Consider the following 72,089-nt stretch of genomic DNA (forward strand, 5'->3'; position numbering starts at 1 on the left):
TATATACCAACTATTGGGAACAATGTGCATTATTTGAGTGATGGGTACACTAAAAGTTCAGCACAATATATACATGAAATACAATTACCCTTGTAACTCTAAATTCATAAAAATTAAAAAAATAATAATTTTAAAAAGTGAATGTCATTCCCTGACCCTAAAGGTGACAATACCAAGAAAGCAGATAAGCCTCATGATATTTGGTGCCTAGCAAGGGTCATGTATTTCCCCTTTTGAATTTCCCAAGGCCCTGTCCCATTGCATATGTCTAGAGTGAATCTACCCTCCCCCCAATATTCAAGAGAAAAAAGCTAAACATAAATGTGAAGGGTCAAAGACAATTATTTTTACTTTGTTTTAGAATAAGCACTAAATCTTACATTGTCTCCTTTTAATTGGATAAAGACAGGAAAGAAAAAGAATAATACTAATCCACAGGAAATCTTCTATTATGTCAGAAACAAAACATAATCAAGGCAGAAGTACATATTTTTTAGCAGATTCACTCTAAAAAAAGAGAAGTAAACTTTAAACAGCATCTGCTATTATCTCAGTCAAATTTATTGAGCATAGATTCTATAAAATGTGTTAAGATAGGATAACAGTGTGAGGATAACAGTGTGAGGTAAAAAGCTAATTGAGAGGCAAATAGAAATTTACAACAAAGAAGCTAGATAATATAAAGGAAGAATGCAGTAAAACCAAAAATGCATCAACATAGTTACAAACAATACACATTAAATATTTTAAAAAGAATAATTTAAAAAGCAAATCAGTGATATAATGGACATTTGTGTGTGTGCATTTTAATTTGGGAGTGTCTAGCCAACAGGTGTGCTAGCAGTGACAGGAAACATGTGTTTGAATATTCAAATGAATTTGGAAAGCTTTGTATGAAGAACAGGTCACCAGATTTCTCAACTATAGGGCTGCTCAGCCTTGAAATGCTAGCGTGCCTGGTGGTTCTTCAAGGATGATAACAGTATATTCCACTTACCAAATCATTCGACCATGAAGACTTTTAACAAAAATATGCCACTTGAGTATACTGCTTTACCTAACATATCAGCAAATGCTAAAACACACATATTTTTGTGAAAATCGTCACCTTCAAGGTTAAGTAATTAATTCTTTTAGCATCAGACATAAAAAAGGCAGTACATTACAGAAAAAAAAAAAAAAGCACACACAGTGACATGAGACTTTTCGACAGCATCACTGTCAGGAAAGCAATTAAAGCAATTGTGAATTTTGAGAGGAAAATAATATGTCTCAAAAATGTTCTACCTAGTCAAGTTGTCATTCATATGAGAAAGTTACAGAGGACATTCTCAGATTTGAGCAGTATCTGAAAATATAACACCCAGCTACTGTCTCATATTTTTGCCTGTCTGTGTAAGATATGCACAACACATTTTAGATAATCAAGGAAAGCCTTTACATAATTGAATAAAATCACATATGTTATGGGACTCAATATATGCTATGGTGATAGGGAAATTCAAAAAGTGAGAATGCATCAGCCAGAAACAAAGCCATACACACCTTCTCTTTCATGAGAAAACAAGACAACGGTTTGTTCACATGGTCATGGCTAAGAGATGAATAAGGGGAACATTATATATTATGAATAGCCTATGTATAACTTTAAAAAACCCTAGGAAGTATAGAAAAGGGACTCTGTGATTTAATACATCCAATAAGGGTTTGCTGATGCAAACTAAGTAAATAACATTGTACTATGTGCTATGAAAAATGTAAAATAGGTTGAAGGCAATTTAAGTACCTTCCCCTGAGTACTTGAGAGGAGTCAGTCTGCAAACAATCATTTCAGCTGCTTTCCTATATTAATTCCATTTTTAACAAATTAAAATGCTGTAAAAATATATACATATCTTTTAAATTAATAAATTAACAACCTTGCAAGCTCTGGAGCACAAAATTGTAAGCAGATGGCTCAAGCATAGCCTTGTAGGCTGGTCTCATTTCCAGTTAGCACTTGGTTTTACAATCTCCTGACCATATGCAGTAGTCTCCCCCAACTCTGTTTTTATCTTCCTTTAGCAAGATATGACAGTCATAACAGCCTTGTTTATCCAAACTGCTTTATCAGAGTCATAATTGATTATAACAAGGTTAGGCAGAGTTTGATGTTGTCAACCAAATTGAAAGTTAAAGATGATCTGGTGCTAGATGATGTAAGGTGTATATAAATAATCGTTTCCCTGTTTGAAATGAATTTAATTAGATATTTTGACTACATTCCTTGCTCTGACTTGGATTATAATGTTATTAAATTATATAACTAAATAGCACAGAGATTTACTTTTTTATACAAAACTCTCAGGAGCAGACATATTTCATGTATATACATAATATATATTATAGTATACCTTCGTGTAATAAAAAATGAAACAATAAATATAAATGTTTTCTAAGTGAAAAAACTAAAAATGATAAATACTTTACATCATTTGCAGTCAATTTTCAGCACAAATTGAGTTCAGATAGGGTGAGCTTTTTCTATTGTCAATAAAAAAAAATGAAAGAAAAGCTTCTAGTTTTCTGACCTTTATGGATTTCAGAATTTTTATAAATGGTTGTGGGCCTGTAATACATTTTGGACAACTCTTTCATATTCATGAGTGTACACATATACCTTATTTTATGCAGCAGCTATGTTACTAAGGAATAGTATCTATATAAAAATCTTTCTTATACATTAAAATATCAACTCTTCCTCTCACTTGCAACCAGAACTATCCAACCAGTTAACAGGGTATAGAAATTTTCTCTCTGAAGGCGCTTAAACTCCTGTAACTTTGCTGACGTGGTGTTTTTCTAAAACACAAATCTATGCACAGAATTTTTCTACGTAAACTATGTCTCTAACTTCTCACAAATTCCAGCTGAGAGGTCCAGAACTTCCCTAGAACACGATATACTTTTGTAAATTGCCTTCATCACTTATGCTCTCCCGCTGCTGGACCATGAACTTCTGACCTCAGTTTTAGCTGTGGTTCCTTTCCATGAGCTTGGTTTTCTTCCACAATCCCACTTCTCTTTTCATCTGTTTCTACTCATTTGGAGTCATCTTCTCAATCATATTTGCAGTTGCCATTTCTGAGCTTCCATAGAAATGCATTTATCAAAATACTTCAACATTCAACTGCATATGCTTTTGCTCTTTCTCCTCTAGCTTTGGTTTTATGTATGGTATTATACATGTACAGCTAATGAAGAGTATTATATGCCAGAAACTATCCTATATTTTCCATTTAATCTATGAGGTTGGTTTCTATTATTGGCTTTCTCAGGCTGTGGTGCAAATAAGAATTTGAAACTCAAAGAGACCCCAAATCATACAGCAAATAAATGGCCAAATTTGAATCCAGATCTTCTCTCTCTAAAGCCTGTGACCTTAATTACTACATTATTCCTCTCCACAAATACTCTATAACTGATTGCTTGATCAATATTCTCAGTCAGGGGATATGAGAATTGGTTGTAATGGAAATAGCACTATTTTTATGTAATCCCTAGAAGGATATTTAAAACTGTATATGCCTCCTAAGAAACTTTAAAATATTCAATGTTTTATGGTGAGGCAATAAATTGTCACAAAACTGACATCAATAAATCACACTTTGCTAAATTCATCCCCTTGTGTGGTTCCTTTCGCATTGAACCTTGGCTGACGTCAAAACTTACTTAGATGAGTAGAATCTAAGTGTTTCCCTGTGAAAGTTGCAATGCTTGGCCTTAAGAGGCATTGTATTTTATGCTTTGGTTCTATGGCTGCTCTGAGATTTCATTTAAAGAAGTTCAGGCTAGCCTCCTGAAGGATGAGAGGCCACATGAAGAGGCAAGCCTTGGAAAAATAAAAGAATTAAAAAATAGAGAAAGTACCAGCCAAATCCCAGCCATGCCAATCACACTAGCTGAGATAGCAGATTTGTGAATGAGGCCGTCTTAGATGTTCCAGACAATCACTGAAAATGCATGAATGAGCTAAATGGTACAGAGATAAGACACGCAGTTAAAACTGAATGCAAAATTGTGAAGACACAACTGGTAGTTGTGTTTTTAAGCCATGGAGTTTTGATGTTTTTTTATGTGCTGTTACAGTAATTGGTACCAGTAAACGAAGTGTTGACCTATTAAAAACCTAAAATGTTCCCTGGCTTTGTGAACAGGAAGTAGATAAAAGCTGGAAGGATGGTGACAAAACTATTATCAGAGACTTGAAAAGGAGCAACCAGTGAAAAATAGTGGCAGAACAATTGGCAAATTGTTTTTTGTGTTAGCTTAGAAGCTAAAATATAAATTTAATTGATGTGTGAAACTAGCTAAAGAGATTTCCAGACAACCTACTGAAAGTGGCAACTTTTTTTCTCGCCTTTTTATTTTTCAGCTACAAAAATGACGCATAAAACAGAAATAAACTTATTTAAAAATGGTTTAATTTTCTACATCTAATACATTTTTGATATATTTTTTTAAAGGTGATGTTCTGGAATGTCCCGAATTGGAAATAAAGCTGTTTCTCATCTAGAAAATATTCCCAAAGTGAGAAATGGCCCTGAGACAAAAAATAAGTTAAAAGTAGCAGAAAACCTTTTTTTCAAGACTCTGAATGTGTAAAAAATGCCCATTAGAACTTCACAGCTTAAAAAAAGAAAAAAGAAAATAAATAAATGGGGTTTAATAAGGATAGAATGTCATGCTGCAGCAACATCACACATGAACAAAGTAGAGATGGTTTCCAAAACAATTATGGCTATGTATATCAAGAAATGAAAATCTCAATCGTATTCCTAGAGCCAAGTTTCAAGGAGTCAGAGCCAGGGCCATTTTCAATGTACTAAAAAATCTCACAAGGAAAAAAATAGATCTTTATCAAGAACCATGCCCTGCTGTCAAGGTTGTGGGGACTGGCAATGTATACCTGGCTGAATTTCAAAATTGCTACGAATCATTGATGGTTATGTGATCCCATTCTCCCTGTTTTTTAAATGTGTCTGATGGTTATGCTGTTCTTGTCTCATCATTGTGTAGTGGGTGAAGGGATGAGATAGGTAACTTGTTTTTCTAATTTGTAGGCCTCTGGATTAAGAGGAGCTATATTCAAGAAGCCTATCTACATATAGGTCAAATTCAGATCATGGCATCCTGATTTTGAGCACGATGCCATCATTAGATAAAACTTCTGTGGTCCTAAGAGTGAGTTAGTACTTTGTGTCTGTCTGTGTGTGTGTGTCTGTGTGTGTGTGTCTGGATCTCGCTTTGTCACCCAGGCTGAAGTGCAGCGGTGTGATCACAGCTCACTGTAGCCTCAAGTTCCCGGGCTCAAGCAATTCTCCCACCTCAGCCTCCTAAATAGCTGGGACTATAGGTGTGCAGCTCCACAGCCAGTTACTCTTTTTGTAGAGATGAGGTTTTCTTATCATGCCAAGGCTGATCTCAAATTCCTGAGCTCAAGCAATCCTCCTACCTTGGCCTCTCAAAATGCTGAGATTACAGGAATGAGCCACTGTGCTGGGCCGGAGTAAGTACATTTTTAATGATAAAGATACATGAAGAATTCTAGTGAGAGAAGGTTTAAAGAAGATTTCAAAATTTGGTCACAAATTCTTCTCAATTTGGTATGCACAACCTTTGAATTCTGACTTTGTTATTCCTCCAGTCCAAAGGTGGAATCTGTTTTCCTACGCCTTAGATATGAGCTGGCTTTGTCACTTCTTTTGATCAACATTACTTAACAAAAGTGATACTGTGAAAGCTCTGAGACTAGACCTTGAGTGGCTTTGCATATTCTGTTCTCAATGTCTTGGAATGCTGTCCCAATATGTTCATGTCTAATGCATTGAAATATGAAAGGCCACAGGGAGGATAAACTGAGGCTCATCAGCCACTAGCCAACAACAACTTTTGGATATGTGAGTGAGGCCATCATTCCAGAAGCTGCATGACTAAGCCCAAGGGAAACCAACAAAAAGCTGACAGAACTGTAAAAGGTTTGTTCTGTTTTTTTTTTTTTTTTTTAATGGGAAGAGTATTATACAATAGAGAATATTACGTGAAAAAGGCAGTATCGTTGGCTAAGAATCACTGAGATTTACAAGAGATGTTGCTGGTGAGACAGTGACAGAAATGTGAGCCAACTGTGGAGGCAGTGAAATAAAGTTGATGACTGCTATGCTCAGCTGGGGCCATTAGATTTGGATATCTCTATCAAAGCAGCGTATACTCTACCCTAACTAATACTATTTCAGAATTCTTCTAAAACTTAAATGTGATGATTTCTGACAAATGCTTGGCAAATAGGTACTCAACAAATGTAATCTTATTATTACACATTTTGAAGTTTTTCAAGACTCAGCAAATTTTTTAAATTTTTATGTAGGATTTCATGTAAAACTGTTGGCATTATAAATATAACAAATGTCCAAAAATTGCTTACATTCGAGGAAACAAAACAAGCAACACTTTAAGGTCAGAAGTATTAGCTTAATCTTCCTGGTTACTTCTCAGGGAGAAAAATGAAAATAGCAGCTAGAATACAGAGAACAGATAGGAGGTTATTCCTATATTCAGAGAGCAGATGGAGACTTTCAGAGATAGACTATTGCAATGTCACATGATGCAAAGTTCTAAAATAAGTGGTTTTGAATAATATTCAACACAAAGATATAAAAAAAATTGGCAATATCCTTCCAAACAGGTGGACACTAAAAGTATACTTTTGTCATGGTGCCAGTTTATCTAAAAACATACCCATCTAATTTTTGCTAAGATGAAACACTGTTTTAGAAAACAATTTTAAATATATAACAAAGGCTAACATTTCATAATTAAAAATTTTGATTTTTGACTTTTATAATTTTATTTTTAGACAATTTAAATTTGGGGAGAACATTGTTTCCTGCTTCTCTTGTAGACGTATCTGTCACAATATTAGACATAATAGGGAAGAAATCAGATCCAGTACAAATCCCAAAAGCAGTATCTATTTCAAACATGCTTTACTAACACTAGTAAATGCTATGGAAATATTGCAAACTGTGTTCACAGCCATTTTAAATGAATACATTTTATTTTTAGTATAAATTAAAATGTTACATTTAAACAAAAGAAAACTATAAAGACATACTTATCAACATTAATGGTAGATACTTCTGAATTATGAGATCATTGAGTGTTACTTTTCTTCTTTATACAAATTTAACAACAATTAATACATGTATCTTCCATAATAATTTTTGTTGAATTGATTTAATTGAAAATAAGAAAATAATTTGTAGCAATGATAAAACTTAACTAAAAACAATATATTTCTAAGAATCTGAATAAGTGACCAAACCTAAGGAATAAATAGAAATGAAAATTTTATCAGGAAAACAATTCCTCTTCTTAAGAAGCAATATATTGTGCAAGAAGTAAAATAGGAATTTCAAAAAAATAACTAATATCTCACATTTGTGAGCACAAGAGCTGGAGTAACAGGTAATGTATAATAGAAATCCAGTGTCAACGAGAAGCTCTACAGAGCCAGAAAATAATTTGGTGGGTACAATTTTCACAATCTTAAAGTAAGAGCAGCAAAGTTTACTACATGCTGACAGCATATGCTATCCTCAAAGCAAAAAGACAGGAATTATCTTATTTTTCCCTGACTCAATTTCTCATTAACATGACTGGGTCATACAAAAATAGGAAATCAATACCAGTGGGTTTTGGATACTCATTAATATTTGCAAAGCTGACCCACAGTTAATTTAACAAATATTAGTTCAACCACGGTGGAAGACAGTGTAGTGATTCCTCAAGGTACATACCCAAAAGCTTATGAATAATTCTACTGTATAGACACATGCCCCCATATGTTTATTGCAGCACTATTTACAATAGCAAAGACTTGGAATCAACCCAAATGCCCATCATTGATAGACTGGATAAAGAAAATGTGGCACATATATACCAAGAAAGACTGTGCAGCCATAAAAAGAATAGGTCATGTCCTTTGCAGGGACATGGATGAAGCTAGAATCCATCATTCTCAACAAACTAACACAAGAACAGAAAACCAAACACCACATGCTCTCACTCATAAGTAATAGTTAAGCAATGAGAACACATGGACCCTGGGAGGGGCATAACACACAGGGGAGCCTGTTGGCACGTGGTGGGAAGGGGATCTAGAGCACTAGGACAAATACCTAACACATGCAGGGCTTAAAACCTAGAAGATAGATTGATAGGTGCAGCAAGCCACCGTGGCACATGTATACTTATGCAACAAACCTTCACACTCTGCACATGTATTCCAGAAGTTAAAGTAAAATAAAAAATAAACTGAAATAATTATTTCAAAAAAATGAATGACTTTAATAAAGATTTCTAAATCTCAGATTTTTCTCAACTCCCACAAAAACTGATGAGTAGATAGATAGCATGAATTATAGAAGTGGTTGCTGCCATCAAAATTCCAACTTTGGATTTCATGCATAGCATTTACTGAGAAATGGCTGCCCACCCAGGCTATATTTTCCTGGTCCCCTCCTGTCTAAATGTTGCCATGTGACTAGTTTTTTTTTTTTTTTTTTTTTTTTTGCCTGTGTTGTATGAACAGAAATGATGTGTTAATAGCAGCTATGCCAGTTATCAACTCATTACCTCTCAACTATAAATTCAGTCTTTTTGCCTTTTTTGTCATGATAAAGCTAGGTCCTGAAAATATTTTCCCTGCCATTGGTACAATGTCAATCCTTTGAGTAAAAACTACAAGAGAAAACGCTGGAGGAGAGGAGGTCTTTCTCTTCATGGCTCTAGAGTAACACACACTCAGCTGCTATAGGGCATACTTTTCTCCACTTACGAGCTCCCAGCTCTAAGTGTAGGCCACAGCTCTCTCCATCATTTGGACACAACACTTTTACCAGCTCTTGACACAGGCATTTATAGAATACCCAGGGGACCCAGGTAGTAGAGGCCTGTGCCACAGTCAAAGTTATTGCTTCTTATACTGTCTCCTCTAGCAAGGAGAAAAGTATCACAGATGTTAAGTTTGGAAGCCTATTTTAATAAAAGAGTAAAATATTTAGTAAAATATTTGCTTGCTATAACTTAAATAACAGGTCAGATTAAGAGTATTGTCTTCTCATTATGGCCTATTATACAACCTATGTGACCTATTAGTTAAGCCCTACGAGATAGGGGAGAAAAAAAAAAAAAAAAAAAAGTTAAGACCTTAGTTTAGGTGTAAGTCGTAATTTTCAGCTTGGTTCCTTGGACTTTGAGTAGATTGGATGCAACTAGATCAAACGCCTACATTACTCCTTAGGAAAATAGATTATTAAATAAAACATGCACCCACTGTAAAAATCCTGTGACTTAATGTAGGCATTCTGCCTTTTTTTTTTTTTTTAAGAATGAGTACTCTAGGAATGCATTCAAAAACTGGGGAAAGAACCACGGAAGGGATCTGTGAACCTACTACATTTGCTTTTATTTAAATTCGGGTTAAAATTCTATAAGCTTCAGTGTAATTTGTGGATCACAGTGTCCAGGTTCCAATACCCAGGAAGCAGTGACATAGGACCACTGTCCAGTAATCTCCAGAAGATCTACATATATCTTTTCCTTAGACATGGTGCCTCAAGTAGTTGGCCACAGGCTGCTTAGAGAAAGGACTGGAGGGTGATTTACAATGACACAGATACAACAAGAAGGGAATTGGCCTTTCCTACAATCAAGACTCCTAGTCTGCAAAGTGGCTTAGGTTTAAAAATAGGGTGAGAAGGTATGACTCTCTGTTGTGTGACCCAATCCACATTTCTGGACACCAGACTAGAATTTTCCTGTTATAGCAGGAAATACTTATCTAATTCCCAGAATTGCTGTAATAAAAATAGCTACTTCCAGTCACCCTGCTCTTCAAAACATTGTGACAACTACTTAATCCCTGCTAACCATTAAGACAAATGCATTGGCCATGTCTTTAATAGCTAAACACTGTCATTTGGGCTCTGCTACTCTGAGATCTTGTCATTCCTATTGAATTGATAAGGTGACTAGTGCCCTTTGACACAATAACCCCTGGCCAAGACAAGACAACACTACAGAGCATTCCAAGCACATTGATGTCCCTTCACTAAAGGATTTTTCAATGCCTTAGTGAATGAAGTGGTCTCTGGGCTCTCTTGGGGAATGAAGTAGAGGATGCATATGATCAATACCTTCCAACGTTTCTTTCTCTATTAGCTGTTCGTTTTCTTTTTCTATGTTTTGCAAAGGAAGTTCTGACATTGTAACTGCATTAACTATCAGTCATTTTTAAGTACAAGTTTCTGTCAACTAACCAACTAAAATGTTTGGGCCACTTCCAGAGTCCTTAGTAAGTGCATTCACATCAATAAAATAGACGTAATCCCTAGCTGCCGGCATTACTATACTGTTTACTGACCGTAACCTGTTGAGGTCTGTCTCCCTTGTCGAATACCCTTTGAATACATTGCATACATATTCCTTGGGTTTCTTCTCATTTGAGTTAATAATGGCTTGCAATACTTTAGATGTATACATTGCCTCCCACTAAATCAGAATTTGTACTTGACCCCTCCAATACACCTGACTCTTGTTGGTCCAGTGGCAATAAAGAATTGTTAGGGTGGAATATTGGGGAAAATCGATGGCTGTATATTAAGCAACTGACCTATATAAATTTATTATAGGATGATAAAGAAATGGAGGACTATTCTTCTCAGCCTTGAAAAGGGAAAGGTCTTTCTACATGCAAGGAAAACTGAGTGACTTTGGATTTCAAGATTCTTAGCTTCACATAATCCAACCAGATGATTCTATTTCAAGTTTTAGGAATGCTCTAACTTCTACATGGAAGGATGGCGAGGCTGTGAATTCAGGATACATCATAATTCTATAACCCACACAATTCAACTCTGGTTTTGATTTTCAGCGAAATTATGTCTGTGGCCACATGAAATAAGGTCATGTTTAGGGTTTTCTTGGGAGAACTCTGGTTCCTGTGACTTGGGCCCGCAGGCTAATGACCTGATCTTGTTATTTCCTTTTGGAAGATGCTCCAGAGTAATTATGAGAACTGACCCTGCACCAAGGTCGCATTCATCACAACTGCCATGAGTCAACAGTAGCAGCCCATTGATTACTCAAGTCGCCTTCTCCAGTTAGACTTTACTGCATTCAACCACAGATGAAAGCTTGATTAATCATAGTTCTGTGATATTCCGCAAATTAGCAGAATTCCATAAACTTTTAGTAAAGAGTCAATGTTCTGTGCAAATATAAGAACGCAACCCAACCTGTATCTCCAAACTCCATTGTAGAGGTTGTTTTTCCTACTACGTCTTCTGGCACAAATTGTCTGTGTTAGGCAAGGCCCAGGCAGGAAATGAAAATCACAGGAGTTGTTTTACTAGAGAAAATGTAAAGAATGACTAATCAAGTAAAAAATTGTTAGCTGGCTAATTTAAAGGATTAAAAAGAGATTAGGACAAGATATCTCAGAGACAGTCACTTCAGGGAGCAGCTACTGTCACTAAAGATGGAGAAACAAAGGAAAGAGTCTGAATTTTTTAAATCTCAGAAGTTTTGTGAAGGGGTTTTATTGAGCAATGAAACTCAGACCTGTGACCCTGAAGAGCTGCTCAGCTGGTGCTTATGCCTCTGAGGGATATGCAACTTAACTAATTCTGCATGCGTTAGACAAAGCCCAAACTAGATTCAGCTGTCATATAGGAAGGAACTGTTGCAGCTGTGGTGAAGAATCATTAGTGTGGCATGCAGACAGTTAAAGAGCAAGTCTCTTCTTTCTCCTTTTTCCTGACAACTTATCTTTAGGGTCATTATTGACAGAGAATAACAAGGGCTCAGCTGGTAAAACAAAAATTTGGTTTGGTTGTTCCAGAATCAGTTTCACAGACAGTAAATAGAAGGTCAGGATTGGACTGAGAAGCACTTTCTTAGTAGCTGGCATAAGGAGGGAGCAGTATATTATCCAAGAAATGCATATTTCCTAGGGGCCACCAGAGAGATGGCTGGGGAAGAAGCAAGGCAGCCTATCCAGGAAGGCAGAGCAAAGGCCATATGGAGAGCCATGGACAAGGGAGTTGTTCCCAGGAAGCACAGCCAGCATCCAAACAAGGAGCCCCCATCCCTCAGCATTGCCAAGACAAAGGCTCTTTATGTCACCTGTCCCGCGGGTATTTATTCTCACTATGGAGAGGTGATGCTTACGTTTCCTATGCTTCCCTTTTCTGAGTGGGAACTTTCATTGCACTTACTTTGCCTTCTTTCTACCACTACGGTGGGGGAAAGAATGAAGGGAGAGACTGCATGTTACCCAGATAGCCTACACCCTGAGCTGGATGTTGTGCTAGATGGGGCTTAGAGTTGACTTCCTTAGAGAGGGTTAAATATGTATTATATTTGAGAAGGATCTTCACTGATAATTCTGTCAGAGGGTCAGAAGATGACAAAATGGTAGCTGTCACTCAACATGTGCTCTCTCCCTCCTATTACATAGAGAAATACATATAAAGAAGTTGCTCCAGCAGACATCACACTTACCTGCCCCCCACCACACTCCCATTTCCAGATGTCATTATTGGACTAATTTTGTCAATAAAGTGTTAAGGAATTTAATAAGTACCACTCTAGGACATGGCATTTTTAGCAGCAACTGAATCTCTATTTCTTTTTTTTTATCCCTCCCCATGCTAGATAAATAAACGATACAGCCTTGAGGAACAGGATTCTATAAGATGGAAGAGTTCTAGGTCCCTTAATAACCTAAGACCAGGAATGCCTACACTGGATTGTTGTGTTAGCAAGAAACAAATTTCTTTTGGGTTGATCTGTTGAAATGTTGGGCTTCATTTGTTGTACCTGATAGCATTGCCCTATATAATTTAGAAATGCATGACCTTGTACTGTGGTTGTGTTTCCAAAGGAATTATTGACATGATGCAACAGTAAACAAAGGAACCAAGAAGAATCTTTTCAGAGAAGAAAAGGAGACTTGAATAGAAATGTTCCTACTCCAAGATAAATAATCTAAACCAATAAACCACAGGACCTGTGAAAATCTTTATAGAAAGAAAAGAAAAATAATGTCAAATTTTTTAGAGGTGAATATAGTTAGAAAAAAATCAGTTCTAGAAAATAACGTAATTGTAAGCAGAAACTATTTTACTCTGTAAAGAAAAATAATTAAAATATTAATGCAATAAATCAATAGATAAAAGTTAAAATTTAAAAATGTAGACTTAAAAAAAGTATATGGCATTGAAAGTAATGAAGTGCTCCAAGGAAGACAAACAATTTATAAATTTGGAACTTCTCAGAGAATGTAATTACAAAAAGGATAATTTTAAAAAACAAAATTAGATTTAAAAATTTCCATGCTAAGGGAATTTGTAGATAAACATGGCCTAATATGGACCCAAGATAGATAGAGGTAATAGACATGTGGTTATATTTTGAGTATTTAATTTTAAGCACGGTATTAAAAAAATCCTGCATTTAATAATCAACCAAAATATTAAAGTAATAAAAATCCTAGGCTGCTCTCAGACTTCTAGTCAACAACATCACATTCATATTCCAGAATAAGAGAGAATATAGTCTTTGACTTTGAAAAGAAATCTGTGTTGAATTTAGATATTAATATATAGGTAAGTTGTTGTACACATGTGAACTCAAGGCAAAGACACCTCAGCTATGACAAAAACTAATTTCTTTATTGGAACTAATTTGTCATGAAGAAAACAGAGCTAAGCTAAACTAACAAATATGCACTTCAAACTGTGATTAAAAAATAAATTCTGTTCAAAGAAAACTTAGACATTTGCATATGAAAGAATTTACTGAAAACATTTTTTCATTTGAAAATGAAACCAAGTTTATACAACTATTATATAGTACACAGTGTAAATGTTACAGTTCTTAAAATAATAGTCATATGACATAAAAATAGTTTAACAATTAATGCTTTGGCCAAAAAAATCTCATTTGACGCTCATAAAACCAGGAGGTGTGGGGGTAGAATAAGTGGGAAGAATTGTAAATGTGCTAATTTCCTCATCTTTTATGAAGGGTAGTCAACAACTGTCATTCCATTTATGAAACTGATAAATGCAGAAACATAAATTTAAAACTTTTCATTAAGGCCAGGCTCTGTGGCTCAAGCCTATAATCCCAGCACTTTGGGAGGCTGAGATGGGTGGATCACCTGAGGCCAGGAATTGGAAACCAGCCTGGCAAACATGGTGAAACCCCGTCTCTACTAAAAATATAAAAATGTGCTGGATGTGGCGGTGCGCGCCTGTAATCCCAGCTACTCAGGAGGCTGAGGCAGGAGAATCGCTTTAACCTGGGAGGCGGAGGTTGCAGGAGCCAAGATCACATCACTGCACTCCAGCCTGGACGATAGAGTGAAACTCCGTCTCAAACAAACAAAGACCTTTTTATTAAAAAGCTTATCTAATTTAGTTTCAAAACAAAAATTAATAACTTGGTTACGTAGTTGGAAGACTTTGGAGAAATACTGCATTACTTTTCTTTAAGAATCAGTTGGGATAAATGTAATGACAAAAATTATAATTTTGATTTATTCATTTCATTTAGATGATGTCAGTTGATAACTACATAATGCATTGTGACTAAACTGCCCCATTTTCACAGCTGCTTGTGGAACTCTCTTCAGCCTCTTTCCCTCTTCTTGAACAAACATGTAGAAGTAAAGATAATACTGTTGACAAGTATAAGGGCATTACCCGTTTTTTGTGGCTCTTTTCCATTTTTTGGTGAACTGTATGAATTTTACCAGTTTAGAAGTCTGATCTCATATCACAGATACTGGGGAGATGTTAAACAAATATATGAACATTAGATGCCTGATTTCCCTGTACTATGGAACTTGACTATTGGATTTTTAATTCAGTTCAATGAACTCAAGCATTACATCCTTTTCATTTCATTATAGGCTCAGGAAGTGCTTGTGCTTTAAACTTTCAGTTTTATTTGCTGGCTTTGATCAATGATTCACCCTCATCTTTCTCTACATGCATCCCAGTTGCAGTTCTATTTTCTTTCCGGGTAATCCCTAGATTTTTGTTTTTTCCATGAGTTTAAGCTCTGTGTGACTTTTTCAGTCCCGGAGACTACACTTTCATAAGGCCTGGCTTATGCAAGATCAGTTGTTTTTTAAAAAATCTCTATTCCCACCAAAAACAAATGAAAAAAATAAAGGAAAGAAAGACAAAAAGAGGCAGAAGGAAGGAAAGAAGGGAGGGAGGGAGGGAGGGAGGAAGGAAGGAAGGGAGGGAGGGAGGGAGGAAGAAACAAAAGGGAAGGAAGGAAAAAAGGCAAGGAAGGAGGGAGGGAAGGAGGGAGGGATGAAGGGAAGGAGGCAGGGAAAGGAATAAAAAAAGAAGAAAAAGGAAGAGGAAGAGAAGAAGAAGGAAGGAGGAAAAAAAGATTAGAAAGGAAGAAGGGAGGAAAGAAAGAAAAAGGAAGATAAAGGAATGGAAAGAAGGCACGGAGGAGTGACAAGAGAAAAAGAAAGAAGTAAGGAAAATACACTCATGATTTTTGCCATCTTTTTATATACTTTTGGGCTATTTGCATTTGGAAACATGTTTATTCATGTCCTTATCTGTTGCTATTTGTCCTTTTTATGTTGGGTTGTAAGAGTTCTTTATGGACTCTGGATACTAGAACTACCTTAGCCAGTTGGGCTGCTATATCAAATACCATACACTGGGCAGCTTAACAGGAAATATTTACTTACTGGGCAGCTTAAACAAAAAATATTTATTTCTCTCAGTTCTGATATTGGAAGGTCCAAGATCAAAGTGCTGGCAGATTTGGTATCCAGTGATGGTTCCCTTTGATGGCAGACAGTCACTTTCTTGCTCTAGCCTTACATGATACAGAGAGAAAGGGCTCTGATTTCTTCCTTTTCTTATAAGGATGCTGATCCCACCAACAGAGTTCCACCCTCCTGACTTCATCTAAACCTAATTACCTCCCAGTGGTCCTACTTCCAAATACTATGGGGATTAGAGATTCAGGCTTTAACATATGAAACTTTAGGGGTCAAAAACATTCAGCAAGATCTTTATCAAATATATGATTAACAAACATTTTATCTAATTTTTAGATTTTGCTAGAAAAAAATCTTGCAGGATTCACAGGCCCTCAGTTTACTTTGGGGAGCTGACCGAAGTTGACATGGATGCATTGCTCCAGAGTAAAACCTACGTTATGCACCCCACTACCCTGTGTGGAACAAAGCTACTACATCATGTTATCATCCTGAAACCAGAGCCACTGGTTAGAATGCACCCTGCTGTGGGGTCCAGTTTCTATTGTGTTTCTTCATCCCTGAGTGTTCACCATTATTTCATCATGTTTACACAGGTGGCAGCAGTGCCATGACACTGACTTCTTGGAGCCTAGGCTCAGACAAATGACTGTGACTCTGGTTCCTGAGCCCACACATTACCATGCCCACAGGAATAAGTGGTTCTTCACAGTGCTGAGGCCAACTCTGGGCTGGCTGAATCACCATGAGCAAGCACCCACATCCCAAAAAATCAGTCCAGTAAGTCTATCTCTGGCAAGCTTGCCCCTCAGCCAGATGGACTGTCATGCATGCACAACCCCAGCTGGAGAGCCAGCCTAGTGGTCTGTACCACTGAGCCCACTCTAGAGCCATTTGAACTGTTGCACACACACATCTCCAGCTTGAGAACCAAACTTGCACCTTACAGCCAGTAAGACCACGCCACTGACACAATTAACTCCTGTGTTCTAGCTCAATGAGGCACTCGTAGACATTGCTGGTGTGTATTATAGATGAAGAAACTTCATGGAGGCTACACTGCTACATTCACCAAGGATCAAAATCAATGCACCATACCCAACAGACACCCTAGGATTCATCTACAGGAAAAAAACAAAAAAACCTCTTTGCCTAGAAGCTGCTTTAGGCAGTTATCCAAAGTGGACTTGAGGGCCTGTTTGGTCTGCAGGATATTTTTGTAACAAACTCTAAAAAATGGGAGAAAATATTTGTTAATCATATATCTGATAAAGGTCTGCTGAAGATATGACAATCGTTGGGTGAGTTATGAGCATCCAGATCAAGGATTCTCAAAGATCCATGAATACACACAACCCATAAAGGTACTGATGTAGGCACATTATAATCCAACAGTAAAAAGTCAAAGATTAGAAGAGAATTCTTAAAGCAGCAAAAGTATCAAGTCACATGTAAGAAAAGACTATAAGACCATTAGACTATAAGAATATTTCTTAGGCTATAGGAATACTTTTCAGCAGCTAATTATCAGGATGATAATTCCTATAATGAAAACATGTAAAAGTAAAAATTCCACTAGTAGAGCTAAACATAATCAAACAGAATACTTCAGTACCATAATCATGCTACATAAACACTTCAAACCTCTACCATAAAGGTTACAAGTCAGAATAGTAAAAAATAATTAGAACTACAATTACTGTGAAGAAACACACTACAAATAAAGATGTAAATTTAGATAACAAATATACAAATTATGAGGGGAGGATAAAAGTCTAAAATATTTTAATTTAACCCAAGTTAAGTTATTATTGGATTACATAAGTCTATTATAACTACAGGTTTTCTTATGTTAGTTTGTCAGTAATTACAAAGAAAGAAATTGCAGCGTATACAATAATGAGAAAGAGAAAGGAATCAAAGCTTAGCAACACAGGAAAATACCAAACCACAAAGATAAACAATGGTAAACAAAGAGAGAAAGAAAAGACCAAAAGATCTATTAAAAAAAATAAACAGAAAACAATTAGCAAAATGGCAGAAGTTCTTACCTATCAATAATAACCTAAAATGTGAGTGGATTAAATTATCCAATCAAAAGATGTAAAGTGATTGAATGGGTAAGAAAACTAAACCCAAAACAAAAATGAAACTCAATTATATGCTGCCTACAAGAGAAACACTTCATGGGTAATCACCACACAGACTGAAAGTGAAGTGATGGAAAAGACATTCCATGCAAATAAAGACCAAAAGTGAGCAGCAGTTGCTAGAGTTATATGAGACAAACTAGACTTTGGGTCAAAAACTGTTAAAAAGAGAAAAAGAAAATCACTGCATAAAGATAAGTGGATCTATTCAGCAAGATAATATAACATTTGTAAACAAATATCCACACAACACTTGAACACCCAAATATATAAAGCAAATATTGCTTGATTTAAAGGGAATAATAAACCTAAATATAATGATAATAGGGAACTTCAACACCGCATTTTCAGCAAAGGACAGATCACCTAGACAGGAAATCAACAAAGAAACATCAACCTTAAACTACCCTCTACACCAAATGGACCTAATTAACATTTACAGAACACTCTATCCAACAGCTGTAAAATACACATTCTTCTCAACTGATGTATTATATTCCCAAGAATAAATTATATACTAAGCCAAAAAAGGCTTTACAGAGTCATGGAGATTGAGATTATATCATGTATTTTTGACCTCAATGGTATAAAATTAGAAATTAATAACAGAGAAAACTTCAGAAATTTTACAAATACATAGAAATTAAACAACATTTTACTAAAACATATGGCTCAATAAACAAATTAAAAGATAAATTCAAAAGTTTCTTGAGACAAACACAGATGAAAATATAACACACCAAACAACCTACAGAATACAGCAAAAAAAAAGTTGTGAGAGGAAAGGTATAGCAATAAACACCTATATCAAAAAACGAGAAGAATCTCAAATTTAAAAACTTAGCATTTAACTCAAGGAACAACAAAAACAAAAACAGGCTAAATCCAAAATTAATAAAAGAAAAGAAATTGTAAAGATCAGAGAAAAAATTAGAGACTACAAAGCAATATGAAATATTAACAAGAGTTAGGCTAAAAAATTGAAAAAAACCTTTAGTTAGATAGACTAAGAAAGAAAGAGATGACTCAAGTAAAGTCAAGAAAGAAAACAGTAATATTAAAATTCATACCACAGAAATATAACAAATCATAAATAATATTATGAACACTTAGTGTATGAAAAATTGGAAAACATAGAAGAAATGGATAAATACCTGGACACATGCCACCCACCAAGATGGACTTATGAAAAAATAGAAAATGAAACTCTAAAGAAATTACCAAGTCCAACATTACCCTGCTATCAAAATTAGGCAAGGATACAAGAATAAAACATAAATAGAAAAATTCTCAAAATAAAAATGAGTAAAATGAATTCAGCAACACATTAAAATGATCATTCACTTATTATCAAGTGAGATTTATCCCAGAAATGTAATCAGCTTAACATATGCAAATTAATGAATATGATACATCACATTAACAAAATGAAAGATAAAAACTTATGTCCAAGTCAATTGAAGCAGAGAAAGCATTTTTCAAAATTCAACTTTGCCATATATCAAAAACTCTCAACAAATTAGAAATAGGAAGTATGTACCTCAACACAATAAAGATCACATATGAGAAATCCTCTGGTAACGTTATATGAAATGGTAAAAATTTGTCAACCTTTCCTCTAAGGTCTAAAACAAGACAAGGATACCCACTTTCATCACCTCTATTCAACACAATACCACAAATCTTAGACAGCAAAATTAGGCAAGAGGAAGAAATAAAGGGTATTCAAACTGGAAAAGAATAAACCTAATTATTCTGTTTTCTAAATCTTATATTTAGAAAAACGTAAAGACTGGACAAAAATGCCTTAGCTAATAAACTTATTCAGTAAAGTTGCAGGCTACAAATCAACACACAAAATCAGTAGAATTTTTAGACGCTAACAAGTTAGAAAAAAAAGTAAAAAAAAATCTAATAGTTACAAAAGAAAAAATGTACCTAGAAATAAATTTAATCAAGGAAGTGAAAGATCTCTACACTGAAAACTATAGAACACTGATGAAAGAAACTGAAGAAAAAACACATAGTAGAAAAATATCCCTTGTTTATGAATTAGAAGTATTCATATTGTTAAAATGTCCATACTAGTCAGAGTGATTTATATGTTCAATACACTCTCTATCAACTACTAATGACATTCCTCACAAAAATATATTTTTTAAAATCTTAAAATGCTTATGAAACTAATAAAAACCCTGAGTAATCAAAATAATTTTGTGGGTTTTTTTTTTAAGATAAACATACAAAAACAAAGCTAAAAGCATTGCAGTACCTGATTTCAAAATATACTACAAAGCTATGGTAACCAAACAACATGGTATTGACATAGAAACAGACACACAGATCAACAGAACAGAATAGAGAGCCCAGAAATAAATTCACACATCTAATACCAACTGACTTTTATTTTTTTCAAATTGTAGATGTATTTTATTTTGTAAGCAACAATCAAAATATACTTGTACTACTGATTTTTTTTCAAATATTAAATGAAATATTTACAAAATGTGTCTACTTTGGTGTATTCTTGTATAACTTTAGAATCTGCAAAGGCCCTGACTAAAGAAGCAGAAGTAATTGCGTAGCTGAGACTGAAGCTGTTAAAGTGCTACAAATGATACCAAATGTCTTACATTTAACCAAATACATTTTCAGAGGTCCGTTAATTTTGAGCATTAAGAACGACAGAGGAATGTATCCTGAAAGCATCACTAATAAGTTTTTTGTTGCTTCACTGAAACACAACACTCTTCAACATAGCTGCTAACAATATTTGAAGTCATGGCTAAATCAACTTGTTCCTCCAAATGATATTAGTGTTCTGCTAGCCAACACTCTTTATTGCCAGCTGTTTAGGTGTTATCTTCTTCATCTACAGCCTTTATGTGATACTTGGCTAATTCCAGCACCTATTTTAATGCTGATTCATTGTGTTTACAATGTTCACAGTAGTCCTGAAGTATCAAACCTTCCATTCAACTTTTCTTATGCAAATTTAGCAACATCTTCTGTTCCAGTTTATTTTTTTTTATAATTAATAGTAATAGAATAATAATGTCTGTTCATCCATTAATTAATGCCTGGATAGATGGCTTGTTTAAGTGACCCATATTTGAATTTGTTAGTCTTGGTTCATGTAATAAGACCATCATACTGGCATTGATCAATCTGAAGGCATCACTAACAACCTTTCTTTTTACAGCTCCCTCTGACAAGGTGTCAAATCTCTACTGAGTGCTGATATCCACCCCAGAAACCCCAACAACCAAGCCAAAGTGACTGTGATGCCAACAAGTAACCATCTCAAGCTTTCCTGTCTGATTGAATATATGCACCAGTTTAGCTTGGAACACTAGATCAAATGCCTCCACGCTGAGACCCATAGTATAGCAAACATGTCAATCACTCTGATGGTATAATAATCAACAAATTCTTCAAGCATCAGAACCATAACTTCCATTGGAACTCCAGCATCGCCATGCTTTAACATTTTTAACAGTGCCAGGGAAAAGATGTAGACTTGCTCTGCTGTTTCTACTGCAGGATTATCTGTAGGTAGCCATGGTCCTGCCCAGGCATACCTGCTCCAAGGCTAAAAAACCTGTCTATGCTTCTGGACAGTAATTACAATTCTTAAGGCAATCATGTTCAATTTCTTGTTTAACAAATTTCTTCTTAATGAACGCTCTTGTTAATTCTGGCAGGTATAATTTTCCCCGTGATGTAAGTCTCCAGAAGGCCAACAGGGGTGCAATGTCCCGGTCTGGACCTTTGTCTTGCCTCTGCAGCAGCTCAGACTTAACCTGGCTGTTACTCCACAAACCAGAGATGAATCAGCCCAATTCCATTCAAAAGAGTTGCCCGGGTCTTTCTAATATTTTATATATATTTTGTCAATAAATATCATATGAGCAAATCAACATATCTACACAGAATACTCTATACATTCTAGCTTTTCATTGGACTCTGGACAGATTATTTAGATTAACCATAATGGTTTAATATTTTAAGTAAAATTTTTTAAAATATATTTTTATTCAGTATTATTATGGCTTTTCACTATAAGGTTTAGTACAAATACCTGACTTGACTTACAACTAGAAATTGTTTTAACAATAATACTATGACAGAATTTACATTTGCATATTAATATCACATAGGTAATTTTTAAATGGAAACTTCTAGATCTTACTTATTCTTATAAGTGCATAATAGTATATTATTTGAATGATTTGTGTATATTTAATTAGTGGAGTATTAATGGGGAAAGTTTGGACTTTCCCCATTTGGAAAGTTTTAGCAATGTAAGTAATTTAAATAAATAGAAAAAATACTTGCAGAATATATAGAACATTAATTAGAAAATTATGTATTAGCATTATGATAAAGATGTACCACAATAGCCAGCCAAAAAAAAAATCACTGTTAATATTAAATTTAACAGAAAAGTTTAAAGGAGAACTTAGCAAATATTCTCATTACTTAGTCAGAAATTTTGAACAACATTGTACAATTTCTCTAGAGAGAACTTTTCTATAACCATTAAATATCTCTATAATGGTTACACTCAAAATAATTTCCTTGAACATATGGAAACTTTGTTTTTGATGGCCATGAAGCCATCAAAAATCACAGGTCAAATACCTTTAGTCAGTAGAAAATCCTTTCCAAAATAGGCTGAAGACACAAAGGAACTGTAATATAAGACTAAAGTTAAATCAGATCTAAAATCCACATCCACCACATCACAAGGAAAAGGAAGAATAGATATTGTGGCTCAGAATTGCACAGCCATCCTAAGGTGCTTTAGCTAAAACCTGGCCATATTCCCAAAACTAAAGGAAATAAAATAAGCCACAATAAAAATTACAAAAAATCCACAAGATATAAATTTAGTTTAAGAAATTAGCTTGAATATTTCCCCAAGGACTAAAAATGATAAAATTTTACCAAATAGGCTGGGCTCAGTGGCTCACGTCTGTAACCCCAGCACTTTGGAAGGCCAAGGCAAGCAGATCACGAGATCAAGGCCATCCTGGCCAACATGGTGAAACCCTGTCTCTACTAAAATACAAAATTAGCTGAGCATGGTGGTGTGTGCCTGTAGTCCCAGCTACATGCAAGATTGTTGCATAGGTACACACATGGCAGTGTGATGTGCTGCCTTCCTCCCCATCACCTGTATCTGGCATTTCTCCCCATGCTATCTCTCCCCAACTCCATCTTGCAAATCGTCTGTGAGCTTACACTTTTGTGGCCCTGTGACTAGGACCCTGTCTTTAGCTGAACTAAAGAAAAGTCCTGCAACATTATGACTCAGCAATTCCAACTTAAGCCTCAAGATAACTAAATATATGACCACCAAAATACTCATACAATAATGTTTTTGGAAACTGCTTGTAAAATCAACACTAAAAGTCATATATATCATCTACCAAATGTCTATCCACATTGAATAAATAAACTGTGAAATAGTACACAGAGGAAAATAATGAACGAAAGCTACACACAACAGCATTGATAAGGCCCACAAACTAATGCTGAGCAAAAGAAGCAGGTTGAAATTGCCTACACATAGTGATTCCATTTAAGCAAATTTCAAAAGCAGCAAAACTAACTTGTATTGGTTAGGAATGCATCTACAGATATAAACAAGAAGTAAACAAAAAATTTAGCATCACATTTTATTTTAGGATTATAATTTCCTCGGTTGGATTTGAGGGAAGAGTTTATGATTAGATAAAGGTATATTGGGTGAGGAGATTCCTGGGTTCTGGCAATGTTCTGTTTCTTTATCTTGATGTAAATTGGTGTTTGCTTTATGGATATCTGTTTAAATGTACATATATATTTTATGTGCTTCTCCGTAAGTATATTTCACATTAAAAGTAAGGTAAAAATACACTCGGGGAATATGCTGATTCTATCAATTGCTTTCCTGACCTTGTCCATCTATTTTTCATCTCACCAGCTCCTTGTTTAATAGGAACCTAAAAATTCATAGGCTCAAATCTCAACTTCCATTTCTCTATATATACTGTCCTTCCCCCAGCCTGTCCTATCTCAGTCAAAGACAGTAGTAATTCAGATCTCTGGCTCAAGTATACAGAATCATCTGTGATTATTCTCCTTTATTCATAGGCTACTTTCAATGTGCTAGAACATCCTTTTGGCTCTGCCTTAAAAATCTATCCTGAATCTGACTACCACTTATCTCACTGTTAACTTCCCTAAGTCACTCTCACTTAGCCTTGTGATGGCATTCTTTCCAGAGAGTAGAAACAGTGCATTTGTATTTCTTCATTCACTTCTTTAAATATTCCTTAATCTTCTTGCTCTCCTTCATGCTTCCATCTCTTGAAGACACCACATCTCATTTAGCCCTTGAAAACTTCAGTGTTCTCTCTCTCTCTCACTTCTTCTACCATTGGCCTAGTGAAAAAGGAGGTGCCCTTCTTACTATTTACACTGATTCTAAATTATTCTACTCCTTTTCTTCCAAAAAAAAAAAAAAAAAAAAAAAAACTTGGTTTGAATTGACAGGAGACTCTACCACTCAGCATCCACAATTATTTAAACATCCAGGTTCATTAAAATTCCAAATCCTGTGTGGCTGGGACTTTCTCCAACTAATACTGTGCAGGTTCTTGGTGGTTTCACTGTTTTTCGTACCCCCGCCCCATCTCATTTTCCCCACTTCTTAATAGTTTAAATCTTATGGTCAGCTATTACTGTCTCTTACCTACAACATTAGCTCCTATCTAGTCTTCATCCAAAGAATTTCAATTCTGGTTAAATCTAGTTCAAATCTTAGTGCTCCACATGATCATCTGAATGGAATGATTCTAAATGATTTTATCTTAAGCTCACACTAACTACCATAAAGTGGTCTCTTAATTCTGACTCCATTGTCCTGATCTACTATAGTTTCCAGCCTTTCAGGTGACTATTTAATTTTTTCTTTGTCTTCAGTCCCCCAGAACCTTCTTTCACTATCTTCACTATTAGTCATTGATCTTATTCCTTATTTCAATGAGAAAATAGAAGCAATAAGAAATTAACCATGATACCGCTTCCACACATATAGCCACCAATATGAATCTGGATCTGTAAAATCTGAATTGCTTTCTCTTCCCATGAATGAATCGTCTTTCCTCCAAGTTAAGTACTTTTTTCACATATTACTTGACAGCTTCAATATCCATTTTTGTAAAATATCTTTTTAAGTATATTGACCAAATTTCATTAGACTTTTTTCTAGATGTATAGACATGCTTTATGCATTTTGTATATATACTTTGTCTTTTAGTCTTAGGCTTTCTGATTTATGCTTTGAATTTTATTTCATTGTCTTTTTGAATAGACAGGATTTCTTAAATCTCATGTAAAAGTAATATCTAGATTCTCATAAGTTATGATCCATGCTGTTTGTATCCTATTTTAGAAATTCTTATTGTTTTGCCTTTTTTTTTTTCTTTATAGGTAGTTCAGTTTGGGGAATGCGTAAGGTCAGTCTAAATTTTATATTTTCCCCATACAATATCTAGTTGTCTCAGTATCTTTTTTTCTTTTCCTTTCTTCTCTCTCTCTTCCTCTCTCCCTGTCTCTCCCTCTCTCTCTCTCTCTCTGATTGCTATTTTTACTACTATGCAAAGGTATCTACATCTTTATGTGTCTACTTAAGTTTGGGTCTGTTTCTAATCTCTTTATTCTGTTTCATTGGCCTAGTTGTCAAACTGGTACCAATGCTATTTTGCCTTAATTAGTGTAGCCTTATGAGAAACCATTATATTTGATAGAACAGATTTTTCCTCTTCAATCTTCTTCATTAATGTCTTGGCAATTCATAACTTTACACCCCCTATTGTTCTGGATCCACTCTCTACTGTTGATCATGCTGCTCTTTATCTTAAGAAATTGCTATGAAATACAACAAAAGCTCCCATCTGTCTAACTTCTGGTTAGGTTTAACCACTTGGAGGGGCACCGGAGTAGAATGTAGCAGAGCAGAGCATAGGTGGTAAGTGAGATTTGGGTACTTCTTTCCCATCATTAGTGATTTGGCTGCCTCCTCCTACTTATGGCCTCACTTCCAATAGACAACTTTCTTATATAATTGCCCTTTCAGGAATTCAGTAAGTTTCTTCCCTTTGCCCTTTCAGGAAAGTTTTTTGGAGACCTAACCACAGCAACAACATCTAACACAAAAATTACAGCCTCATCTCTATATCTGTTACTAGAAACACATAAATTAATGAACATTTAAGTGTTATGTTTTGTCCTTCAGGATAGTCAGTTCTTTCAAAATTCACTGTCTTCATCCATTCATTCATTGAAGGCTATATGCTTTTTCCTTATGATTCATGTTTTTTGTGCTCTTGTTTAAAATATTTTTATTGTTTTGCCTTTTACATTTAGACTTACAGTCTACCTACCTAAAATTGATTTGGGGGATGGTGTGAGGTAAGAATCAATTTTTATTTGTTTTTATGTTATACGTAATGATTCCTGCACCATTTATTGAAAAGATTGTCCTTTTCTTCCTGTTCTTAATTCCATATGTTTTATACCTTGTTTACACTTGCCTGTATTTATTACCATAGGTGAAACAGAAAATCATAGAGGAAATTTGGTTATTTATACACAGGTGATGTGAAGTTTCAAGACAAGCTGAAATATATGAGCAAAGAGGCAAAAAGTAATTACATTGAGGGACTGTAAGTAGGTCCACAACATAGGTTTCTGGTGCAAATTGTTTCAAAATGAGATTCAAGTAGAAAATCTTGTGGGAGATTTCATTTGCCGGTTCCTGATAAAACCGGTTTATGCTATAGACCAGTATAACGCACTAGGTTTCTTTTTTGATCTCATAAACCCACCTATATATATGTGAATATATATATATATATATATATATATGTGAATATATATATATATATGTGAATATATATATATATGTGAATATATATATATATATGTGAATATATATATATATATATATTCTCTTTACCCTTTTTATTTTAATACATTTTTTAAATTTGCATTGATATGTTTAGGTCTTACTTGAAATTTTATTGTAAAGTCCATTGTTGGGCAAATGATATAGGTTAATCAATAATGTAAAAAGAATTTTTTAAGTATTCAGATTTTATTCCAAAGTTTCTAGTTCTTGATATTTATTCTACAGTGAAAAAAATGCAGTTTGTAGGAAATAAATCAACATTTCAACCACTGAGAGTTTAGTTTCAAGGTAAAATAGCTTAGCAGTGTAATCACCTGTCTACCCAATGTCTACAAGGTAACAGGCTGGCTGATTTGTTTACATGGTTATTTCTGAAATGTTAAATTTGATTAAAATGAATTCTCCCTCTGGGTGACCTTGCTTGCCATAAAACAGGTACACTGACAAGGATCAGAAAGTGAAATTCTATAAATAAATTTAGAGTTACTGAAAAAAATACTGGACACTGTGAACATTTTATTTTTAATATGTTTTTTGCTGGTGGCATATCTACTTATTTGAAAAGATCCATGTTTCTCTAAACCAGGCAAACATTTCATATCTAATCCTTTAAGACTCCTGTTATATAAAGAAATGTACTTAGGCACTTAACAAATAAAGAATATAGATCTTTGCATAAACCATGAGAACATAAGATGTTGAAAATAAATACCTCCAAGCTCAGCAAAGAACTAGAACCCGAAAATATCAGAGTGGAACCATTCTATGTCTTTCTCTCTCTCTCTCTCTCTCTCTCTCTCTCTCTCTGTGTGTGTGTGTGTGTGTGTGTGTGTGTGTGTGAGAGAGAGAGAGAGAGAGAGAGCTCCCTTAAAAATGTATTCTATATTATAAAACAGATATTTTACAAAAAATTCTGATTGATTAAAAAATAATCTACCACTTAATTTCAGTGAAACAATGTTGAAAATGAATTGATTTTTCTGCAGGATAAAACTTGATAATACTTAAAATTATTGTAGCTGTTGAGGCTATAAAAAACATATTGTCAATGCCTGCCTACAAAAGAGTTATAAAGTTTACTTCTCAAAATTAGGTCTGTGTGTATTGTATTTTTTCAATACTCTTGTTTAGACCTTCCAAATTCTATGCTATCATTAACAAGGTGAGGGTCAGGAGGAAAGATCAGTCAATCTCTAGATGTGTTAGTTGCTTCAGTTTAATATTACCTTTTCAAAGCTTCCAGGACCCCAATCGAAGGTTTGCTTTTTCCTAGAGAAAACAAAGTGATCTTGTGAAAAAAAATCACAAACTTTGAATGAGGTAAATACAATTACTTCATATTGTAACTTTACATACGACCTTAGCAAATCATTATTTCTAAGTCGCAGTATGATCATGTGTGAAATGGAGATTATATTACTCAGTTTATAATATTTAACATATGTACAATACTAATATTTGAGCATTCTACCCAGTATATAATATCAATATTTTTGCTTAAGTGATGAGTCTTAACTGTAGTACATTATGTCCAGAATCCCAGGAAATAGGTTTGTGCTGGTACAATGATGCATTGATAAGAAGAGAATAAAAACTTGTTTAGTAGATTGTCAGAAACACACACCACATGTCAGGCCTGACTCTTAGGCAGCAACCTGTTCAAGTTCTATATGAAAGAAAGGGAAATAATTTGCCACTGAAATCATTCCAAACTTTCATTTATTCATTGTTTACACATTCAACAAATATATAAACATCTCCCAAGATTCAGGCTTTGGTAATAGTGAATAAGGCAGAATTCAGATAGTCCCCATCATGGAGGTAACACGTATAAATACTTTATCCATTTATTATCCATAAAATGATATGTAATGCACAATGATGGATATGCTTCTCTTCATTAATTCAACTTGCTAATATAATTTTGAGTTGATAATTATTTTAGATTATTAATCCTGAATTTTATTGTGTATATATATATGTATATATATATATACACATACATATATATATGTTTTGAGATTTTTTTAATCTCAACGATTTAAATCTGAGCTATTCGACTTTTAAAATACTTTTGTTTGTTTTTTTGACTATCACAAAGTCAATAATAACTACATATGTTACTAGAAGAGGACCAGAAAACTCATCCGCAATGCAAATCTCAGCATGCTATTGAGCACAGGAGCACAGATGCCCTGGAAAAAAACAAATATTAACAAGCATAGGTGTGCTTTTTTTTTTTTTAACTATAAAGAAATTAGAAGAAATGAGGTCATTTTATAAATCCATTGTAAGCTTGGAAACTTGAAGGAAATTGGGGGCTAAGATGAATTTTCTGCTAATCTGGTAAAAACAAGGGGGTCTCCCCAACTCACACATGCACTTTTCCCAGAAGATGATGTCAGAAAATACACCTCTATATGTTTAAAATACATTGCAGGCTTCATTTGTACAATGTGAGAAAACAGCTTGCCCATTTGTTTCTGCATAGTTGACACAAACATTGTTCTATGATAGTTGGCCATATTTTCAGATATTTTATCTGGGAAGATTCACAAATACTGTAATGATGATCTTAGCTACTAGTTAATAACTCATTAATGCCTTTTTCTCATTTTCCTTTCAAATTAGATATTCTTAGACTTACTTAAAGTTGAGGTAATTAACCTATTTTTAAGGCTGCCACTTCAATTTTGTTGTAATTATCCTGTAAATAGGATAATTACATGGTCCTAGCTTTCTTGGGACAGTTCAGTTTTGCTCCTGTCCATATATTTTAACTAATTTAATATTTGTTTCATCATGTTTCACTCTTAAAAGCGCCGTGTCTTAAACCACATGGGCTGTATTTGGATCATATGATTGTCTTATGACAATGAAGCATAATTCAAACTACAAATTCTTGGACCTAAGATATTAATTAAATCTTGTAACCGAATATGTTATATAACTGACATCCTTTTTTTTTTAATTTTTTTATTTTATTTTATTTTTTTTAAAGATGGTGTTTCACCATGATGGACAGGCTGGTCTTGAACTCCTGGTCTCAGGCGATCCACCCACCTCGGCCTCCCAAAGTGCTAGGATTACTGGCGTGAACCACCGCGCTCTGCCTTATAATTGACATCTTAAAATAAGGGTTCTGTAAGTCAGACTGTGCATAAACTTTAATTTGCAGGACAAAAGAGATGGACTGTCCCTTGAGGAAAGCCTGCAGGGTTATATGAATTGAACAGCGAGACATAATTTTATAAAGAAGATTAGAAATTAAGTCTCCTGACTTTGCAATAATAAGTTGCATGACCTTTACTTCTCTGAGCTTTGTTCTATCATTTGTAAAATGTAAAATCCCAATTATTGAATAGCAGATGTGCTGGCCACTTTAAAACATCATCTGTTTTAAGCCTCAAAACAGCCTATTATGCTAAATGATAGTATCCCCATTTTACAGATCAAGAAACAGGCATACAAAACTCTTCCTACAGTGACACATCTAATACATGGCAGGGCCAGTTTTTAAACCCAGTTCTCCTGGTTACTAAGTCCATATTCTTTCCACAATATATCAGTTCCCATTCAAAAATGAAAACGCATTATACCAAAGCTTATCTTTATCATGTACTTGATGCCAGTTACTGAGCTCTGCTTTGGAGGCTACACTGATGGCTGTGTCAGTGATGTTGTTTATCTCCTCACTAGTTGGGGAAGTAAGATGTAAGCAAATAGACAAGAAATAAGAGAGCTACATGGGAGCTTTACAAACACAAAGGGCGAGATGCAAAAAAAAAAAAAAAAAAAAAAAAAAAAAAAAAAAAAAAAAGCCTTTCATTCAGAAGTCCAATATGCAATTCACATGTAAACAAGATCTTTATGTGGTTTTTTATTGTTTTTGTTTTTTGTAAAATTTACTTTGATAAATCCTGTTAAATAGTTTCTGTGTAGAAATTGTTTTCAAATACACAGTATTTGATGGAAGGAGTCAGAACTGCACAGATTTTTTTTTTTTTTTTTTTGAGATGGAGTTTCCCTCTTGTTACCCAGGCTGGAGTGCAATGGCATGATCTCGGCTCACCGCAACCTCCGCCTCCTGGGTTCAAGCAGTTATCCTGCCTCAGCCTCCCGAGTAGCTGGGACTACAGGCAAGTTGCACAAACTTTTATAGTATCAAGTCTCTGAAATGGTAGTTTATGGTAGGTAATGATTATTATATTTCTTATTCAGTGTATATAGATTTTATAAATGAATCTATATTGTTTATAAAAGATAACTAAAATGAGACTTTCTTGGGATAAATTTAAATATATTTTTCTCTCCAAGAAAGAAACAATAAAAAATTTTTATTTCATATTCTTGGTTTTGTTTGTTTTCTGGATAGAGGGTCATGACTGTAAAATAGTGATTGTGAAATTCAATTTTGTAAATCTGTGGATTCAAATTAATTATAAAATTTGTAACAGAAGTATTATTTTAGGAGATAACAGGAGATAAAACCAAACTTAGTAGATTTAAATTTCCAATTCTGAGTATTCCAATAATTTTCACAAGGTCCTTCAGATAGCAGAATTTTATGGGATGAGTAGAAGCTTTGAATTCAGACAGAAATGGTTGTAGATTCCACTAAGGATTACAGATATTTAGTAACTGCCAAACTACTATAATCTATAATAATACAGTATTTTATATGCCAAATATAGATAAAATATCTATTTAATATTAAGAAATAGATGATCTATGACCATAGGACACATATACCTATTACATTTTGTGATTGCCAAGTTAAGGAAGCTAGGTAGAAACAAACAGCCATGACATTATAGTGTTTTGAAACAACAAAATGTTATTTTGTATTTATGTACCATATCCTCTGAAAATAAGTGGAGTTCTCTGTTCTATGCTGTCTTCATTCTACAACCCAGGATGCTGGGGCAGACCCTCTCCGGAACATTGCCTGTCTCCATGGAAAAAGGAGAGAAAGAGAAATGGTGATCCCTGTCATCAAATGGTGTTGAATATTTTTGTCCTTCTGCTCACATTATGTGGGCAAATCTCAAAAAGAATGTGGAAGGGCAATCTTATCATGTGCCTCAGAAAGGCAGAACTGGAGTCCTTGAAGAGCTGTCAATATTTTACATCTTTTCTGGCCATCTCCTGATTTCAGGAATCACAGTAAGATAAACTCAGAGTCTTACAGACACAAACTACAACTACCAGAAAGCAAGACTAAAATATTATCACTACTATTTCCTTATCAGCAGCAATCCAACATTGGTAGCACTACTTTAAGTCAGTGCATAATTCATGTTAACGAAGAGACATTTGTTTTTGTGATTCAACCTAACACGAACTAGCAATAAATGCTATTATTTACATGGGCCTGGTAGTGTACATTTTCTTCATGCATCTGAAGTTGTATCTTGTAAACAAAATTAAAAACTTTTGTGCTTTTTGAAGCACACCAAAAAACTCAAAATTCAATTCACAGACTGAGAGAAAATACATTGAAATCATTTATGTGATAACTTCAATCCAGAATACATAAAGGACAATTACACCCCCAAAATATAAAAATGTATCATCTAATTTAAAATGGGCATAGGATTACAATACATAAACAATCAGTAAGCACATGAAATGATTTTCAACAGGATCAGTCACTAAGAACGTGCAAATCTAAACCACAATGAGATACCACTTTAGACCTGGTAAATGACTATAATAATAAATAAAAAATAATGTGTTGGCAAGATATGGAAAAACTGTAAGCCTTGTAATTTTCTGGCAAATATCTATAATGATATATCCAATTTGGAAAACCATTTGACATTTTTCTAAACTGTTCAACAAAGTTACAGTAAGACTCAAAAATTTCACTCCTAGGTATCTACCCAAGAGAGTGAAAACATAGATTCAACAAAGATGTGTAAGTGAATTTCATAGCATTATTCAAATAAACAAAATGTGAAAACAACCCAAATGTCCATTAACATTTAATGTATAAACAAAATGTCAAGCATTCAGACCTAGATTATTAAGCCATAAACAAGCACTGATACATTTTATAACATGTATACACGTCAAAAACATGATAATAAGTGAAATCAGTAATAATAGGTCATGCATTGTGTGATTCAATTTTTATAAAATGTCCACAATAGGCTAATCTATAGAGATGGAAAGTTATATAATGATTGCCTAAAGGTGGGGTTTGGAGCGGGGAATGGAGAGTAACTGCAAATGGGTGTGATATCACTTTTGTAGTGATGAAAATGTTCTAAAATTAGATTGTAGTTATCATGGCATAAATTTATAAATACGCTATAATCCGTTGAATTTTATACTTAAATTTTAATAGGAAAATTGTATGTGTGTATATATATATATATGTGTGTGTGTGTGTATATATATATATTGTATATATATATATATATATATATATATATAAATTCTCAATAAAGCTGTTAAATCCAAAGAGATTTGTGGGGGCTGTTGAGGGGGATTTTTTTTTCTTTTTGTTGTTGTTGAGACAGGATCTCACTCTGTCACCCAGGCTACAATGCAGTGGCACAATCATGGCTCACTGCAACCTCCTCCTCCTGGGATCAAGTGATTCTCTTAGCCTCTTGAGTAGCTGGGACTACAGGTATGCGCCACCACATCCAGCTAATTTTTTTTTTTTTTTTTTTGTAAAAATGGGGTCTCAATATGTTGCCCAGGTTAGTCTTGAATTCCTGGGCTCAAGCACTCTGCCTGCCTAGGCATGAGCCACTACACCCAGCCACGGGTCTTTCTTCTATTCATTTATTAGAAAAACTATTTATTCAATATCTATGTTACTGAGTCCCCACTATTATGCAGATCTTCTTTAATTATATCTAGTTAAAAACTATAATTTAAAAGCCATAAATAACTTCTATCTGAATTTGATGACCCAAAATAATCTGATAGAAAGGAAACAGTTTAAATGAAATCTGAATTTATCTACAGGATATTATCAGCGTAATTTCTGAATGCTAACATATTAGTATTGAATTAGTTCATTCTTCATTAGCATGTTAATCAGAATTAATATAAAACTTTTAATTGAAACCCCTGAGGAATTCAAAAATCTGCCTTCAATATTTATGGGCAACTACTGTGAATTTTAGAATCCTAGAAATAAGAACAGAAATTAATTCCTCTTTAATCAGTCTGTAGTCTTATTCTGAACCATCTTTGAGAAAATTAATCTTAGCTTGTCCCCTCCCAATCAATGACATTATAAAATTATCTAAAAATTGGTCATCTCTGATTAAAAAGTAAAAAGAGAGCCCCTTTAAATGTAAACTATTTTGAGCATATAACACCTACTTTGAAAGCCATCTAAACAGAAAACCTACGTTTGGGGTCACATAAAATAGGAAAATTGGCTGTGCTTGAAAACAGAACTCTGAACATTTCATTATATTATCTTTATTTACCATTTTGTGAATCTCAAATTTAACCAAAATTTTTAAAGAGTTTGTTTTTAAATTTTAGTTTTTAAATTCTTACAGTAAATCTTTTTTGTAAATAAAAAAAAAATTGATGAATTTCAATCTACTCATAGATTCACATAGCCCCATAACAACCAGAAACCAAAACAGTTTCCACCATTCTAAAAAACTCCTTCTTGTAATCCCTTAATAGTTGTATTATGTCTTCCACTCATAACCTTGGAAAAGCTACTGATCTTTTTACCATCATTCTAGTATTGTCTTTCTGAGAAAATCATATAATGGGAAGGATGCAGCAAGGAACTTTTGAAACTGACTCTCAATTCATCATAATGTCCCTGAGATTCAACTAAGTTGCTATGTAGCTCAATACTGTAGTTCATTCTTATCCTATTCCTTAGCAGGATTCCATTGTACAGATGCAATTCAGTTTACCATTGAAAACCATGTGGGTTATTTCTAGTTTGGTGTTGAGTATGAATAGAGCTACTTTAAGCATTCATGTACAGATTTTTGTGTGAATGTAAGCTGCCTTTTCTCTTGGGTAAATACCCAAGAGTAGGTTTGTTAGGTTATATGGTAACTGTATTTCAAACATTATAAAAAACTTCCATCTGTTCTCTCGATTGGCTGTAACATTTTGCATTCTCACTAGTAAATGACAGTTTCAATTACTTTTCATTATCTGTTCATCCTTTCCAGTGTTGGCACTATCAGCATTTTTCTTTTTCTTCTCCTCGCCCTCCTTTACCTCCTTCATCACTCTTTTTTTGTTTGTTTGTTTGTTTGTTTGTTGTTTTTTGAGATGGAGTCTTTCTCTGCTGCCCAGGCTATAGTGCAGTGGCATAATCTCAGCTCATTGCAACCTTCGCCTCTCAGGTTCAAGCAATTCTTTTGGCTCAGGCTCCTCAGTAGCTGGGATTACAGGGGTCTGCCACCACGCCCAGCTAATTTTTGTATTTTTAGTAGAGACAGAGTTTCACTATGTTTGCCAGGCTGGTCTGGAACTCCTGACCTCAGTGATCTGACCACCTCGGCCTCTCAAAGTAATGGGATTATAGGCATGAACCACCACAACTTGTCCTCCTTCATCATTCTAATAGTTTGTATGTAAGCTAATTGCCATACCTTGAACTATATGCCAGGATGTATGTTATTAGATTTACCACAATCCTGGCTTCTTTTCATAGCCCCAGCTTCTGTATGTATCAAATGGAAATAGAGATACTCTTTCTAGTTCCTATAGAGTTATTTTGCGAAGATGAATTTGTTCCAAAATTTGTGGAAAAGGATAAAGTATACATATAAAATATTTGTTAACAATTTACAATAATCATTTTTGATAACTGCCAACTGTTATTTCAAGCTAGGTAGAATACTGATGAACCTTTAAGCACATCAAATGAGGTTATGTGCCCTTGCGGGGATGGAGAGAGAAAGTTTTAACAAGATTTATCATATTTTACCACGTTTTTATTTAATCCAGAATGAATAAATATTCCTTACATGTTACCAACTCTAAATGTGGAAGTGTCAGATATAGCTGCGAAAGGTCTGCAAGTTTGAGAAATTGCAAATGAAACTAACAAATCTATTTAAACAGTAAACAGACAAGGAAGAATTGCATATTAAGAGATGAGAGCTGTCTCATGTATGCATATTACCAGTATTGCTCCATAAGCTTTAAGATAAATATGTACATTTTTGTAAAAAATATCTTTGATTATTTTTTCTTTCCACAAGAACTTTTTTTACATGAAGAGCTAATAGGTATAATAATTTTAATAATCATAAACTCCATATTTTATTTTCTTTTGTGGTGGTGATAAAGAGGAAAACCTCAAGCATATGATGTTGCCATTTTTACCTACATAGCAAGTTCCAAATTGTAACAGATGAAATAAGAGCATTAAAAATTGTATACTCTACAAATATGTCTTTAAGAAAACTTTTTCTGCATATAAATATTTCATAAAGGGCAATGGACTATGTCTACTAAATATTTTACTTTGTTTTTCTTATATACAATCTTTCTTTTATGTTTCTCTAGCTTTTTCATTTACAGGAAAAAAAAAATGTTGTTACAGTAAGTCTGTCACTTTCCAAACTAGCTTACAAAACCTACTGCTACTTCAAAGGGATACCACAATTTTGTCTATCTTGTCATTTATCTCATTAAAAAGCTGTTTCAATATTTTGTCAGAAATGATGACCATCTTAATTATAAAATTTCTAAATTTTGATTTAAATGTTAAAGTTTATTTTTTCTTTATCTTATTCACCCCACTGTCCTTTATTATTTACGCATTTATTATTTGCTTATGGTCAAATCTTTTATGCTCAAAACTTGTTAAATGATAGCAAGGGCATAAAATGGCATTTCTTATAGAAGTTATTAATTATTACAGATATAGTTACTTCCAGTATTTTATGAGCAAGATTTGTATCTCATACTGTCTATGTCGTAACATCTAACAAGTACTTATGCTGCTTTATTCTTTAAAAATATGGAATTAGAGTTAAAAGACATGACTTGAGGACTGGCTGTGAAACTGATGATCTGCTAAACACTGGTCCAACACGAGAGTTCACTAACCTTAAGCATGAATAATAATTATAATTAAAAACATTAGTAGCATCTACTACACAGGGCTATTATGGGGATGAAAATTATGTAATGCACATGAAAATTTGTTATGAAATACAGATTTTGTGAAAAATATGGATAAGTACTAATATAACATTATTAGAGTCTACTACAATTTTCAATTTCCCATTAATTCCTACCAATCTTTACTTAAATTCAAAATCAATATTTGTGAAACACATACTAGGATTCTGGTATTTTGTCATCTCTTCTGTAAGTGATATACGAGACTCTTTTGTTGGATTTGTTCAAAGTCTAGGTTTTTAGGATTTGATGATGGTGGTAGGAAAAGACAAGCTGCTGAAGGAAAGGGAAACCAGTAAGAGACACATGAAACAAATAAGAATATGTCAGTAAGCACTTATGTTATTAAGAAAATTAAAAGAATCACACCATGAGGACATTTATTTCTGATCAGACATATACACTATGTCCTTATCCCTGAAACCCTTGGTGTATGGGGGCTGTGGGTCTGACTAGAGCTAACATGATGAAAGCATTCACTTCTTCATTCTTCCTTTTTTACAAATTTGTCTGATCAGGAAATAATTTGAATTGTTAATAATTTCAAACTCTATAGGGTCTCACAGACACCCTCTTTCTTTATATGAGCACTATAGAGAGTTAATATAAAACTGAATGAGCAATGACCTAATGAATGAAAAGATCGGGTTAGCATTGCAAGATTTAAAATCTCCTAACTCTATAGGTCAGGATATCAGAAAAAGTGATACAGTTGGGAGGTCAGTAAGCTAGGCAGCAAATCTTGCGCAGTGTTACTGAGCAATATGATTTATTGGCCTCTGCAATACCCTATGCTGCTGGCCTAAAAATAATGCATGCATTTGTAATGAATGGAGAGGAGAAAACAATAAACATGCAAATGTACTAACACTTTTTAGAAATGCATTTTACATTTTTCCGTAGAAGAATGGAGGAAATAAGAACAGGAAGACAAAACTGAAGTTTAACATTCTCTAGGATGAAAAAAAGGAAACTTGAAAGCCTATATAAGATAGCCTGGAAGTATTTCCTGAAATTAATAGAATCTCAGGATAACAAATATATCCTACATTATAATCAGCTATTGATTATTTTTCATTTTTATATTATAAATTTCAGAAAATATAAGTTCCCTCAGTTGTGTTTTTGAAATATCTGATAAAATATAATAAGAATTTTTCTTAATTGTATTTACCCTATAAAACTTATCTGAATTTAAACCTTCAATATATAAAGTGGCATGTTCAAGAAACAAAATACTTACAAAATGAAAAACGTATTGTATCTCCTTGGCAAAGTTAAGGAACACTTGTAGTGTTACTGGCAATCAAAAAATAATAATTTTCACATGTTATCATCAACTAATCTAAACAAGCCTTTAGAGCAATGTTTAAAAAAAAAACTGTAAGAGAAGTGACATCAGCAAAATGGCAGGCTAGGAGCACTAAGCTTTCCAAGACTTGGAGCATTAAGTGCTCCTTTGTCCACTGAATAAACTACCAGAAACTAACTGAACCAACCTTGTAAGAGGTCTGGAAAATAGCCAAAGGTTTACGTCATCCAAGTAAATTTTCAATCAAAAGAAAGCTGTTTCCAAAACAGTCATAAAATTTTATGGTATTTTTACTCATCCCTGCTCTACAACCTGCTCAGTGTGGCAGAAGTTTTGGTCTTGAGCAGTAGCAGCTGGCTACTATTTCCCCCTTGAATCAGAGGAAGCAGAGCAGGTCTTATTTGCAAATTATTGTGTAAATGTGTTCTAACCAGGCTGGAGGATAACTAAAGTACTGAAGCAAAATAATGATTTCTGTTTGTCTAACTCAACCAGGAAAAACAGCAGGCACTGTTCACAGAAGCTACAAGGTGATGCAGATGCCAGGGACAAATGATTCCAGGTGGAGACATTTACAATAGGACATCTAAGGCCTAGAGGAGAAACTGGAATAAAACTTTCTGGAAAGTTAGACATTCAACAGCAACAACATAAAATATTGAGAGCTTAAACTTTCACCTTGGGTTGAATCCTAGGCCCAGATAAAACATATCTAAATATTGTTGGAGTACCCCAGCACAGAATGCACTTTATGCCCCAACACAAAGAATGGGAGTGCCTGCTGTTATTTTTCTAGATTTATTTTTTTGTTTTGTTTTGTTTAAACTCCTAGTGTTCCTGCAAATCTCTGTCTGAACACTAGCTGAACATGAGCAACAATCTTCCAGTACTTTGTGAGCAAGATTTCCATCTCAGATTGTCTATTTCATATCATCTTTCAGGTACATATGAAGAGAGCCTTCATATATCATAGTCTTTGCGAAAGGAAGTTTGAAAAAGTCTCAAGAGAATTACAGTCTTTTATAAATAAATAAATAAATATATGCATACAGACATGCGAACATGCATCCGTCCATACATACATACATAAAACCTTTACAAAAGAAGAGAATCTGACATCCAGAGTTACTACATTGTAATAGTTAAATGCTCAAGTTTCAACCGAGTTTGTAAATCATACAAAGAAGAATAAAGACCAGCTAATACAATAGAACAAAACAAGTAAACAGAAACCACTCTTAACAATGCTCAGACATTAAAGCTAATATACAAATATTTAAAATTATTTGTCTTAAGTATTCTAAAAGAGTTATGGGGAAAATATGGGCAAAGAATTAAAGAAATTAGAAAAATTATGTATGAACAGAATGAGGATACAACAAAGAGGTAGAAGTTAGGAAAAGAAATCATAAGGAAAATCTGGAGCAGAAAAATATAACTATTGAAATAAAATATTAACTAGAAGGTTTAATGAAAAATTTAAACAGAAAAAAAATAGTGAACCTGAAGAAAAAAAAAAAAAAAAAATGAGGAAGAGTTAAAAAAAAAAAAAAAAAAGAGAGAGAGAGAAATGACTGAAGAAACATGAACAGAGCCTCTATGACTTGTGGGATGTCATTAAGCAGACTAGGTACATGCTTAAGAAATCTTGAAAAGAGAAGGGGGTGTCAAAAGACTGTTTTAGGAAATAATAGCTAAAACTTATAAAATATGAAGAGAGATATGAATCTGCAAATCTAAGAAGGTCATCGAACTTCAAGGAAGATAAAGAAAGAGTCAACGAGTCAACACTAGGATGTATTTAATCCATCCATTAAAAGCTAAAGGCAAAAGGAGAATCTTGAAAGGAACAAGAGAGAAGCAACTCACACATAGGAGGGATCATTAGATTACCAGCACATTTCTCAACAATCTTAGAAGCCAGAAGGCAGTGCAATCATATTTTTAAAGTGCTAAAGAAAATAAAAATTTGTATCTGCCAAAGATGTCCTTCAAAAATGAGGAAAACATTAAGACATCTCTAGAAAACAAAAGCTGAGAGAGTTAGCCACCACTAGATTCAACCTACAGGAAAGATTAAAGGAATTCCTCCAAGTTGAAATGAAGGAATGCCACAGAGTAATTTGAATTGATATGAAGACAGAAAGCCTTTGGTAAATGTAATTACATGGCAAACATTAAAACCAATATTATTGTAGTTTTTCTTTTTAATTCAACTTTAAACTTTCTATGTAATTTAACATATAAACATATAAAAACAATTATAAATCTATGCTACTGGCATAAATGTATAAAGATATAACTTTTGACATAAATGATATAAAAAGGGATATAAATATATAGAAGTAGAATTTTTATATATAATTGGAGTTAAGTTGTGATTGATTCAGAATACATTCTGATAATTTCTTATTTTGTTTAATCTCTATGTTAATCAGAAAAAATCTATAGAGTATACAAAAAAAAAAAGGCAAACAAAATGTGTCACTATAAAATCTCAACTAATACAAAAGGAAGTATAGTGGAGGAAATGAGGAGCAAAGAAAACCTAAAGAAAATACAGAAAAAAAATAACAAACAACAGAAGTAAATTTGTCTTTATCAGTAATTACATTAAATGGAAATGGATTAAACTCTTCAGTTATAAATCACAGATGTGCAGTATTAATAAAAACACAGAGTCCACCTGTATGCTACCTTCTATGAGTATCTCATTTTAGTATTAAATAGGCAAACAGATTGAAAATGAATATATAAGAAAACATAATTCATGCAAATAGTAATCAAAGTGAAGGAATGTGTTCTTTTTCTGGGTCCAAGAGGGGGCATAGTTTTAAAGGCAAGAATTTCCCAGCTCCATGCCCTGCTCCCATCTCTCTCTATCTGGGAGATTTAACGGTTTATGTTTGAATTTCAAAGTCATGGGAAGGAACTAAGAGTCAATCAAGCCAGTGGAAGTTTAAAGGAGCTCTTTTCATTGGCCAGAGGAACTTGGGAAGGTGGGAATTTCACCCAGTATAAATTCCCCTGCTCCTTTACCCACACCAGATTTCCCGCTGTCTGGAATCCCCTCCCACATAGTAGGAGCTCTCCTTCCCCTCCTGGATTTCCCCTCTGGAGCCCCCTTCCACCTTCTTCATGGAAGCTTTTTCTCTCTTCTCTTCCGTTTTTTCCCTCTTTTCTCTACCTAAATAAAATCACCCTTCTGCAACACTTCTTGCGTTCAGTATTTATGAGCTTACCGTGCACCTGCTGTGGTCCCCTCTGTCATTCCAGAGAGGGTGGAGACCAGGAACTTACAACATTCTCTCTGGGGAGCTGTGGCTCACCAGCACCCCAAAAACACAGACACAAAAGGAGAACAGGGATGACTATACTACAATAATTTCAGACAAAATAGGCTTTAACTAAAAATTGTTACAAAACAGTTTTAAGAAGCCCATTATATATAAAAGGTGAGTCAATTAACCAAGCAGATAGAACACCTATTAACATATATTTACCACATATAAGAGTCCCAAAATATATGAAACAAATGTGGCTGTAATTGAAAGGAGAAATAGACATAATAATAACTGGAATCTTTAAATCTACAATCTCAATAACTAATAGATCATCTAAAAAGAAGATTTTCAAAAAAAAATAGAAGACTTAGACAACACTTTAAAGTAGCTGGGCCTAACAGAGATATATAGAAAACTTGACCTAGCATCAGCAGAACACCTATTTTTCTCAAATAAATATAAAACATTTCTCAAGATACACTATGTTTTAAGCCACAGGACAAGTCTTAATACATTTATAAATATTAAAATTATGTGAAGTATTTTTTAATCCCAATGGTATGAAACTAAAAATAAATAACAGATAGAAAACTTAAAAATACACAAATAAATGGAAATTAACACAAACAACCAATGAGTCAAAAATAAATCACAAGTACAATTGGGAAATACTGTGGGAAAAATAAAAATAAAAACACGGCATAGCAAAACTTATGGAATGCAGTGAAAGCAGTGATAAGAGGAAAAGATATAGCTGTAATTGTGTATATTTTAAAAAATGTCAAATCAAGAATCTAACTGTACTTAAATGTGACATGGTAAAAGCCCCATAAAACTGCATACCTCAACCATACCTTGGCTTTCTGTTGAATCTGCTCTCTGTAACCCCAAATGTGACAGGCAAGCAGTCCAAACCCATGCCATCTTGGCCCCTGCAACTTATAATAAGCAATTAATGTCTGTAATTTCCACCCTACTCAGGCAATGTGTAAACTAATCTGGACTTTTGTAAACCACTTAAGTAACAATCGGAATGTCAAAAGTCCCCTAGCCCTCAGAATGTCTGGGGCCCCTCACCCTCATCTGCACCTAGGAGGTGATTTACAGAATCCACTAGCCCTTGGAATGTCTGAAGCCTCTTACCCCCACCCCTGCCCCTCACCCTTACCCCCGAGGTGGTTTTACGGGTATAAAACATCTTGACACCCTCCTTTCGGGACCACGGATTGGAGAGATGCAAGTCCTCTGTGGCCACCGGCAATAAAGATCCTGTAATTTGGCATACTTTTGTCTTGGTGTTGACTTTCTATGCTCGGGCCAGTACAACATAAAGAACTACGTAAAGAACAAATTAAAACTAAACTAGCATTGTTTATTGGAAAAGATCAAGAAAATTGACAAATCTTAGTTAGATTGTTTAGAGTAAAAGAAGGAGATTCAAATGAATAAATCAAACATAAAATTTGAGATATTACTGCAGACTTTACATAAATAAATAGTATGAACAACTGTATGCCAACAAATTAGATAACCTAGATGAAATGAAGAGCTTCCTAGAAACACACTATCTCCCAAGACTGCATTATGATTACTAGAAAACCTGAATAGACCTTTAATTAGTAAGTAGATTAAAACAGTAATTGAAAATCTCCCAAAAAAGAAAGCCCTCCACTAGATGCTTCAATGGTAAATATTACTAAACACATAAAAAACTAACAAAACTAACAATGTTTCTTATCACTCAAAAAATCGAAGAAGGGGAAAGTCTTTTTAACTTATTTACTGAGATCATTATTACCCCTATACCAAAATCAGAAAGAAATGCTACAAGTAGAGAAAACTATAGATTACTATCCTTTATGAATACTGATACGAAAATCTTCAACAAAAAAACTGATAAATTTTGACAACATGCTAAAAAGATTGTATACCATGAGCAAGTGGAATTTATTCTCAGATTGTAAGAATTTATTATCAGATTTAAGATATGGAAATTAATTGATATAATAAACTACATTATTAGAACAAAGGGAAAATGATTATCTCTATAGAGGCAAAAAAGTATTTGGAAAAATTTAACACCCTTTCATGACAAAAATACTAAATAAACTAAAAGCAAGTAAATTAGTCAATATGATAAAGTCAGTACATGAAAAACCCACAGCTAACATCATAGTAATTGCTAAGAGATGAAAGATCTCTCCCATTATGATTAGGAACAAGATAAGTGTGCCCACATTTGCCAGTTTTACTCAACATAGTACTGGAAGGTCTTAGAAATAGCAATGAGGCAAGAAAAAGAAATAAAACACATTTATATTGGAAAGGAAGACATCAAAATATTCCTGTTCACAGATGGCATAATCTTCTACATAAAACAAACAAAAAAAAAACACAAACAAACAAACAAAAAAAAACTAAAAATTATGTACACACACACACACACACACACACACATTTATTAGAACTATAAATTCCCCAAAGTTGTGAGATACAGAATCAATACACAAAAATCAGTTGTGTTTCTATACACTAACAATAAGCTTTCAAAAATAAAATAAAGAAAAAAAAGTACTTACTAAAAAAGAATAAGAAATAAGCAAAACAAAAGTGGCAAAAGAATTCCACACTGAAAACTACAAAACTTTGCTGAAAGAATTTTCAGAAGAAATAAATAAATAGAGACAAATTCCATGTTTATAGATGGGAAGACTTGATATTGATAATATAACAATGTCACCCAAAGCTTTCTACAGCTCAATACAATCTCTATCAAAATCACAATGGTGCTTTAGCAGAAATAGAAAAAGAATCCTAAAATGTATTTGGAATCTCATGCAAACTCTCATAGCAAAAACAATTTTGAAAAGGAAATATCAAGATAGATTCTCAACTTTAAAACCTATTTAAAAGCTACAGTAATAAAAACAATGTTGTACTGTCACAACCACCATAATTGCATTTTAGGTTTTGGGGTACATGTGAAGAACATGCAAGATTGTTTTGTTGCATAGGTACACACACGGCAGTGTAATTTGCTGCCTTCCTCCCTGTCACATATATCTGGCATTTCTCTCCATGCTACAACAGACATTTTGGCTAATTAAATAGAAAAGAGAGCCACAAAATAAAAGTTCGCATAAATGGTCAAATGATTTTGAAAAATGGTTCCAAGACCATTGAATGAAGAAAGGGCAGTCATTCTAACATATAGTGCCGGGAAAACTAGATATCCATGTACAAAAGAATGAAGGTTAACTCATTTTATACAATATAAAAAATCAATACAAAGAACATCAAAGACATAAAAGTAACAACTAAAACAATAAATCTCTTAGAAGAAACTTGGTAAAAGCTTAATGTCATTGGAATAAGTGATGATTTCTTGGGTACAACACCAAACACATAGATAACAAAAAGAAAAATGGATAAACTGGATTTCATTAAAATTAAGTTTTTGCCAAAAGACAATATCAAAAGAGTTAATAACCAATCCATGAAATAGGAAAATATTTTCACATTATAGATTTAATAAGGGATAGTATACAAAATATATAAAGGGTCTCTACAATTCAACAGCAAACAAAACAACTCAGAAATTACCAAAGGTTTGAATATATATTTCTCCAGGTAAAACACATATGGCTAATAAGCACATGAAAAGATGTTTAATAACTTGAATCATTTAAAAAATGCAAATCAAAACCAAACTGAGGTATCATTTTTTTTAAGGAAAATAATAGGTGTTAGTGAAAACTGTGGAAAAAATGACCCTTTTATTTCCTTTATTGTGGAAATTTAAACTGGTGCAACTGCTATGAAAAACAGCTTGATGATTCCTCAAAGAGATTAACATAAGATTATCATATGATCCAGTGATTTTGTTTCTCAGTGTATACCCAAAAATTGAAAACAAAGACTCAAACAGGTACTTTTACACCAATATTCACATCAGCATTATTCACAATAGCCCACCAGTGGAAACAACCTAAATATCTATTAATAATTAAACGGACAAGCGAAGTAGTATCTTAGACACAATAGAATATTATTTAGACTTAAAAAGGAACTAAATTCTAGTACATGCTACAACATGGTTCAACTTTGATAGATTTATTTGCAGACTTATTTGTTTGAATTTTTATGAGGCATGAACATCAGTTGTTGTATGCTGGCTTGATTCACATCCTGGGGACAATGAAATTCTATTTTCAAAGAAACGAAGTAACATTTCAAATAAGTGTTCATGTTGATCCTTAAATAGTTAATAAATGGAAGAGTCAGGAATGCTTAGGTCCTACATTAGTGCCTATCATTATCCCAGAGTTTATGTGTTATGTACCTATGTTCTTATTTAAGAACAAACAAATTGTTTAGCTAGTGAGTCATGCAATCAGTCTCCTTAGCCACAATTCTAGCACTGGCTTCCAGGAAGTTTGGAACAAAACGTCTTTAAAAGCTCTGTGATTTTTTTATGATTTGCATGCCAACATATTACTTTCACCATGTTCTGTTCAAATTGATGTTTTAAATTTAATATATATATTTAAATTTATTATAACACATTTTATAAGTATATCTAGAACATATTTTTAGTATTTATATATTTTATTGATTAAGTTTGTCTTTTAAAAATCAGGCTCAAATCTTGTGTAAAAGATAAATAGATGTATAGCTATACATAATTCTAAAATCCCCAAAACAAAACTGCTTAACGATTTAACTCTATGATGCTTTGAGTGGTATTAAAATCAGCAACTGTTTCTGAGGGGTCCGTAAGTAAAAATACTCATAATTACTAAACTAAGACATGTATAATATCACTGCAATATACATGTTTTTTTTTTTCTAAAGAAAAAGCAACAGCACTCTCACAAAGTTCTAATTTCTGCTACATTTTTGTACAAAAATACACTTGAACATGCACACATATACACCTCAACAGTCTCATTACTTTATAGTTCCACTGCATTTAATTTTAGGCTGTTTATGCAGTTGCACATATTATTGCATGCTCTCTTGCTTTCTGAGAATTATATTAAGTATTAACTTAGGTCTGTGGTGATAAGTTATACAATGTATTCAATTAGGATGCATTTCTTTAACTCATTTCTCTATGCATGTATTGTCCTTGCTGTAGCAATTTCAGTCGACTTGCCTTTTGGTAAGAACATTTGTTTATTGTGCTTATTAGCAATTACTGCAAAGTTGGGAACTTCTCACCTCACGTACTGCCTGGTTTCTGCCTCATGTTCTAAGAAGAGATCAGTAGATTGGGTCCCTTGAATCAACGGGCTAGAGAGCCATGCTTTATTTGGTTTAAAGCTCCATTTCTCAGCTCTACTTCAACTTAGAATTTTCAGTTAACAATAAAAAATTAGATAGGTTTTTTAAAGTACCTATTTCTTTAAATACATATTTCTCTAATATATATTATATTAGAGAAGTTTCACTGACACCTTCAGCTTTCTTTGGTGCTGCTTGAGTATTTTCTATTGTTTCTCTTGTTATTTTTACGTCTTTTCAGAGATGCTGAGTTGATGCCCCTTGAATCTCCTTAATTATCCCTGGAAAACTTTGAGAGGAAAAACTGAATACTGCCACTGTCTGTAGGTGAGGACAATAACAGTAAATGCCATTAAATAATTCCAGGAAATATTGAATTAGCCCTGCAATGTTGTCATCAAAAGATAAGGCTGGACGTAATGGCTCATGACTGTAATTCCAGGACTTTGGGAGGCTGAGGTGGGAGGATTGCTTGACCTCAGGAGCCCATGATCAGCCTTGACAACATAGTGAGACCTCATCTTTGCATATTAAAAAAATATAGCCGGGCATAGCGGCAGGCGCCTGTGGTTCCAACTACTCATGGGTTAAGGCAGGAGGATCTCTTTCGTCCAGCTGGTTGAGGCTTCAGTGAGCCATGATTGCACCACTGAACTCCAGTGTAGGAGACAGAGTGAGAACCTATCTCAAAAAAATAAAATAAAAAATAAGAAAATATATTAATGAGTGTGCATTGAATTTTGCAGAAGGTTGTTTTCTGTATTGTAAAAAATTGTTATCTTCCTGATTTTCAGGATTTCTTTTTCTAGTAGAAATATAATTTAATAAGCCTCTATTATGCCTAATGCTTATGAGATATGAGAGTTATTTTGTACCCAGGCTCCATTTTAATTTCTAATGGTATTCAGCTCATTTTAGCACCTGAGGACTTGTCTTATTTTGGAAATATGTATCCAGATTGGACAGTACATTGGACTGTCTAAATCATAAAAAAGTAATGAGATTGCTAAGGTGCATGTATCTCTGTGTGTGTGTGTATGCCCACACACACACACACACAAACTCAATAAAGTTTAAACTCCCATAGCACAATGTGCTAGGGTTCTATTGCTATAATTGCCAAAAGGCAGTGGTTTGAAACAGCATTCATTATCTTACATTTTCTGTGTACCTGGAATCTGGATGTAGCTGAGCTGCGACCCTCGACTTCAGGGTCCAACAGACTGTGAGCAAAGTGTCAGCAGGGGCTGTGGTTTCATCGCAAGATTTGATTTGGGAAGGACTTTATTCAGGATTACTCATATGGCTTGATGGTGTATCTTGTGAGCCATTCGGCTGAGGGCCTTATTTCTTTCACTGTTAACCAAAGGTTGCCTTCAGATCCTTGCCAGTGGGCCTCGCTGTATAGCAGTTAGTATCATTAGAGCTGGCAAGCTAGTTGACCAGGGAAAGTGTTCCAGACAGAAACCAGTCTTTTATAAAACAATCTTGAAAGTGACATTCCATCATTTTTGTCTTATTTTTTCTTCACTTTAAAACATTTATTTTATTTTTAATTGACAAAAATTGCATATATTTGTGATGCCCTTCCATCACAGCCCATGAATGCTCTTTGTTGAATTTACAAGGTGATATTTTGATACATGTTTACACTGTGAAATGATCAAATTAGAGAATTAGTATATTCATTATCTTAATTGTTATTTCCTTGTGGTGAGAACATTTCAGTCTTCTCTTTTAGCTATTGATTTATGTACAAAACACTTGCTGAACTGTGCTATAGTCTATAGTGATTACATTTTCTTTTTTCTTTTATCTTAAAATAAATATAAAAGCCAAAACTATCCCGTACCTGCCTTTTACTTCAATAAAATGCCTTTTCCTCCCTCTTTCCCTGACACATCTTTGAGTCTGCCATTTCCCCAACCAGGTCTCTATTCTTCCTTGAAGAGGCAGCATCTCATGAAGAATAAAGGACTGTGAGTCCAGAATGCCTGCTCTGTTTCACAGCAGCTGTGTGAGCTTGGTCTTAGTTTTTTCAACTCTACGATGATGATGACAACTACTATCCACCTCGCAGTGCTGTGAAAATCGGTGAGATAAGTCATACAAAATATCTATATCTATCCTTAGTGCCTAGCAAACAGTAGTAATCTCCCTTATTCATCTTTTAAGTTCCATATTCCAAAGGCTTTCCTGATTGCCTTAGCCTGTAATTCTCCCTCTTCTGAGCACATAGAATGTGTTCCAACTGCGTCTCAGATTTGGCCAGTACTTTATATATATTTAAGTATTTCTAAGCCTTTTTTGTGTAAAATTCTTAAATATAAATCCATAAAGGACTTATTTTATTTGTTTTTAGATATCTCTCTGTATTCTGTCCTTGAAGGATCACTTACGCCAACTTACATAGAATGGATTTACTTTTTAGTTCCTCTTCACAGATAAATGGATACATAAATAAATAGAAAATAGACTAATGGATAGATTATGGGTACATACTTAGGTAGTTTGCTATATACGTGTGTAATATTGGTTATGTGCAAGGCACTGTTAAAGCACTAAAATTCATATAATGTGTCTGTTATTTAATTGTCTTTCATTGTCTGAGGGGTTAGATAGAAATTAATTAATTCATCCTATGAGATAATGGCAGCTAATTTTTAAGATGAAAATGAAATTGGCCCTCTAAAAATGATACAATGACTAAACTCAAATAATGCATATAGAGAGCACTGAGAGGGGTATTTTCTATGTAATTTTCATAGCACTCAAAAGCAGGTATTATTTGTCACCTTTTACAGATGGATGGAATCATGGATTGAAGAGGGATAAAGGTCAGCTCTTTTCCCACAATTTTATACATTTATTCTCCCATCAGACTGATCAGGCCTGGGCCAGGTGAGTGATTGTCTGAGGGATTAGATAGAAATTAACGAATTCATCCTATGAAATAATGGCAGCCAATTTTTAAGAAGTCTTGCAGGGTTAGGAAGGAGAAAGAAGGAAAGCATGGGTGAAGGACTCTGAGCTGCTCATGGCTGACGTGCAGCACCTGTGGAGATCACAGGTGAGACAGGTTCCTGGATGTTCTATGTCATGTGATCCAACCTACCAGCATGGGCTTGGTATCAAAATAAAAATTACGCATTTGGTTCAGGTGATTCAAATACAATAACTTTTATTTATCTAATTTAGGATTACCTTTAGAACAAGGCATAGGCAAGGTTGAAGCAAGACAAATGCTTACAATGATTAACGTGTGTGTAGTAAGACAAATGAAACCCATAATACTCTAAGGATTCAAATGATGAAAATTTCAAAAGGTGAAAAACACAATGGTGAATTATTAGAGGAGCCCTTGGCAAAGCCCTTCCATCACAGCCCATGAATGCTATTTGTTGAATTTACATATAAGGCAAGACCAAGAAAGCATTCTGGTTTTGTTTATATGTGTATGTTTGGGGGAATGCAAGGCAGTGGGAGGAAGGTGAAACAAAGAAGCCAAATAAACATAACAATGTAAATCATATCACCTCAAGAGATTTGGACTCAGAAAAACCATCTAGACTTAAATGCTTTTTACTTGTTTGATATTTGACTTTTTTTTCAATGTGATACTAATATTTGTCACTTGGAAATGAATACAGTGAAAACTATTAATGACACAGAATACACAAAATGCCTTGTACAGTGTGGGGCACAGTCCACATGTTCAGCAGGATTTGCCCTCAACCCCCTTTGTCCTCATGTTCCTTTGGTTCCACATTAGTATCAGTCAAATAGCTGACTTTACTTATAACTGCTTAACTGACATAGAAACTGCACAAGCTCAGGGGAGTCATGGGCGGAGGCCTCTGGTTTGGTGGTGAAGTGGTGACAGCATGATAAGGATTGGGCTCACAGCAACCTCAGTTAGGGCACAAAGTACCCCAACTTGTCTGGAGTATAAATCTCCGTGCTCTGGCTCCTCTGCAGAGGGAAAGGAAGGTGGTTGGAAGTAGTGAGACTTTCTAGGGTCATTTGTTAAAATGACTTTTTAATGATGGCACAAGCTGTTTTCACATCTTAGGTATACTGAAAAAATGAAAACATAAATAAGTCACATTTTTGATATCTTGGCACAAAACTAATGAAAGAACTAGAACTACTTTAAAAGTGAAGGGAAAAAATGATGTAAAATTTACATTTAAATACACTCACTGATTTTTTATTTGCATACAATTAACTAAAGAACAAAGATTTCCAAAGGTCAGAAGACATCTTTTAAAAATGCAAAATTCCATTTTTCTAATAACTGTAATTTTTTTTTAATTAGTGATTAATATAAGATTGGTTTAATGTATTCTAAAATTAGACTTGGTGATTTCCAAAGAAATTTGGGAAAGAGAAAAAAAACCTTTGTATTTATCTGTGTTGTTTTAAGCTGCTACATGGGATTATTCAGTCATATTTAAAAAACCAACAATGCTTAACTAAGACAGATATTGCTTAAGTCTGGCTCTATTTCTACCACATTCAAGAAAGAGTCTGTCCTCACCTTGCCTCCATGAACAGCTTGACTGAGATCTGAGTCTTCAGTAATTCTTCTATGTGCTTCAGCCATGCTGCCTGAATTGGAGAGACCTACCTTACCAATCTCATCTTCTCCCTCCTCTTTCTATTCTCAAAGGTGCCGCACATTAACTCAAGATTGGCTTCCTATGCTCTTGCAGTGCTTCTTAGATTTTAATTCATTTAGGAGGAGAATGGTTTGGAATGAGCATAAGGGTGGTTTTATTTTTGTGGGCTTTTGCGTGGCGACCCCAATTCAGCAGCACAACTGTTATGAAGAGACGCTTGGGCTTACCCAGGTAATGTTTTTCCTCTTGTAGGAAACTGAGACTATTTAAACTTACTGAAGTCAGAGCAGCATCAGTTAACTTGTCATAGCTTCTTACAACCAAGGCACGGTGTTAGGGGGACTTCTCTTCCTGGGTCCGCAAGGGGCGTGATTTCAAGTGCAGGAATTCCCTGGCTTCCTGCCTCAGAAGGTGGCTAGGGCTCTTTGGGCACCTTCCTCCCCATGGACCAGGTAAAGATCTTTGTCTACCATCCCCGCAGGAGGGCAAGCCAGCTAGGGCTTTTGTCCCCAAGACTCGCACTGACGGGCTCTTGGAGGAGGGGGCTCTGTGACTCAAAATTGTAAAACAAGTAGCCACTGAGTAACAGAGTCAAAGATCAATCAATCCAAAGGTTTGAAAGCACTCCTCTCATTGGACGGGAACATGAATGGGGAGGAAATGGCAAAAAAAAAAAAAAAAAAAAAAAAAAAAAAAAAAAAAAAAAAAAAAAAAAAAAAAAAAAAAAAAAAAAAAAAAAAACTTCAGCCTCCCCTCCCCAAGTGGATTCCCTCTCTGGGTCCCCTCTCACCACAGCGTGGGAGCTGCCTTTTCTCTCTCTCTAATAAATCACTCTCTCACAAAGCTCTTTGGGTTCACAGTATTTGTTTGAACGGTAAACTCACTGAGCCTCCGGGGCCCCTTTCCCCATTCTTCGGGGTTACAGAGTCCAGAAGCCTATGAGACAGCAATGGTTCCCATTTCCATGGTGGTCTAGGGGTTGGGATTCTTGGTTTTCACCCAGGCGACATGAGCTTGACTCCCAGTGTGGGAACCAGGCAATCGGGTTGAAGTTTTACTCTCCTGGTAACACAACTGACACTTTGTAATGAAGAAACATGGATATTTGTGGTGAATGGGGACTTTAGAGCAAGTGATTTAGCTCTTTTATTCTTAATTTTTTCCCCTGCAAAATAGAAAAATTCGTGCTTACCTCAGAAAATCCTAACTGGAACGGAAATGTGGCCTTGTATGAAAAAGGCACAAAGGCACAGTACTTGATGGCCCACTAGATGCTTAGTATATATTGATTTAATTCTTTTTCTCTGATGGCCTAAGAAATACTGAACTTCACACCAAGAGGAGATTTGGCCTGGGGAGGATGGCACAGATATCAAGTTAGCCTAGACAGAAAAAAAACTAGGACAATCGTAAAATAACAAGGAGTACAGTGTTACATATATTCTTTAGAGAATCAGAGATATGTTAAATGGGTTAAAACAATAAAATTTGAGCTATCATTCCAGTTTATGTTTGTTGGTAGTTGGTTCTCTTGCTTTTTCAGCACTTTAGAGGAGAACTTTGCTAATAAAGCCACATACCTTTTTAACCAATCTCAAAACATGAAATCAATATTTTTCACTAATCTAAGGAAGCACATGTTTGAAACCACTGAATTAAGGAGTATGGCCAACTTTTAAAATATCCAGATACTTGAAAATATTCTGGATATCTTAGCTTAGGATCAGACAGATTTATCCATCTGGCAAATTTCTTCATCCCAACCCTGTCTCAGGGGCAAGCTTGAGTGATACTGTACATCACAAGCTGAGTCATATAATTTAGGGTCACCAATGAAGTTTCACCTAAAATAAAGAGGATGTCATGTTCATGGGTTTTATCTGACTGTCATCGGGGAAGTTTGAGAACATTTTTGATCATGACAGAAATCTTACGCTAACAGCTCAGTCTTTCACTGTGACTATTTGAAGAACAGTGCATAGTACAAAGTAGGGTCTCTCAATGAACACTATTCTTAGTCACTGCAGTCAAATGTCAAAGGTGATTGAGCTGCAAGAAGGAATTAATGAGGATCCAGTAAGCTGTCCATAATATCCCTAGAAACTTGTAGGCTCAGCGAAGGTAGTCTTTCCATCTTCAAAGCCAGCAATGGAGCATCTCCTTCAGGAAGACCTCAGTGCTGTCTAAGGTCTTATCGGGTCACATCATGTCAATCTAAAGTCTCCCTTTTATGACATCAACTATGAGGTATAACATAGCTTCCTCATGGACTGTCTAACCCAGGACTAATGCAGGGCACATATTTCATGGAGTGGAAATCTTGAATACTATCTTAGAATGCTGACTCCCACAGATGGGACACCTGAGATTGCCTGCAGTAGACATTGCCATCCTCACCTTCACAAGGTTGCTATTTAAAGGACCAGGAGTAGAAACTGGATTTGGGAATTATCTTGACACAACTTACACAAAAGTGATTGATTTATTTTTGAAGGCAAAGCACTTCTTTTATTTATTAGGCTTTTTTTGGGAAATTGGATTTAGAAAAACTTTAAGCATAACAGAATTTTTGAGATTCCCAGATTATGCAAAGGTAAACATAAAATTAATTCTCAAGGGCAACAGAGATGCTTGTGAACAAAGGAAAGGAGATAGCACATCAAGGACCTCCTGCTGAAGCTACAGAAAACAAAGGCTAAAAGCAAACAAAGTAATTCCATGAAACTGAATTACTTATAGATATACAGAACACATATACAGTAGTAACTAAGGATGGTTAAAATACACAGAGATACTATAAGGAGGAATGTGACCCCATTTTTTGATATCTAATTGCTGGTGGCTTTTAAGTTGCCCCTCTTTTCTTCCCCTTGTGCCCCACAATGGTCAAGGTGATGAAAAAGGCTAGGTGTTTCCATCTTTGGTGCCAGTGTGTGGGGGTTCAGTCAGGCTGGTGGGAGAAATTTTAGTTACAGAGAGTATACCCAAACTCTTTTGGAAGGCCTGGAGGTTTTTTACTATAGTACTTGGCTGAAGGCAGCCTTGTCCCCTTAGATAAATAAATTAGAGTAGAAACAAAGGAATGTGGGGAGTTTATCTGAATAACTTGTCTATTCATGTGGTCCTAACCTTTTATCCTTCCAGATGGCTCTCTCAAGGGAGGTCGGTAGAAGTATATTACCCACTAATGATGTTTGCTTTAGGCCTTGGAACCTGGCCTTTAATCTTTACCCTCTAGTGGTGTTGACTTACAGCTTTTGTCATTTAATGTGTGCAGAAAAAAGGCCAGCAAGGCCAGGGAGTCAGTGCTGGCAGCCATTAACTCCTTTGGGTGACTGGCCACAGACACCCCTAGTCCACTCATTCACTGAATATTGTGTCCGAGTGAATTTATTCATCTTTTGTGCAGCTGGGCTCTGTGGGGCAGACACTGGCATCAGTGGGTGATTAAAACCATGCAAGTTCCTGACTGTACCAGAGGACTGTCCCATACACTAAATTCAGTGAACACCCACCCAGGCCTTTCTTGCTGTCCCAAGATATTTCAGAACTGCTTAAGAGACCTGCCCTTCTCTCCTTAAGACCTCAATTTTGTAAGTTAAACCTTTGTCATAGCTTCTTGGTGTATGTGGTGTCATGAGGCTGAATGAACTTTAGGTAGGGCCTCTTCTTGTACTTACAAGATGACCATAACACATGCAGGTGTATCTGACATTTATTTGATCAACTCATAGTTCTCACAAGAAATATTCTTCAGTTGAATCCCTGAGTCCAAGAATGGCTTCTTTCTGCTTGAAAATTTCCCCTTTCATTCCTCCTTCTTTTCAGAATTGCACAACATGGAGATTTTCTATTGTATTTTAAAGTGCTGCTCAAGGAAATAAAACTGATAATACAGCTGAACATCACAGGATAGCATAATTTAAATCAGATCAATTATGCAAAAAGAAAGATGAAATCTAGTAGGCATATTCATGCACTATGGGCATATTCATGCAATACTAGTGGAGGTTTAAAATGGTACATATGGCCTCAGATATATATTAAAGCATGCTGTAAAAACCCTAAACCGTGCATGGCACTTTGTTTCAGAAACTTCAAATCTACAGATTTAAAAATAGGTAATAATTTTAAAAAATGCAAAGTCATTGAAAACTATGATATTGATTGATTGATTAAACAATATATTTACATAGTTATTTATTAAACATTGGGTTAATGTGGTTCATACTAGCAAAGACAGAATAGAGAATTTATATGTGGCTTTAGTCTCCCATTCAGATAGGAAATGTGATAGTTAATTGTATGTGTCAGCTTGATTGAATCACAGGATGCCCAGATATTTGGTACAACATTATATCTGGGCATGTCTGTGAGTGTTTCCAAGAGAGATTAGCATTGGAACTGGTGGATTCAGTAAAGCAGATTGCTTCTCCCATGTAATTCAGCATAATTCAATTCATTGAAGGCCTTAACAGAACAAAAAAGTAAAGGAAGAATGAATTTTCTCTCTGCCTAACTGCTTGAACTAGGGCATCAATCTTCTACCCTCAATGTTTCTGAAGGGTTCTCAGGCCTTCAAACATGGACTAGCATCTATATCATCAACTCTCTTTCAGGCTTTGGACCTACATGAACAATTTTCCTGGGTTTCTAGCTTGCACACTACAGATTGCACAGATTGTGGGACTTTCTAGCCTTCATAATTATGTAAGCCAATTCCTTATAAAAAAATCTCTCTGTGTGTGTGTGTGTGTGTGTGTGTGTGTGTGTGTGTGTGTGTATGTGTGTGTGACTTGTTTTTGTTGGTTCTTTTTCTCTGGAGAGCCCTGACTAGTACAATATCCTTATTTTTTCTTCAAATACACATACTTAAATAAAATTTTGAAATAAACATGTTCTCAGAAAAAAAAACAAAACTCTCTAATAGTTAAGTGTAAATATTGTAAAATGTATAAAGCAGGTCAAACATTATCTTAATTAATGTATTGGAAATCTAAAAAAGGTAAATTATCATGACCTTTTCCTACATCTGAGAAGTGTGTTTGACTAGAAGTACATTGACAGTATGGTATATTATATAGTAAAAACCAAATTTAGATTATATTATGTATATGCTTTGTTATTTCTGTTTTGTATTGTTTTGTTTTGTTTTGTTTTCTGAGACGGAATCTCACTCTGCCTGGGCTGGAGTGCAATAGTATGATCGCAGCTAACTGAAACCTTCGCTTTCTGGGTTAAAATTATTCTCCCGCCTCTGCCTCCCAAGTAGCTGGGATTACAGGCACCCACCATCATGCCAGGTTAATTTTTGTATTTTTGTAGAGATGGAGTTTTCACCATGTTGCCCAGCCTGGTTTTGAACTCCTGACCTCAAGTGAGCCACCTGCCTCAGCCTCCCTAAGTGCTGGGATTACAGGCTTGAACCATCACGCCCAGCCATGTGTTTGTTTTTATACAGACCACTTCTGTACAAAAGAAACTTCCACCATGCTGAAAATATTCTGTATCTGAACTTTTCAACACAATAGGTTATCGATCACATCCAATTTATGAGTATTAAAATGTAGCTGCAGTGACTAAGAAACTGACTTACTTTTATTTAATTTTACTAATTTTAATTTAGGTTCAAATTATCACCTATGGCTAGTGACAACCATTTCATATGATATAGATCCGTGGTACCTGCAGTGTATCTCTGTGTCTGTGTGTGCTCCTTATAGATTTGTCAACAAATATCACTATCTAGTATTCTCCTCTTCAATAAGTATTTATTTGAGCTGGTGACAAAAGCCGCAGGGTCTGCTATTTTTTGTTTCCCGGCACAACACCATAACTTAAGCAGAGCCACCTTCCTTTCTCTTGCTTGTGAGGCTACAATGCAAAACCTGTCCAGTTGTCAATATCATTAAAAACATGACTCACATGAACTACCCATATGTGCAGACACGAGTTGAGGTACAAGGCAACACCATCAGTACACAGTTGTTGGCACCACAGGACAGGACACAGTGGGAAGAATGTCCTTATTTGGGGTCTATGAGGAATTAGGCTCAGGAGATTGGTGCCTATATTTTTCATCAATGGTCGAGACTAGACAGAACAATGAATATATGATAAAATAGGACTATCTCAACATAGTCATTACAGATTTGAGCACCTATGAGATGAAACTTTCACTTTATTCATGAGCAGGTATTTATCAAATATCTCTTCTGCAGACAACCCAATTTTAGACAATTTAGAAAATATAGGGCTGAGCGAGGTGGCTCATGCCTGTAATCCTAGCACTTTGGGAGGTCGAGGTGGGTGGATCACCTGAGGTCAACAGTTCAAGACCCGCCTGGTCAACATGGTGAAATCCCAGCTCTACTAATAGTACAAAAAATTAGCTCGGATGTGGGTGGCCGGCACCTGTAATTCCAGCTAATCTGGAGACCGAGACAGGAGAAAGGCTTGAACCTGGGAGGGGAGGTTGCAGTGAGCCTAGCTGGCACCATTACATTCCAGTCTGGGCAACAAGAGTGAAACTCAGTCTCAAAAAAACAACAAAAAACAACAACAACAAAAAAAAACAAAAAGAGAATGTTGGAGGCAGCAGACAACATAAAAATTATATATATATGAATTATACACTTGCCACCTTTGTATACATAGGCACATCTGAATCTACATTTATTTCTGTCTTTTCTTCTCTCTATGTTCCTTTAAAGTAGAGATTTATTATTATTGATATCTAACAAAAAGCTTTTCCCACTTGGTCAACAGAAAAAAATTGGCTAATAAAAAAAGAAAGAAAAAGCAAATTTTACATTCATTAAATTATCCCTGGTAGGCAGAAGAATGTTCTCCCAAAGATGTCCACATCATAACCCCAGGAACCTGTGAATATGTTACCTTACCTGGCCAAAGGAATTTGTCATGTGTGATTAAATTAAGGAGGAGATTATAATGAAATATCCAGGTAGAGTCAATTTTATTTCTTCCATCCCTAAAAGAGAAGAAACTTTTCTAGCTGTGTAAGAGAAAACTGAGGGGGGGCAGGAAAAAGTCAAGCATTTTGTGGCTTTGAAGATGGAGGAAGGGAACCCTGCATCAAAGCATCCAGGTGGAAAAGGCAAGGAAACAAATGGATTGCCTTCTGGGGCCCTCAGAACAAAATGGACCCCTGCCAACATCTTTATTTTAGCCCAGTAAGACTTTTGTTCTTCATGATGGTGAGACAATCGATGTGTATTGCCTTAAGCCACTAAATTTGTGGTAATTTGTTGTAATGCCAATAGAAAACACTGCTTTTCAAAGGTGCAACAAATCCTGTTTTACCCTATCCTTTACACAATATAATCCTAGCAAATGCGTCTATTAGCATACATTCCTATCCACTAATCACCTCAAACAAATCTCAATTAATCCCTCTTTTTGAACACCTCATGTTTTGGGTCACACCTTTGTTATTTTAACTTTATTCTAAGTTCAGCAATATTTATTTGCAAGGCAATTACCTCGATTGAACTCATTTCTGCCACAGCATACTGTTGTCCCTAAGTTTCTTTGTTACCATATAGCATAGTGCCTAGCACATAGAAAGTTTCCTGGCGTTAAACTTTCATAAAATCAACTATCTCGTAATTTAAGACTGACAAAATTCAGAAGTTGTATATGAAATAATCTATGAATATTATTTTGTGATCTATAATTTCATAATTCTGTCCACACAAATCTCTCTTTAAACTTTCCATAGCAATTATTGTTTGTTTTGTTTAGTATTGGTATTATTTGTAACTGTTTATTGTCTTCTAGTTGGCTAAAATACTTTGATTCTCTAGCTGAAAAAACAAACATCCTGAAGATAATGGAGCACTTTACTTCTCTTAAATTATTCCACTTAAATATTCATACATGAATAAATAAATTTGTTTGAAGATTTCTAAATCAAAGCGAACAGAATTCAAAGGTAGTTTCCTCCGTATCAAATTCAGTTTAAAGGTATATAATAATTCGTGTTTTTCAGAAAATTCCTCATCCTGTTGAGCCAAAATATTTGAGAAATAGCTATGATTTAGTGAACCATTGAATGTCCAGTAATATCATGGCCCAATTATTTGTGGAAAGACGTTTGAAATATTAACTGATATTAAAAGAGGAAATCATTTAATAAATTATGAAGATTACAGAGTAAAAACACAACTTACAGGGGGAAATAAAACATTTAAAGCCAAAGAAAAATATGACCTTTGTATTTATAGAGTATTTTTATTGAGGGTACTCTAAGTGCCTTGCATGTCATAAGGAGGAGAATAAGAAAAAAAAGTTATATGGATGCCAGATTCCCATAATAGCTGCCAAAGAAATTAAAGAAACGTATTTGAGGGGCTGCCTCAAGGTCTTAAGGAGTGTGATCATTAGCCTCCTGATGAGTACTTGTAAATTATTCAATGTTCTGCATTATTGATATAACATAATCACTTTATTGGATTTTGATAACATGTCAAAACATCTTGAACATTATCTATCCAAGAAACTCCACTCGCTACTCTTTTTCAGTTTGTGCATCACTAGTTGACTTCATAAACATGACAATGTCCAAATGTTTGCATCACATTTAAGCACCTCCACAATGAGTCATCCATCTATCTTCCCTGGGTTAGTATCCCTTCAAGAAAGAGGTGTTTGGGAAGGAAGCATGTTCAGGAGTTGCATTCAGGAACAGGAGGCTATCAGGTGTTAGATAAAGCCAGGCACTGTTTAGGGTGCTCCTTAAATTGAGAGTACCTTTGAGGATGCTCTTGACACACAAGATGTTTGAGTTTCGTGGAGGAGTTAGGGTTGTTTTGCATCTTCTTTCTATAGCCAGTAAATATGCTCCTTCACCATACAAACCATGCATTTGCATGATATTTTTTAATCTTGGAGATTGCTTAAACAGTACCTCATGTATAAAAAACAATCATCAATGACCACCTGTTAAGTGACTTATTTTGTTTGACTATAGGCATTATTCTTCATATAAAACTTTAAAATGCTATTGTAGTGAGACAGATCTGTTTCTATGTTCACCTCTTTCAGCATTTATTTCACCCAGAAAAGGTGCTTGGAAAATAAGGCTCTGTGCTAGTGAAGTGAAATAAAAGTTTATCTAGGAGAAAATAATTTCTGCTTTCATTTAATGTGATTTAATAAAGAACAGAAGAAAATAAACTGCTTTGTTGAATAGCACCTCACACAGCAATATGCTGGGTAATCTTTGGCAATTGGTTTAACCTCGATGATTCTCAATTTTATTAAAAAAAAAAAAACTCAAGAAAAAGCTGAAAAGCAATTTAATGGCAGTAACCAAAGGAGGCATGCATGGTGACCATTGCCTGAAGAGGAAACATGTATCCACTTGCCTCAGGTTAATAACCCTTTGGCACTGTGTTCGTATATAACCCCAGGGAGAAGAAAGTACTGATTACTGTCTTGGAGTAGCTTAGAAGGGGCAAGACAGTTTAAAAAGAAACAGCTGGAGTGTGATCTAATCTTCATGTTCCAATTTACTTATGTATAAAACATGCATAAAAAATTAAACCATGCTGAACAATTTGTCCGCTCTCTGTTCCTGGCATGCCTCCGCTCTGTCAGAGCAGCAGTCCTGGCTTGAGAGAACCCAGGGATGCCTTTAAAAAATAAATACATTATTTATAGAATACAGCTCCCATAAATTTAATATTAATTTGACGACATCATTATAATTATGTCTGAACCAGAAGCATGTCCTCATGTTCAGGCCTTCTTTGTCGAGGCCACTTGACCTTCTTGATCGTGACAGCAGGAATGGTACAGCTTCGCACCAGCTTTTGGGAGTGACATCAGATTAAATTAAGCACTCATGCATTTATGGATAAGCATAGAAAAGCAGTAAGGCATCCACAGGGAATTAATAATGCATCAGGAAGTTGCTGTGTGGTTCTTGGTCATGTGTAAATAATGTGTATGTGAACTTGTGGTCCTGCATGGAACGTCCACTGTGTTCATATACCTCATAAAAGTTTATTATATATTTCAATCTTTTTGTCCAAATTGGTTATTAGCAAAGGAATGTTTACTCCACCAGTATAATTTGCTAATATTATGTGATTTTTTTTTATTTAATTAAGTACATATTATGAGTTCAAGACTGTGCTAAGAATCTGAAGCCAAAAGGCTACATGTTACTACAGGGCTAGGTGAGCTACTGTCAAATTTAAAAAGCAAAAACAAAAAACCCAGAGAATAACAAATCTTGGTTAGAATGTAGAGAACTCGGAATGCTTGTAAGAAGGCAAAATGGCATAGCTGCTATGGAAAACAATATAACAGTGCCTCAAAACTTCAAAAACAAAAAAAGAATTACTGTATTATCTAGCAATGCCACTTCTAAATATACATCCAAAGCATTGAAGAAGATTCTGGAAGAGCAATATGCACACCGATATTCATTGAAGCACTATTCGCAGTAGCCAAGATGTGGAAATAACCTTTGTGTCCATCTACAACTACATGGGTGAACAAAATATGTTACATATATACAATGGGATATTATTCAACCTTAAAAAGAAGGGAAATTCTGACACATGCTGCAATATGGATGAACCTTGAGGACACTGCATTAAATGCAATAACCCAAACACAAAAAGACAAATATCTGATTTCATTTATGTGAGTTATCTATAGTAGTTAAACTCATAGAAACAAAAGTCTGTTGAGAGGGGAAATTGGGGAGTTATGTAAATGTATAAAGTTTCAATTTTACAGGATGAAAATATTCTGGAGATTTCTTAAATAACAATGTGGATGCACCTAACACTATTGAACTGTACGTGTATACATTATTAAGATGGTAACTTTGGTTTTATGCACTTTTTATTCCAACAAAAGTTATTAAAGCCTATATACATAAATTGAGTTCATATAAACATGGTACAATTATGGAATTATGACTGAAAAAATAGTTAAATAATGAATATACATGCATAACTGGTATTTATAGAGCCAATACTTAACTGGTATATTCTGGGATAAGAGTAACAGCTGTTGTGATTGGTCAGCCATTCATTCTAGGCTATCTAATCTGATTGGTTGCTGCTGTCTCCTGTTTGAGTACACAAAAGGACTAACACACACATTAACTGTGCACACTCACTGCCTCCCACCCATAAAGAGCTGGGGAGAAGAGGTGGCACAGAAAGGAACAGAGAAGCTTGATCATCTTAAGTACAGCAAAAAGGTTTGTATTTATACATTCTCTAGAAGAAATCCGCATATGGCATAATTGATGAGTAAAAAATAGAGCCACCTGGTCTCCATTAGTGCAAAAGCACAAGTCATCTAGATGCGGAGTTGAAATTCCACTTTCCACCAAGAGGGAAAGAGGTAAGGCTTGGGAGTGAGGTGAAGATTTGAGACATTTAAAAATGAGATGAACAGTCCTGTAATCCCAACACTTTGGGAGGCCAAGGCAGGTGGATCACCTGAAACCAGGAGTTTGGAATCAGCTTGGCCAACATGGTGAAACCTCATCTCTGCTAAAAATACAAAAATTAGTCTGGTGTGGTGGCAGGCGTATGTAATCCCAGCTACTCTGGAAGCTGAGGCAGAGGTGGAGGCTGCAGTGAGTGGAGATTTAACCATTGCACTCCAGCATGGATAACAAAAGCAAAACTCCATCTCAAAATAAAACAAAATAAATAAAATAAAATAATATAAAATAGATGAAGAGGTACTAGAAAAGCTGAAACATGTGAGGGAAATGGACAAGAGAAGGGCAGGGATGGGGCAGGAGTTGGTGGGTAAACAAAAAAAGGGAAGGAGAGAAAAGAGAGGAGAGAAAAAAGTACGTGTTGTGGGGGAGAGATTGAGTCAGTATATCCAGCTTCATATTTAACAAACGGATAAGGAGTTTGTTGTAATATGAAATTATGTTTGACCACTGAAATTTTCTTGCAGATTTTATTCCCCTCAAATGTTTAAGGAATGAGACACATGGGTGTTTAGATGATGAATTTCTGACAAAGTTCCCTCCTCTTCCTATTTGCTGAATGTTTTCATCAAGAAAGTAAGTTGAATTTTGTCAAATGTTATTTCTACATCTACTGGGATAATCATATGGCTTATCTTTTTTACGTTAATATTGTGATACATGGATTTTCAAATTTTAAAACAATCTTACATTCTTAAAATAAATCACATGCAGTCATTATATCTTAACCCTAATAATATGGTTGGATTTTGTTTGCTAATTCTGTGTTATTGTTTCATTTTCTTCCTAGGACTTTTGCCTATATATTCAAGAGGAATATTAGTCTCCATTTTTGTTCATCTGATTTTGATAACAGGATGATTCTATTCTCATAGAATGAAGATGGAAACATTGTCTTCACTCTAACTTTTTTGAGCAGTTTTTATACAATCTATATTATTTCTTTCTTAATTGTTTGGCACACTTCACTAGTTTATTTTGTGGAAAAAAATTTAAATATGTATTTTGTGTCTTTAACAAATATAGGATTACTCAATTTATCTATTTCTTCTTGAATGAATTTTGGCAGTTTTGTCTTTAAAGGGATCTATTTTATTTTTTATATTTGTTTGCATAAAGTTGCTAATAAAATGCTTTATGATCCCTTTAATGTCCTTTCTTTAGAATCTGTAGCGATGTTACCTTATCATTACTGTTATTGATCATTCCTGCCATCTCCCTATTTTGTGATTAGCCAGCTTCAAGGCTCATCAATTTTATTAATCTCCTCATAGGCTTAGCTTTCTGTTTCATTTATTTCCTCCACACGTTTTCAACATTTTGTTTCAATAATTTCCACTGTTATCTTTATTGTTTATTTTCATCTGCTTTCTTTTGGATTAATTAGGCTTCTTATGCTAATTTTCAAGAAAAAACTGAGGGCAATGACTCAAGACTCTGTATTTTTCCCCTAATATAATCATTCAGTGATATATATAATTCATCTATGAATTGCTTCAATAGTGACCAGCAATTTTTGATATTTTGCATATTCATTTTTAATGAATTAAAAATACGTTTTTTCTTTTAATTTTGTTTATCTTATATGTATTTGACAAACTGTTATTTATTTTCCTATGTTTGGGGATTTTTCAAAAATCTTTGTTATGTATTCCTAATTTAATTTCATTGTGGTTAGAAAACATACTTTTTATGACCTAAATTTTTATAAGATTATTGATAGTTGGGCTTTTTGTTTTAAAATATCCTTTATCTTAATAAATCTTTTATGTGCACTTGAGGTATATGTGTATTTTGCTATTCTTGGATTAAGTGCTCTACGAAATTAAGTTAGGTCAAGCCACTCGATAGTATTGTTTAAGTATTCTATGTCACTGCTGATGGTTTGACTATCTATGAAATTCTAGGCAGACAGTTTACATTTCTTTTAACACTTTAAAAATCTTCCTTTACTGTTGTCTCCTTTTCATTGTTTATAATGAAATTTGCATAAATGTAATGTGTCTTTTTTCTTGTTGTTTTTAACATTTTCTCTTTTTGTTGGTTTTGAGCAATATGATTACAGTGTATTTTGCTGTATGTAGTTCCCTTCAGGTGTCTTATGCTTGGGGTTCATTGAGATTTTTGGATATGTAGCTGCTTATAGTTATCTACAGTTATGAAACTTTAATTATATTTAAAAATTCTTTTTCTTCTGCTGTGTTTCATTTTGTTTAGTTTCTATTATCATGTTTTCAAACTCATTAATCTTTTTTTCTATAACTTTTAATCTTTATTTTCATTTGGTGAGTTTTTCAACTTGAACATTACACTTTTTATCTCTGTAAGTATATTTTGGTCTTTTTAATATTTTTCATATCTCGATGTTTTGAACATATGAAATGCAGAACTAATGCAGTAACTACTTTGGCGTCTTTTTATGAGAATTCTACCGTCGGTCAGTCTGAATTTTGATTGATGGATTGTTGTTTTTTCCACTTTAGCAGAGATCATATTTTCTAGCTTCTTGAATGCCTGATAATTATGCATGTATGCAGGATATCATAAATTTTAGACAGCGGAATACTGGTTTCTTGATAATATTCTAGAGCTTTGCTCTAGTATGTAGTTCAGTTATGAGGACACTGTTTCATTCTTTAGGATTTGTTTTTAGGATATGTTAATTACAGATTATCTGATTGGCACTGAATACTTTCCCAATGTCCCATCATGTATGAGCCTTCCCGTTTATTTCTGTTGGAACAGGCACAATTCCCAGCCTTGTATGAGGACCAAGTACTGTTTACTCGAACACTTTTTAGGTGCTTCTTTTCTCAAACATGGGTAGTTTCTTTACATAAGTGCTTTTATCAGGACTGTGCTGAATACCTAAGGAGGACCCTCTGCAGATTTTTAGGACTCTTTCTGTGCAACTTCTTCTCTTCTGGTGATCTATCTTGCAAATGTTAGCTGTTTCAGTTTTCCCAGACTGTCAGCTATCTTTCTCTAACCCAGGTATACTACGTGGTTCTCCCTGGGTTCCCACCTCCCTATGCCATAGTCCTGGATAGAATCTTAACCACTTGACCCAAGGTTAATAAATATGCATCGAAGCGAAGGAAGGGAGGTTATTTTCAGATGCAACTCACACAAGTAGGTTTTATCAGGTAGCAAGCTTTGCCATTTTTCTTCAGTTTTCTAAACTCTAGTTTGTTAAAGCTTTACCTAATCATTTAATATACAAACACACATTTTTCACTCTTCTTATACTACAATCTAGCTTTTAGAGTCTGTATGTGAGCCAAGCTACCTGAGTTAACTGGAGAAGTGAGAAAAAAAAGAAAAATGATTAGATACATGTATGACTATGCACAGATTGTTGACTTAAAAATACACTAGCTAAAATAAAAGAAGAATTAAGCATTGTGAATGCTATTCTTTTTCAACACCCATGGTTAATTCTACAATAATATAAACTTTTATGAGACTAAAAATATTAGACTTCAACATATACAATTATAAATACATTGTAATCAATAAAATAGAGAAATGTACAAAATGTTCTGGAAGAAAAGAAGTGTGAGTAATGAATTCTTCATGGGGCAAGTGTACATTTAAAGCCTTCTGGAGAAAGTATCCTTTAATCAGGGCCTTGGAGAACAATTAGACATTTAGTGAGAAGAGAGAGAAGGCACAGACATTTCAGTCACAAATGAAATCAGCACAAAATGCAGAAAGTATGTCATGATATACATTACAAAGTGTATTAAGATAAAGTTCTTTGATTTTTCCCAATGGTAATTAAATATATGCAGCCACAATTCTCTTCAGCATCTAACCTTGAGTGATAGATGTTCTTCTGTCCATAATTCTCTTAAGATTTTTTTTTCACTTAGAAGAATAATATTCCTGTAAGCAAGTCCTTTGAATAAAAACTGAATATTACACATTCTAAAAGGCATGAAATTAGGCCTGAACAGGTGGTTCATTATCACTCAACTGGTACGGGCATAGCATATGGGCCTGACAGCAAAACAATCTGATAAAATTTCTGGAATTACCATGCTATTTAATAAATTATCTTAATATTTGCTTAGTACTTATATATGGTAGGCATTGTGCCAAGACTGGTAATGTAAGACTTAACAAGGAATACTTGTGGCCTGCTTTCATGGAGCTCCTGGAAAATATTCAGTAACTACTATGTAGGTTACCTATAGGGACATGACAAAATATACAAGATGATGGGGAACATATTAAAGGAGCTCTGAAGCATTCTATACCAGTGGTTAAGCATGCATATGTTAGAACCATACAGCTTAGATCTAAATTACAGCTTTGCCAATTACTTAACATCTCTGAGCCTCAGGTTCCTTGAAAATAAAGCCTGAATCAAAATGTATAATCTAGAAATTAGATGGAAAAGAGATTATCCCAGATAAACAACAATAAAAAAAATAGGGGAAGAGAATGAGGTAGGGAAGGAGGGAAATGAATACAAGATGATGTGTTACTGATGTAACCACGCTTCTCAGGAAAGCACCATTTATCAGTTTATGACAATTTCATAAAGATAGTGCACTGAGCCTCAACATATGTGTAACAATTTGTCTGAGAGATGTCAGAGAAGAAACTTATCTGCCGGATCTCTTCCATGTTTTATCTCCTATGGCTAGGTTTTACCACCATGAGGAGTTTAACTGCTTGAACTTCTAGGTTGTATCACCTGAACCCTTTAGAAAGTGCTACAAAATTAAGCCAATACCCTGGACTGTGACTCTTTCTCTGAATTCAGAAGTAGTTGGAGAAACCAGACTCCCATAGGAGCAGTCTCAGAGGTGTGGGTATGCAGGAACCATGAAAATAGATATGCAAAAGCAGTAAAAGGAGGATGGAACTAGTAAACAAGTTGAAGATGCATGTGAAGACTCTGAGTTCTGCAGCTGAGCATTAGACAATTACATTCTGGGAGATGCAGGTCAGTAGGAGATAGCTGGTGTGAGAGTAAGTCATTTCTTTACAGAATAAACAGAGGTACTATGTCCAGAGATTTTATGTAAGGTGAGTTATTGGAAAGAAATTAAATTTTGTATGGCTATACATAGTACAGTTCAAAGGAGATCTGAAGAGTACAAATAAATAATATTGGAAAGATGAGGCTATATGAAAAAATAGACAATGAGGCTAGGTGTAGAGGCTCACACCTGTAATCACAGCATTTTGGGAGGCTGAGGCAGGAAAAAAGCTTGAAGCTAGGAGCTTGGGATCAAGCTAGATGACATGGTGAGACTCTGTCTTTGTAAAAAAAGATAAGTTAAATGGGCATTGTGGCACATGTCTGTTGTCTCAACTACTAAGGAGGCTTAGACGGGAAGATTGCTTGAGCCCAAGGAGGCTCAGACTGCACAGATTATGTCACTGCCCTCCATCCTGGGTGAAAGAGTGAGACTATGAAAAAAGGAAAGAAAAGAGAGGAAAAGAAAAGAAGAGAAGAAAGAGAGAGAGAGAGAAAGAGAAAGAAGCAAAGAAAACAGAGAGAAAGAAAATAGCTTATAAGGGCCGGGCGCGGTGGCTCACGCCTGTAATCCCAGCACTTTGGGAGGCCTAGGCAGGTGGATCACGAGGTCAAGAGATAGAGACCATCCTGGCCAACATGGTGAAACCCCATCTCTATTAAAAGTACAAAAAAAAATTAACCGGGCGTGGTGGTGCGTGCCTGTTGTCCCAGCTACTCGGGAGGCTGAGGCAGGAGAATTGCTTGAAACTGCAAACAGAAGTTGCAGTGAGCCAGGATCGAGCCACTGCACTCCAGTCTGGTGACAGAGCGACTCTGTCTCAAAAAAAGCTAATAAGTTACAATGAAGTAAAATGAGTTATAATGAATCTAAAAAGTGCTCCAAGGTAAAATAATTACCCACAGATGCTGGGTGCAAATATATTGTGAATACATACAGTAAGCTACCTAAGGCCACTGAATAAAATTGAGAGAGATTCATTGGAGATTTAAGACACTCAAAAATACCCCTATATTTGGGAATTTAGAAAATCACATACACACCCAAAGAAAGATGCATCCTCAGAGAAATCTGAGAAGATGACACGCTTTCTCCTTAGAGTGATAGCTAGATTCAGTGCAAGCTGAGTAGTGTTAGGAGTGATCCAACACAGAGTCAATGTTCAAAGACTGGGAGAGGTTTTGTGTTTGTTTTTTTCTTCCTGTTGTTCAAGCAAATTTCTGTCAGAACATTAGCTGAACACAAGCTAAGGGATAGAGACTTCGCTTACCACACATGACAAGGCATATACTTTATGCACAAATATTTTAGGAAATAAATGGGCTACTATATGATTCAACGTTTAAAACAAAACAAAAGAACAAACAGCAACCTATTGTTTCTCCATGCCTGTTAAGTAAAAGAACCTGATTTCTAGAGGGGACACAGAGTGAGAGATGCCGAACTACATGTGTATTGTCTATAGATGACTCAGTTTAGATCCAAAGACACATTTAGATACAAAAGAAAAGATGAAGAATGATATACTATGCAAATATTAATGAAAAGAATGTTGAAGCCGCTGAACTAGTAACAAACTGGACTTTAAGTCAAAACTGTTGCAGGAGACTAAGAAAGGCCTTATATATGGATATTAGGTTCAATTCATATAGACAATATAATAATTATAAACATATTTGCATCAAATAACAGAGTGCGTAATCTTGGAAGTAAACTGACAAAATTGAGTTTGCTAATAGACAATGATGCAATAATAACTGGAGACTTTACTACACTAGCATATAACAAGGTACAAAACATGTCTCAATCAATTTAAAAATATCAAAATCATCCAAGATATAATTTATGACTAGAATGGAATTAAGATAGAAATCAGTAAAAGAAGAAAATAATTCACAAATATTTGTAAAATAAGTAACATAGTCTTAAACAACAAATGTGTGTCGGAAGATATCACAGGGAAATTTAGAAAATACTTAGGCACAATTGAAAATAAAAACACAACACATCAAAATATATAGGCTATGAAGAAGATAGTACTCAAGGAAATTCATAGCAGCAAACATCTACATTAAAAACAAAAGATTTAAAATCAATAGCCCTACTTTGCCTTTTAAGAAATTAGAAAAGGAAGAGCATACTGAAGTAAAACCTAGCATAAAGGCAGAAATAGTAATGACTAGAGAGGAAATAAATAGAGAACAGAAAAACAACAAAGCCAAAGTTGGTTCTTTGAGAAAGATCAATGAAATTGACAAATCTTTAGCTATACCAGCAAAACAAAGAGAGAGACAAGGCACAATTAATTTAATCAGAAAACGTTAGTATTGACTTTACAGATATAAAAAGAATTACACAACAATATTTCAGAAAAATTGTATACCAACAAATTGTTAAACCAAATGAAATGGATGAATTTTTAGAAACACAAAAAATTACCTGAAAGGACTCAAGAAAAAGAAAATCTCAATGAAGACATTGAATGAGTAATCAAAAGTCTTCTAAAAAGCCCTGCTCCGCCCCCACCCCCAAAAAAAGCCCAGGACCAGATGGCTTCATGTGCGAATTCTACCAAACATTTTGCTTTCTGTACTCTTATGCTTTAACACCTGGGGCCTTACTGGTCCTGGAGGAATTGCTCTTCCCAGAGTTGACTGGTTCCTTGAGGTAGTAAGCAACTCACCTTCAATCATGCTTTTCAAATACCACGCAACCAGTCCAGAACCCACGCCTTCATTTTTCAGGCCCAGACACATCTGACCACTATCCATCAATACTAATTACCCCAGAGCCAGGTATCAGACAACCAGAGACAGTCCTTACAGCCCAGATCCCACTGAAATTATTCATATTAGCAAGTCCTAAACCTGCTTACTTTGCTTTGTCCATTCATTTTCATACAATAAAGTCTCTGTCCATGGCTCCTGACCTTGCTCTGCCTCCTGAGAGACCCTTGCTACCTCTCTACATCCCTCTTTAGAACTGTGACATATTTTCTTTTCAATGAAAAATATCTTCTGATCTGTTGACCTTATTGTACCTCAATTTCTTTTATTACTACACTATATTTTATAATGCATTTAAAGCAGAATAAATGGGAATGCTTCTCAAACTTTTCCAAACAACAGCAGAGTAGGCCACAGTTCCTTACTCCTTTGGTAAGTCCAACAAGACTCAGAAATGAAAGATATCAAAAGAAAGAACATTACAGATCAATATCCCTTATAAATATAAAAGTAAAAATGTCCTTTCCAAAAATAATATTAAACTGAATCCAACAGTATCTTAACAGTATTATACATCATCATCAGGTGAAATGTATTATCCCAGAAAATAGTGATGGTTCAACACAGAACATCGATCAGTGTGATGCAACATTAATGGAAATAATGAAAAAAAATTATCTCAATTGATATAAAAAAGGCATTTTAAAAAACAAAATAATGTTCTATGATAACACACTGAAAACTAGCAATATATTGGAACTTTCAAAATATGATAAAATAGATTAATGTACTTTTAAAAAAATGCATTACTAACATCATATTCATTGGTCCACGACTGTAATCTCTACCCCTAAATCAGAAACAAGACAAGAATACCGGCTTCTGTCATTGCTATTCAGCATTATATCGGATGTTCTCGTTACAGCAGTTACAAGTAAAGAATAAAATACAAAAATCTAAATTGGAAAGAAGTAAAACTATCTCTATTCACAGGTGACAAATCCTATTTATAGAAAATCCTGAGTAATCCACAAAAGAAGCCTCTAGAGCAATTGAATGAATTCAGCAAAGTCGAATATTATGAAACCAACAAATACAAGTAAGTTGTATTTCCATACTCCCATAATGAACAATCTGACAAACAAAATTAAAAAGCAATGACATTTACAATAGCATATAACAGAATAAAATATCTAGAAACACGTTTAACCACAAGGTTAAATACCTGTACAGCAAAAACTAAAATAT

General features: G+C 34.6%; 1 pseudogene; it reads right to left on the reverse strand.

Annotated features, from left to right (window-relative positions):
* Positions 1–20,746: 20,746 nt before the first annotated feature.
* Positions 20,747–51,608, reverse strand: LOC108315040 (annotated as a pseudogene).
* Positions 51,609–72,089: the final 20,481 nt, after the last annotated feature.

Source organism: Cebus imitator, unplaced genomic scaffold, assembly GCF_001604975.1.
Source record: "Cebus imitator isolate Cc_AM_T3 unplaced genomic scaffold, Cebus_imitator-1.0 Scaffold167, whole genome shotgun sequence".
Lineage (NCBI taxonomy): Eukaryota > Metazoa > Chordata > Mammalia > Primates > Cebidae > Cebus > Cebus imitator.